Genomic DNA, 72,089 nt, shown 5'->3' with positions numbered 1-72,089 from the left:
TATATCCTTGTGTGTCAGCCTCTGTAAATCCTTGGCAACTTGGGAAATGTTCTACCTACCATTCCCAAAACATCCTGACTTCTCTCTGAGTGGTTAGTGGATTCATTTAAAGATTTATTGAGATTCTTTCTTGTGCAAAAACTGTGCCACTGGATTAAAGCTATCTTGAGTGATGTGTAGTGATACCCTGAAACCAGTCCCAGGAAGCTTGTTTCTGGTCCAGGGAGGACCTGGCTTGGCAGTTTGGGCGGGACGGTTTCCATGAGGGGTAGGGTCATTGCTGATTTTCATAAGGTTGGAACTAAACTAGGGTGGCAGGGTGAGCAAAAGAACAATTAATTTAACCCAGATCTCTTGATTGGGGTTGAATGTTTGCTTTTTTCCGCATTCTATTATTTGTGCGTCTTTTGCTGAGATTCTTTCTTGCTGCTTTAACGAGAAAGAACCGGTGAAATACGTTTCCCGCCGACAGCTCGCTTTGAAAAGACTGACGTACAGTGCCAGCAGTTCTCAGCCCTTTAGGTGGTGCAAGCCCGTGACACAAGGCCCAGCCATCCAAACAAAGAATGGTTGCATGTCGACACACGAAGCATAGTGTCCAGCGCCAAGATTTTCTACAATAAGCTCTCTTAGTTGGAGCTTCGGTCCTGATGAGAACTCCTAACTGACTCAGTGTTCGAAACGCATAGACCATATTTGTTAAGCCATAAGATCACATTAACTTTTCTTCAAAAAGTGCTCCAAATTTCAGAAAAAGATTTCATTTATCAATTGTCTATGGTGTTTTGTGAATATTGTTAATGGCAATTTAATTGTAAATATATTGTGGGAGTTGTGTATGTGTGAGACTGAATGTTTGATGTGTGTAATCACTGTGAGTATGGAATGAATACAAATATGTAGAGGGCGTTGGGCGACAATATGTAAATTCAATTTTTCTATTAAATGTAGAGATGTTTGTATAGATGTTTCAAATATGAAATTGGTGAAAATTAACCAAAACAAAGAATCTGGAGTAAAAAATAAAAAATAGAGTAATTTTGTCCAGCAAGTTGTGGATCTACCTGTTGTTTAAATCGCTCGTATAGTGAAAAAAGTATCTATAATCAGGAGAGCAGTATTGGCTTTTGTTTTGTTTTCTACTGAGATTCTTTCTTGTGACACCTTCCTAGCTGCTTTCTCAATGTGAAGTCTGAGACACAAAATGTCTTTCTGAAAATACTGCAACTTACTCAGGGGCCTTTTCTGTCCATCTCAGCTAAGTGATTCAGCAAGGTAATGGTATCTTGTTTACAAACTCCTTGTGTATCCAATGCAACCATTAGGTTGTTTAGGTACTGCACTAGAACTGAGGTGCAGGGCATGACTAGGGACAAGATTCTTTTTAAGGATCGGGTTGAAAATCAAAGGATTTTCTATATACCCTTATGGGACTCAGCACCATGGTCCTGGAGCTGGAAAGAAGAGAGAAACTGCCAGTCCTTGTGCAAGGGTATAAAGAAAAAGGACTGACACAAATCGATGACAGTGAACCAATCAGCCTCACAAGGAATTTGAAACAAAATCACAGCTGGATTGAGTACCACAGGACAATAGGGAATAACAGTACTGTTAATTTATCTCAGGTCCTCTACTCTATGGTATTTACAACCTGGCTACTGCAACACCATAATGAAGGACATACATAGACTCCCCATTACCTCCTTCAAAATGCCTTGTATGATTGACTTATTCACTGGGGTAATCCCATCAATTGTTTCAAAGGTCAGAATATACATGGGTACTCAACATTGGATTTTACTTTTAAGCGAATAGGCTCAACTACCTTTATGAGACCAATATCTTTTCCTGAATAGTCTTAGACTTCAGGCTTCATCACATACTTAAGATCTGATGGTAGATAGTGCAATTTAATTTTCACAATAAATCATGCCCTATTAAACTCTTAGGACTTGAATCACACACCACAAACTGATGAATTATCCTCAAAGGACCTGTTTTCAACAGGTACTTCTTCTGTTACAGGGTTTGTTATTTGCCTATTTGCGACTCCTACAACTTGGAATCTTAAACCTGAGAGAGGTAGGGTTCGAACTTCCACTGTTTTGACAGTAGAGTGGGTAGCATCAGCATCGATCAATAATGATACAGGGTGGCCATTCACCTCACATTCTACAAATAGACCACTCTGTTCTACATCTAAGACAGCACCAGGTAGGCACTCTTTCTCTCCCCTCAGGCAAGCGTCTCAAACATAGGTAGTTGCTGAAATGCATTCTGATTTAGGAAGGAATTCTGATTTAAATTTGGGACTTGATTTGAATTTAATTGGGGACTATTTGCATTTTGCTGTGGCATCTGGGCTTTTGGAACCTGCATTAGTGGAGCTTGAGCAACATTAGAATTTTGCATTCTTGGTCTCGGTACACTCGGCGACTGTGTAGAGGTGTTACTCTGGGGCTGTGTAAATACTGAATTCTGATCCTCGTTCTCATTCATCATTCTGTTGGGATTAAGAAAACATTCTTGCTTCCAATGCCCTAACTTGTTGCAATAATGCCAAGGATTCGATCTCTTCAGAGTTGTTACATCAATACCAGTACCCAAGACATTTCAAATACCATGGCCTCTCCCTTGTTGCTGGACCCCATTTCCATCTTGCATCATAGGAGCTGCCTGTTGATACACTCCTTTCACAGGACCAACATTTCCTACAAAAGATTGACTCTGACTTCCTCTCTGTGCTGCTTTCATGTGCACCATCAGCAATCGCTTCTGCTTCATTTCCAATTCATCACTTTTGCATATCTTAAAATCTCAACAACTGATTTATTCTGCCAACAGATCAAATGCAGGTGAATCATCAGGCTAATCTCAAGTCTCAATCCCACCACAAACTCAGGCACAAAATTGCTTATCTCTTTAGCTTTGAGAGTCTCCATTCCACTATGTTGCTTAAACCCCTGCAACAATTTCCCATAACAGGCATACACTGACTCTTTTTGACTCTTGGGCCTTCCTGTCAATCTTAACCAAATCAATGTCTTTAGCTGGTTTTATTTCTCTAAAAAGGTCATCACCTGTTCATACGTTTTCATTACTAACCATGATGGGGCATGTGATATTGGATTTCTCAGTGGTTCCCTCTGTGGTCATTGTACAGCCACTTTACAGTCTGCCCACATATCACTCGGCACCACTTTGTTGAAGAAGGTATTCAAATGTACCCACAAGGCTTGTGAAATCTTCACAAATCACTTCAACCTGTGTGTCCCATTCCATTGGCTTTGCTCTCAAATTTGGGAAATCATTGGTGAATGACACAAGATCACTCCTACTTCATTTCACATGGACATAACATCCACTAGGTCCTTCCCTCAAGGGAAAATTTGAAGCGCCCTCTCCATCTATTAAAGACGGAGGCAACTCTCCCTTTGTTTTTTTTAATCTCTCTTCTTCGCCCATATGCCTTCCCACTTATCTAGCTCACAACTTTTTGGGATGAGACAAATGAAATCCTTAGTTTGCGTTTTCCTTCCTGGTATTCTCATACTGCAAATGTAAATTTCATCAAACCATACACAATAACTTTTCTGCAATGACTTGGTTCGGCTTAAATCTAGATCGTATGTTTCGGCTCAGTCAGACAATTTATCATGAGCTTGTCCTGCTTGTTTAGTGAAATCTTTATACATGTAGGTAGGTATCTTATTCGGAAAGATCAAGATATAATGAAATCATCTCATCCCTTTTTAATTTTAATTTGACCACATTCACTGCATTATTCCCTCACCAGGGACTGAATTACCTATCTGCTTAATCCTGAACCCTCACTTTCTTTTGGGGTCCCATTGAAAAATGTAATCTAGTTGATGGGCACTTATACCATGCTGGACTTCAGAGGTATTTCATGATATAATTTCTCTGGGATTACTGTTGATAACACTCTGAGATGAATTCCAAATAAAATATGTAATTCTGCACTCTTTTAGTGGACTCTCCTATAGGAGTAAATACTATCTGATTCAATGTTGTATTCACCTGAGTCAGGACTAAAAGAGTTACCATTCCTAGGACCACAGGACCATTAGCTGATATATCTACTCCAGTATGAACAGTCAATGTATGTGTTGTGTTTCCTGACAACTCGGGTTATACAAAGGAACTGCAGGATCAATAGTGACCGGAACAGCAATTGCATCTGGGACCTTGTGAGCAGTGGAGTAAAAAGGGGTACTAATCCCTGAGCTCTCTCCCATCGGGTTCTGACTCGTATTTACTGGTGTGGTGGCTATTCCTCAGATTCCATTGGCACCAGCCCCATTAATTCCCTCGGGTTGGACCACATTATATGGAGGTGGACGCATTGATATCAACAGATCTAAGAATTCATCACTAGAATCACTATCACTGCCTTTGCCTATACACTGTTTTCAACAATAATGTCAACAATCACTAGTAGAATTTTGTTTCAAACCAGAAAATAATTCTTTACCCACAAATCTCATTCAGCATCAAGAACCAATAACAGCGCAGTACCCTATGATGTAGTCAACCAATAACACACTATGACATACATCTGACTCCTCGCAGTAGTTTGGGCAAGTTTGGAATAGGATACACTTACACCCTTTGCTTCAGTAACTAACCATCTGAGAGTATGCAGGTGCATGATTTACAATCTGATGGATCTTTTTAAATTAAATGAGAGCCCATAGGGAGTTAGCAATAATAAAACAATTCATCTTTAGTGAAGCCTATTTGGCTCCACAATAAAGACCAGGAATCTGTAATTGAAGTTAATAAGTTTTATTGCCAATTAATTATCAATTCAGTATATATGCATATCAAAAGGATTTTGCAAAAGATACAGAATTGCAGCTGACAAGCTGAAATATTACAATAGGCTCAGCCTCAGTAGACTATGATATGAAATAATCACAGCCACAGCAATACAAAAACTGAGAAATAGGCATAGGTGTTCCTTAAAGAAATTTTGATTCTCTCTCCTAAACATTAAAACATTCTAAAGTCATCTAATCAAGGCTCTACATTTAGAATAAGAATACACTATAGAATGGGGTCTTAAGGAAATTAGGAAATGCGGAAGGTGTCAGCTTAGTAAAGACTCCTGCAGAGGTCTTCTAAAATTAAGATACGTGTTCTTCATGACGCTTTACACTTGCAAGAATAAAGGAAGCAGTACTCCTCAAAGTCTCTTCTCTCTTCTAATGGTGTGGTCTTTGTTCTAATTTTAACTGCATTCTGTGAAAAGTTAATGTTAATGTTAATGGTAGGCTAAATTTATAGAGCGCACTGACACCGGAGGTTTCCTGGCGCTGAGGTTGGAATTGAGGTAGAACTGAGAGCTAATGGGAGTTCGAGAAGAGCCAGGTCTTTAGGCTCTTTCTAAAGCTCAGCAAGGTGTCAGAGGTTTTGATGTGTAAGGGAGTGGAGTTCCACAGCTTGGGTGCCAGGAAACTGAATCTCCGGCCACCCTGTTTTTTTAACTTGATCGCTGGAACGGTGAGAAGGTGAAGATGGGCAGAGCGGAGATTACGAGTGGGGCAGTGTGGATTAATGAGGGATTTCAGAAAGGCCGGGCATTTGGTATGCCGGGCTTTGTAGATTAGGCATCCAATTTTGAAGGCAGCCCTTTGTTCAATGGGCAGCCAGTGCAGCTTGGCCAGGAGGGGTCTAGCCGATTGCCATTTGGGCGCTTTACAAATGAGTCTTGCTGCCTGGTTCTGCACCATCTGGAGGCGGTGCAGCAGGGACCTGGATAGGCCCCAGAAGAGGGAGTTGGAGAAGTCGAGGCGGGAAAGGATGAGGGAAATGACGATTTGAACCAAGGCCTCGTGGGAAAGCAGGTGAGAGATTTTTCGGATTTTACGTAGCTGGAACATGCTAGCAGAAATGATAGCTCCGACGTGGGTTTTGAGGGTGAGGTCCCTGTCAATGGTGACACCTAGACTCTTTACTGCACTCGACGGGATAGGGGCAGTGCCCAGCTCAGCTGGCCAGAATTGAGGTCCCCAGTGTGCTGAGCTGGTACCAGGCAGGATAAGTTCCGTTTTTTCCGGATTTAATTTAAGTTGGTTAGAAATCATCCATTGTTGGATGTGCAGCATTACTGCCTGGAAGTTAGATGCGGCATCCGGGGTGTCTAACGGAAAGATGATCTGCATATCATCTGCGTAGTTGAGGACAGTGCAGTTCCAGTTACTGAGTGAATGAATTAGCGGGCGGAGGTATAAATTAAAAAGGAGGGGTGAAAGGGAGGATCCCTGGGGGACTCCGCAGGTGGTGGATACCTGGGTCGCAGTGAAGGGGCCTAGATGGACAGTTTGCACTCTGCCAGAAAGGAAGGACTTGATCCAATCCTGTGCAGGGCCCTGAATGCCTGCTTGTCCGACACGGTGGAGAAGAATGTCATGGTCCACCGTGTCGAACGCGGCCGAGAGATCCAAAAGGACAAGTGCCTGTGGGGACCCTCTGTCAGCATTCTCCCGGAGAGTATCGATGACTTTTAAGATAACTGCCTCGGTAGAATGGGCTGGCCTAAAGCCTGCCTGGTTAGGTACCAGGAAGTCAGAGCTTTCTATAAATGCCGATAGACAAGTAGTCACATGGGCCTCCAACAGTTTGGAAGAATAGGGTAAAAGGGAGATAGGCCTGTAATTAGCAGGATTGGCAGGGTCGGCTCCGGCTTTTTTTAGGAGGGGAACCAATATGGCCTGTTTAAACACAGAGGGGACCGTGCCAGTACTTAGGGAGGTGTTCAGGAGGGGGAGTATGCTGTCAGGTAGAGCTGAGAAAACTGCCCTGAGGACCGGGGGGGGACAACAGTCCTTGGGAGAACCTGATTTAATACGGGTTGTGAGCTCAGTAAGGGTACTGGGAGTAATAGCTGGGAACTGAGTGAAGGTATAGGGGTTGAGAGGGGAGGAATCTGAGGAAGTAAAGGGAGTTAAGGGGGAGATGGCGTTCTTGATGTCAACGATTTTCTGAATAAAATAAGTATTGAGCGCATTGCAAGTGTCTTGGGTTGGAGCCTGGGAGGGGAGAATTCTTTGATCAGAGGAGAAATCATTCATGATTTTAAAGATTTCTTTGGATTTATTAGAGGCTGATTTGATTCTTTCAGAGATATGTGAGGTCTTAGCTTTAATAATAGCACTTTTATATTCATAACGGGCCTTCACATACTCAGCACGGTCCTCCGTAGAGTAACCCCGTCTCCATTTGCGTTCAAGCTGGCGTAATTTCAATTTTTGTATTTCAAGTTCCTCGGAGAACCAGCGATGGGAATTGCCACACCTCGTGTGAGCAAATCTAGTGAGAGGGGCAAATTTGTCACTGGCCACTTGCAGCCAGGTGGTAATTACACCTTCCATAGAATCGATACAGGATGCTAGGTTGATGGTGGGACAGGTGTTAGCTGCAAAGTCGAGAAACCCCTGGGAATCATAAGAGTTCCATTTGCGACATTGTCCGCCAGGAAGGGTAGGGGCCTTAATGCTCCCTTTAATGGTAATAGTAACCTCTATCAGGTGATGATCTGACCAGAGGCAGGGAGAAATGTTAGGGCGGGACAAGGCAAGATTGTGGGTCCAGACGTGATCAAGAATGTGGCCTTTGGAGTGGGTAGGTGAGGAGATGTGTTGTGTAAGGTTCAGGCAGGTCAGAGTTTCAAAGAGCTCTGTGGCATGAGGCCCTGCAAGGTCGTTGTCGTACCAGTAATTGAAATCGCCAAATATGGCGATTCTCGAGTTGTGCGTAAGCAGGTCAGCCACCTGTTCACTCAAGGATAGAGGGAAAGATGGCATCGACAAGGGGGGACGATAAAGTAGTACAATTGCAAGGGCACCACCTCCGGTATCCAGACTGATGACTAAATTATCTGTCCCGGGTAGGGTGAGTGAAGCGGAGGTGAGAAATCTGAACTTTTTGTGAATGATAGCCGCTACTCCGCCTCCAGGGCGGTTCAGAGGGAGATTGACATTGAGGATGTAATAGTCAGGGGGAAGGGCAGCTAAGATGTCAGGATGAGAGTCCGGAGTGAGCCAGGTCTCGGTGAGTAGCAATACATCAGGTCTATCCGTGGTGAGCAAAAGGAATAGATCAAGCTGGTGTTTCACCATGGAGCGAGTGTTAAGATAGAATACTCGGAGATGTATATCAGTGCTTGACGCCTGTGGAGGAGCATGAGAGTGGGAGTGGCTGATACTGTAGTCAGGTCCGGTATGAGGACTCGGTGGATATTTGGAGATGCCTAAAAGTGCGGACAGTTCAGACACACCTGGCGGTACCGGAGGGGTAGGGTACTGCAGTTCCCTGAGGGCAGTTGCTGAGTAGGTGGTGAGGTGGCCAGGATTCCTGGCCCCTGGGCCCGGGCGGGCGCGGACGGGCGAAGACGGGCTTGCCTTTGGCGCGCCTTCGGCGCGCCGCCGGCGCGCCCGCTGCGCCCGTCCGCTGCGCCTCCGGGGTATGAGCTCCATTTTGTAGTGTTCGAGGGCGGGAGGGTGGGAGGGGCCTAGCGCTCAACTGGTGTCCCTGACCCAGCTCCTCACCCAAGATGGCGCCCCCCCAGGCAGCGTCCGATCGGCTGCTGGAGGTAGAGTCAGGCAAAGGTTGTCAACTCGATCAGCCCTGAACTCACTGACAAAGTTCCGATTTTGGGGAGCTATGTAACCGCTAAAGGTGCGGCGGTGTAAAGGCAGGTCAGAGGCAGTTAATTCTATGACTCAAACTAAATGTGAAAAATTGTCTCTTTTCCTGGACCAGGTTTCATTGCAGGGTAGGAATTAGGTGTAGTGCAGGTAAACCAGCGGTGGCCGGTAACTTTAGCAGGGAGAGGTGCAGTCGAGACACACATGCACACATATACACTCACTCACATCCATGCATTCACACACATGTGGACAATAACACATTCATTCACAACATTCACTCCCAAATATTCAAACATGCATCAAACTTTTTTTTTAAATCACACTTACCTTCGCAGCTCTGCCTCAGAGGTCCCAGGAGGTATAGGACTGCTGCCTTCTCTCATTGGCCGAAAGGAGAATACAGTCCCTACCTTGTCTATGAGAGTTGCTGACCCCAACCCACTCTCTGATGATGTGTCACTGATTGACACTATGCCCTGGGCACTTCTGGGCTTAAAATTCAAGCGCTCAGGTCTGGGGCAATCAGTGACGATTCTGCTCATCCCTAGGTGCTTTGCCAGGCTGAAGAGGTCACGCCCACAGGAGCTGTGATATCACCAGCCCGGAAAAGGTTCCGCTCAGGGTTATACTTGTGCACACGTAACTCAAGAACAAATGCAAAAGTGATTAAAAGCATACACGATTACACTTTCAAATATGACTTTCACAATATATGCAAATGAAGCTTAAAGTATGAATGCATACATGAGTACAGACTACATCTTCAAGTTTAAACTGAACATTAGTGCACACATTTATAAAGCTTCAATTTCTCAATAGTTAAATTCCATTAAAACATTAAAACATTCACACAGGTTAATACTATTAAAGGCACACAGTAAATATAATGTCAAAATAAATATGAAATTGCACAATGATTACATGTAAAAGGATGGAGTTTAGACTGCGCTCATCCAATGTCATGTTTTAACTTTTCAACTAGTCTGACAGAAACCTTTGAGTTTCAGAATAAAAGTGTAATAAATGCTCTTTGGAAAACGATACAAGGAAAGGGAAGCCCAAATCAAATATCCGATTGTGAATTTTTACAATAATCTGGATGTGCTTAGACTGATTAAGAAGGATGTGTCTGGAAATAGAAAACATGGGCACACATAGCTTTCATTACAGAAACAATTTACTTACTTAATATATACGGTATTGAACCAGGCGGACAAGCGCATTTCCTTTATATTATATACAGACACTGGCCTAAAAATCCAGGCTTCCTACTTTTGAGTAACCTGATCAGAGTGCCCCGGATGTCTTCAGGGGACTTTGCTTAGTTGTTATTGGCACATGTTAGAGCAGCAAGGATGAAACTGATGACAGTAAAATTCTAATACATTCATCAAACGAAGAACCTGGTGCTAAGACACAAACACCTTGTCTGCTGACTACATAGATGACATTTCTAAACCGGAAAGGACATTCACATAAAATAAAAATAGGTCAAAATATTTAAAATGTGGGTAAATAATCTATTAATCAACGTCAAGCTGTTGGCAAGCTGTTGGCAGGAATTAAAAACCTCTGCTTAGCTCCTTGTAAGTGTATATTTTGAATGTGAAGGCTTCTTGCTTCATTGACAGCGTTGCACGTGTAGGGGGATACAACCAGTCAACTTGAATGATTCATTCCTTATGAAGGCGTGATCGCACCATAAGCAAACCTCTCAAAATGCATGAGTTCTACACAATGTTGCATCTCTCTACTGGCCAAAAATAATTAACTCACCGCCATTTTAATTTGCACACCACATTCCAGTTGATATAAGTTGTTCTTTGCAAAGCGTCCAAATGCAAAATCTAAAAAAAGGAAAAAAATATCTGATCTGTCTTCTAGCATTTTTAATAGTGCCCCATCCAACAGCACTTCGGGAGTTGTATTTCTGAGTGCAACAAGACCGACTCCAGCAAGATAGTCTATGATTTTTTAGGCCTCCTCCACACTGGCAGTTGCCCGAGGGGACCCGACACCCCACTGACAAAACCCCAGACATTTTGTAGGGTACTGGTTATTCACAGCATAAAGAAACTGAGCGCATAAAAGCGAAAATAGAATGCATCAGGCACTTTCAATGAGAGGGGTACGACAGGGTTGCATGTTTGAACCTTTCCTTTTTATTCTTTACATTAACAGTTTGGAATATTTTTTACTTGAGCATGGCCAGGAGGTCTCTAGGGTAGGGGATCAATTTGTGCCAGCGCTGCTATACTCAGATGATACTGATTTAATTTCTTGTACTGCTAAAGGCTAAAGAGGTTTTCAGATTCTTTTAATAAAATGTATGGATATTTTGTAACTCATCACCAATGTTACAAAATCATACCCTATGGTAGTTGGACACAAGAGTCCTAAATCTATAAAACACTGAGCTAAATGTTTTAATGTCAGCAGGGTGCACAATTCCTGTTATTTAAGCATTTTCTTGGATTCCCAGTTGAACTGGCACTCAATTATCCAAAATAATATAGTATCCTTTAGTAGGGTCACCCATTGTGTATCTGATTTCTCACAGTGATTGGGATGCACCCATGTCAAGACCATCGTTGATATTTTTAAAGCCAAGCGTGATTTCCCAGTGAGATTTAGGAATACTCTTCTAAATGCCCTATTTAAGTTTCTGAGAAATCTGTTATAGATACCGCAATGTAGTCCAGCCGAGTTTGTACATGAAGAAGTAGGCACAGGATATATTTCTGATTTTATCTTCCTTCGCGCCTTACTTTTGTGGTTATCTGGTTCGTTGAAAGAAGAGCTCAATTATAACAAACTTATTTTAAATGACTGCATGGGCTTGGATCACAGGTTCAAAATCCATTGGATATCATATATCAAGAATACAATGAGAGACTTAGGTAGACCTGATCTTTTCTCTGATATTGACCGTATTACTAAAGCGGATATTGTGTGGGTGAAACAAGCTGATGCTGCCAAGGATATGAGAGGGAGGCTTTTGCGCAAACTAAGTGTACAATGATTGCTTACCATCTGATCAAACCTAAGAGATGCTTTGATTCCTATTTGACACTTGAGATAGCTGGGGATCATTAAAGGTTGTTGATCCTTGTTAGACTTATTAGGATGCCTCAATTACTGTTTGTAGTGTCCTACCAGCCCAGGTACTCACCAATAACCACACCACACATGGAGAGTAGTTTTAGACATCCTTATTCCATTGTGTGGAAGTCAGAACTCACAATTCTAACCTTAACTCAACTCATTCATCCTATGCTTTCCCTTACATCACCGACCTATGGTATACAGTGGGAACCAAAAAAGTTCCATAATTGTTAGGTCGAGCATTCGAGACCTCTTGTTTATACTTTAGAATATACATTATATGCTTTTGTATGTACTTTGTGGGCTCGGGAGAGCAGCCCTAGGACTTGTCTGCTTCCGCTCAGGGCATTTTCTTTCTGCTCATCTGCCTCTATTTAACTTTTTTGATAGAAAATGACCAGCAGAGGTAAGTAAAATACCAGAATCACTGTTTCATTATCTAGATTCCAGTCAATAGAAATTGTCTTCCACGAGCACCCTTAGACAATAATATTTTTTCAGATTTTGTTTTTTCAGTGATATGACCACGAAGGCCCTGATTTTATATTAAAAACAGAGCTTTGGACTATAACATTTCCTGCAGAAAGGCAATATTTCTCTCCATATGTTCCCATACCTGGTGTGTCACGCAGTTTGGTGCTTACTTTTCCTCCATGTTAAAGAACAGTAGATGTTTCAGCACCCAAGCTAATGTGCTGCATAGCTAAATAAATACAAGGTCCCAAAGGCGAGACCAATTGTATTGCAAATGCTTGTTTAATTTACAAAACACTAAACTGCTATGTGACAATGGGTGGCATACAACTTCTGAATAACCTGCATGTATCATGACAATGTCTCATTACTTGATACATTGTTTTTATTTGACCATGGTTTAGTACCCATGATTCAAATATATTCAAACCCTCCAGAAATCTTTGAATTTTACACAAACGCAACCAGCGTATTATATTTACAATCTTTATCTACTGCATGTGTGTTTCTTTTAACATGACTTTTATCAGGTGTTTTGAGACTGAAATAGTGAGATGCAGTTATAATATCTTTTTGTTGCTGATTGATTTTGAGTGTATTGAGATGTGATGGTTTGATGCACTTTTGGCCTCATTGGGATGGCAGTCAGAGTTACTACTGACCTCCTTCCAATCAGAAACGGGAACGCCCGACTACAAGTCAGCGGTCCTGCCAGCCAAATTAGAATGTGATTGCCACTGCCATAATGTCTTTACTTTGTATTGAGGCGGGTGCTGCGGGCTTCAGCACCGCTGCAGTACAACAAATAGACATTACATATATGCTTGCACTACTTGGCCGGCCAAATTTGAGGGCCTGTGGGTTAGGAGGGCCCGTTATGGGCAAACAATGTCCTTTTCAGGCAGCCTTTTCATGGCAGGTAAACCGCCTTGAAACGGCGGGCGCCGAGGGACATCATAATCCCTACGGTGGTGCCTGGCAGACATCGCCACTATTGTAGGGATTCCTCTGATGGTCCAGTGGGCTCCTTGAGCCCATCGGATCTGTGGCAGTCAGTCTCTCTGATCGCCACCAATCCGCCTGCCATCCTAATGTGGAGGGCGGAAATCTTTATTGTGATAGCTGAGGGACCGCCACCAATAGGCTGTCGGTGGCAGTCCCACTGTCATCGTAATCAGGCCATTTGTTTTTACTTTTATGAATTGCATTGCTCAATTAAAATAAAGTTATTTGACTTGTCTGTTTGAATACATCAATGTTAGTTGTGGGTTGGAAATTTGCTGTTTCACGCAAGTGGGCATTTAAGTATGAGATAACCATTGGTGAGATTCGGGAGCATTGCTGTTAATGATGGAAAGTGGCAAGGCTTGAAGAGGCAGAAATGAGCATGCACATCAATTCACCAAAATGCCAGAGGTAGCAGAAGTGGCATCACAGGTCACATTACCCCTGATTACATGAAAGGAAGTAAACTTGCATCACAGGAAGTATCATCCAACCTTTAACCTTGGTGACATCAAGGAAAATGGAACCACCTGTTCTGTGTAAAGAGTGCATTTGTTTTACTGTGCAATTATCAGAAAACCATTCCTTTTAAACACTGAAGGAGGCTTTCAGTCACGGTGTCACAACATATCTCAATCCCCCCCACAGAGGGCATCAAACAACCTTGTAGAATGCTTATAGTTAATTAATGATAGTGATGTAGTGCTGGGTAAGAGAGTTGTGCTTTTTTCTTTTCACTGTATGCCCGTTTTAGGTAAAACACAAAGAAATACTATTTGCATTATCCTTCAAATAAATCGGAATACAAACTTTTTTTGTTTTGCCTGGAAAAATGCTGGAACCTGCACTGGAGATCTGTTGGTGCAAACAAAAAACAAAAGTGAAAAATTAACCAGAGCCAAGGTGCTGGATCAATGTAAAGAAAACACGGCTCATATAGAAGGGTCACAAGATGCAATATCTGATGACTCTTAATTGATGTCCGTGGGTAAGAGAAGTGCTCTATACCCTTTTCTGTAAGAATTACAATCCAACTGGCTTGACTGTTTTTCTGTAATGGGAAACTTCCCAGCATGAGGAAACATTCTGCCTTCTGTGGCACCTCTTAGATTAGTTGTAGAAGTGCTGAGCAAGGGAAAGTTTCTGAGGATATATCAGATCATGGGTAGTGGGATAATCTTATTTAATGCCATCCTGCCAAGTGATCATATTTGAGATGTCATAAGTGATGTCATCAGTGATGTCACTGACCATGGCATGAGTGATGCAATACATGAGGTCTTAAGCAGTGCATTGCGGGAGAGTGAGTTATAGTTATCTCACTATCTATAACTGCTGAATTTCACTGGTTTTGTATGAGTGAAATCTAAGCCTAACTATAACGACCCTGCAACCATTGGTTTTTTCAGTGAATTTCTAAGGATTTTTTAAGTGCTAATTTCTAACTATAACATCCCTGTAACCTTGGTTTTTTGCAGTGAATATCTATGATTTTTTAGGAAGTAGTCTTGTTTGCAGAGTGGTGGGTAAAGAGTTCAGGGCCTTAGAACAGCTCTCAGGAATCCCGCTGTGCAAGACTTACAGGTGGAACCAGGAGGGCTTCTTTGCCCCCAAGATCCCTCAAGAGTAAAGGGGTCTTCTTCCCCCAACCAGTAGTGCACCACGAGCAACGTTTGCAGAGTTTTGGAGAAAGGGGAAGTAGCCTATGAAGACTTCTTATCATTCCTGCTGTGTGGGACGTACTGGAGGTAATGGGAGGGGTAGTTGCTCCATGCACTTTCTTGGGGGGCAAACTACTCCTCCTGTTACCTCCAGTAAGTCCCACAGAGCAGGATTGCAGAGAGGCTGTCCGAGGCCACACCAACTTTCTCCAACACTCTGCAAACGCAGCTCCTGGCACACTGCTACTTTGAGGATGAAGTCCCCTTGGCTCTTAAGGGTCCTTGGGGCCAATTATCACTGCTGTTACCTCCAATAAGTCCCTCACAGCGGCATTGCTGAGAGGTGTTCAGTGACCACACCCCCTTTCTCCACCACTCTGAAAAAGCACCTCCTGGTGCATTCCTAGTTGGGGAATGAAATCCCCTTGGCTCTTGAGGGTCCTTGGGGCCAACTACTCCTCCTGTTACCTCCAGTAAGTCCCCTACAGTTGGATTGCTAAGAGGTTGTCAAAGGCCATGCCCCCTTTCTCCACCACTCTGCAAATGTGCCTCCTGGCACGACAGTTCGTGGGAAAAAGTCTACTTTAGTCCTGAGGCCCTCAGGAGAAAAGTGAAATTAATTACCCAACCAGTAGTGGGCCAGGAGGCGTGTTTGCAGAGTGGTGGAGAAAGAGGGCAGAGCTTCTGGGTAGTTGCTGGGCATTTAAAAAAAAATTCTATTGTTAGGAAAGGAGGGCTGCATAGCCCCCTTTCCCTGGGCTGATTTTGGTCCCAGGTGCCCATTCCCCCTCGGGCCAGGCATTTTTAGAATGGGGAGGAAAGCAACACCCTTTCTCCACCACTCTGCAAACGCATGTCTTGGTGCACTACCACTTGTGCGATGAAGTCCCCTAGTTTGCTGAGTGTTCTTGGGGACCAAGAACCCCTTCTGTTACCTCCAATAAGTCCCACATAGGGGGTGTGATGAGAGGTCACCAGAAGACCCACTCCCTTATTTCACCACTCAGCAAACGCACCTCCTGGCACACTAGTGGATGGGGGATGATGTCCCATTGTATGCTGACCATCCTTGGGGGACAATAACCCCTCTTGTTATCTCCAGTAATTCCTATTCAGCTGGATTAGTGAAAAGACATCAGAGCCCTGCCCAGTTTTTCCAGTACTCTGCAAGTGCTCGTCCTCGCACACTACCTGTTTTGGGATGTAGTCCCTTTGTATGCTGTGGGTGTTTGGGGCCAAGAACACCTCCTATTACCTCCAGTAAGTCCCACACAGTGGGATTGCTGAAGGTCATCAGAGGCCTGCCCCTATCTCCACCACTCTGCAAAAGCATCTTCTTGCACACTTCTTGTTGGGAAATCAAGTCCCCATGGATGCTGAGGGTCCTTGGGGCTTAGAACCTCTCTGGTAAACACCAGTAAGTCTCACAAAGAAGGATTTGCTTAGAGCTGGTTGAAGGCTTTGCCCCCTTTCTCCACCACTCTGAAAACTCACTTCCTGGCACACTAGTGGCTCTGGGATGAAGTCCTCTTGGATGCTAAGGTCCGTTGGGGGGGCAAGAAGACTTTCTATTACTACCAGTAAGCCCAACACAACAGGATTGCTGAGAGGTCATGAGAGGCCTCACCCATTTTGTACGGCACTCTGCAAACACACCTCCTGGCACACTACTGAGTGAGGAATGAAGTCCCCTTGAATGCTGAAGATAGTTGGGGCCAAGAACCCTACCCGTTATCACCAGTAAGTCTCACACAGTGGAACTGCTCATCGAAGACCCTGTACCCTTTATCCACCTACTGTGCAGACCCATACAGCCACTCACATACCCACTCACAGGCCCATAAAGCCACTCACAAACCCACTCACACACCCACACAGCTATTCAAACTGCTAATCACAGACACATACAGCCACTTACACACTCACTCACAAACCCATACAACCACTTACAAACCCCCACTCACACACCTACACAGCTACACACAGACCAATGCAAGCACCCACATAGCCACTAACACACCCACCCACAGAACCATACAGCCACTCATAAACCCACACACTGACCTATACAGCCACTAATACACCCACTCTGAAAGGTTAGAGGTTACATTTAGGAAATAAAATAAAAACAACTTCAAGATTCACAAAAAAACAAAGGTTACAGGGATGTTATAGTTAGAAAATATCATTTAAAAAAACCATAGAAATGTACTGAAAAAAACAAAGATTACACGATTGTTATAATTTGGCTCAGATTTCACTCATACAAAACCATTGAAATTTAACAGTTATATTCACCTGAGCTAACTATAACCCCCCCCCCCCAAAGTACTGCTTATGGCCTCAAATATTACATCACTCTTGACATGTTCAGTGACTTCACTCATGACATCTCAAATGACATCATTTGCCGGTCGCAATGTGCAGGAGTATCTAACGGTGTGAAGGGAGACACAGATTCAGGTGTTGTGGTTGGTGAACTACATTTTAACCCCAGCCCAAATGGATGACTGTGGTGCCACAAGACAATAAGGTGGCAAGCATCAAAATTGACATTCTGTCAAACCTCTTGAAAAGGGATAATATATTTGTCTTATATTTGAAACTAAGCCCTGGTGAAGGTTAGTTTAGCTGTAGGGTTGCTTTTTGTTAAACTATTTTCTACAGTGCAAGAGGATGAATTAAGTTAAACTGTGGATGCTTCAGAGATAACATGCTGAGTGAATTTCTGGGTCAGCTAAGATCATATGGAAAAATTATTCTTTTGACAATACTAAGATATGCAGTAACTTCGTTTTTACAGAATTATACATTAATGCATGAAAATAGACACTAAAAGAATAGATAGAACAGAATTAGTTTTGAAAATTATTCTGAACAATGAGTCATCCTAATGTGAGGTTAAACAGTGAGTTACAGTGATTTTAGAGACTACTAAGTTTGGCAATACCAATGCCAGCCTCCTTTGATTTCCAGTGGCAAAGGGCTGGCTGTTCTGAGTTGAAAAAGGTTATTCTAAAATAATGCATACCAGTACTATGTATTTTCTATTTGAGGCACTGTCATTTCTTCTAACTAAGGCTTTTTTCTTCCCACCACCTTAAATCACTATGGAAGACTTGACATGTTTAATGCCAAAGGCCTCTAGGTTTCCCTTTGCATCACTAAACACTAAGAGAGATTTACATTTTAGAAGGAGGCTCATGAGAGATAGGGTGGTATATAATATTGAGTGGGTGAATATTTTCTTGCCTCCCAGATCTGCCTTATTATCAATTGAACAGTGCACTCTAATTTCTCTTTGTAATTACCATTACCCTGTCAGCTGTTACACCCAATGCCTACCGGTTTCCCTCTCTTATTTGCTTCTTACTTCTTTAGCTAAATATAACTTCTTAATCTAATCCCAAACTATTCAACTTAATTTTTTTCAAACTCACATACCTATGGTTTACATTGTCAATGCTGTTCCTGGAGCATGGACAGTACTTAACTCACATGCTTTAAATAAGTTGTGGGTATTTGCAAAGCGCACTATCACCTGTGAGGGTATCCTTGTACTGGGCAAGTGTGTGTGCCTAACCTTGCATATGGTAGGTTGGTTAGTACAAAAGCCATGTCTTCAGATTCTTGCAGAATTTAGTAAAAGTGGAGGAGGATCTGATGGGGACTGGGATGTCATTCCATGATTTTGGAACATTCTATGAGAAAGTCTGCCCTCTTATTCTAGTGTTGTGTATGTTTGAGATGTGCATGAGTAAGAGTACTGCACCCTCTTAATCTGGTGTTGTGTATGATTGAAATGTGCGTGAGTAGGAGTCCTGCACAGCGGTGGTGTCTGGGTGGTTAGTGGAAGGAGTTGCCACTGTTCAGGTAGCTGGGGCTTAGGTTGTGTAGTGTCTTGAATGCATGTAAGGAATTTGAAATGAGCAGGTTTGTGTATAGAAAGCCAGTGGAGCTTCCTGAAGTGTGAGGTGAGCTCTGTGTGTGGGTATTGAGGAGGTGTCTGCCTGCCAAGTTCCAGATGGTTTGTAGTAAGTGTACAAAAGGGGTCCCCGTGGAGAGAACGTTTAGATACACAAGAACACTTGTATAAATTAAATGAAAATGGGAAGGTAGTTACTGAAAAAACGGTTGTAGTTTATTCAACAACACTACATTTGGAATAGATAACGCATTTTGACAATCACTTTAAAAAGAGTGAGAAATCTGAAAATTGAAAAAGGCCCCAAGTGGGGAAGGGAATGGAAGAGGGAAATGGTGCTCAAGGGCTGTGAAAAAGTAAAGGAAAGTACATAGGTTTGAACAGGATGTAAACAATTACAAAGGTCAAAACAGGAATTGGAAATTACTCCAAAAGCCAAAATAGCCTATATAAATTGAGGCAATTATTGAAAAAACAGTTCAAATGAGCTAGAGTATGACAATTTGCGCATTCTGCTCCCAGTTCCCCTTGTCCTGAGGTCTCACTGACCCGGACGCCATGATATATGTTCGTCTTGATTAATCAACCCGTAGGGTTTACAGGACAATGACTGTATTGTCAAGTTTATTTTTCTAGTCTCTGATTTTGGCTTTTAACTTTACAGATAGGACGGCCCCCTTACGTCCCTTCCCTCACTATAATGGTCCTGATGAAGACCCCGGCAAAGGACTCAATCTAGCCTACTAATAGGGGTCGAAACGTCGACGACTTTTTCACCTTGGACGTCCGTCACATGCCCTGAATCACACCGAATTGTATATGTGACTGGATAATGTCCCTAGATGAACTGTTTTTTCAATAATTGCCTCAATTTATATAGGCTATTTTGGCTTTTAGAGTAATTTCCAATTCCTGTTTTGACCTTTGTAATTGTTTACATCCTGTTCAAACCTATGTACTTTCCTTTACTTTTTCACAGCCCTTGAGCACCATTTCCCTCTTCTATTCCCTTCCCCACTTGGGGCCTTTTTCAATTTTCAGATTTCTCACTCTTTTTAAAGTGATTGTCAAAATGCGTTATCTATTCCAAATGTAGTGTTGTTGAATAAACTAGAACCGTTTTTTCAGTAACTACCTTCCCATTTTCATTTAATTTATACAAGTGTTCTTGTGTATCTAAACGTTCTCTCCACGGGGACCCCTTTTGTACACTTACTACATGACGCCCAGGTCCCCATGACTGCGTGGGTTCAAACCCCCCTCCTTGTAATGCCAGATGGTTTGTAGTCTTCTAGTGAGTTCTGACATAGAGGGTGTTCTCGTATTCCAACTTGCTTATTACTAGGGTGTGAGTGATGGCATTTCTGATGCTGCTTGGGAGCCACTTGAACATTTTCTTGGCATCTTCAGGGAAGAAGGATGCAGTGATGATGTTGACTTTGCTATTCTTGATGATTTTGAGGTTCCACTTATCGGTGCTGGGTGTGGATCAGAGTTTGGTGATCTTGCCAAATATCACTATTTCTGTCTTGTCGGGGTTGACATTGAGACAGTTGACTTTCATACAGCTAGCGACTTTGCGCATGCAGAAAATGAACTTGCTTCTTGTGTTGGGGTCTTGTAGAGAGGGAGAGTATGAAATGTGTGTCATCGGTGTAGGAGAGGATGTTGATGATGTCTGCACAGATGACATTGACCTTGAAGCACTCAACAGATGAGTTAGAGGACTTCGTGGGAGTACAGTGACAGGATGGCAGCTTGTGTTCTATCTGTGAAGAAGAAACAGGTTAAAAAAAGGTGGCTCAGCAGTTGATCAAGATTGAACAAACAAGCGCTTTTGCAGGTTCTTCTATAAATATCCCTTTACGTCTTCCTTCTCAGTTAGAGTAAAAGTACCCAAATGGACAATAGCAACAGAATCAATTGGAAAAGAGTGGATTAAAACAATCATATTGCTTCTGAAGGAAATACACTGGCTTACAGTTTAGAGAAGACTTAAAAAGATGAATGACTGGCACAGAGACAAAATGGACACTACAAACTTAGCAAAAGTAGCCACTGTTTGCTCATAAAGTGTTCAATAACTTCCTGAGAAATACAAATTGCTATGGGACAACTGCGAAGACAAAGGCATTTCTTAGATTATATTATAATTGAGAGAGACACACAGATCAGATATTTATGATCAACAACATACACTTGAAGTGGACAAGAAATTTCATGAATCAGACCAGAAGTTGAATGTTATACATCAACAGATTGGTTCTGGAGTCATCTTTAACTTCTTTGGAATATCCGTGAGTTGGACCCAAGTCTGAACAATATAAAATCCACAAGCCTCAATCTCTAGTAAAGGTAATAACTTTCTCATCTCCAATTCTTATTTTAATTGGTAATAGGAATATCAGCATTGTGCATTTATGACTGAAAATAAGGAAGCCAAAATAACCCTGTCTTTCTTTGAAGTGAGAGCTTTAATTCTACAGGCTTCTTCAAAGGCTTTTTTGAGTCCACCAATAACAAATGCTTCTTTCCATTTTCAGAAAGAGGTACCTTTACAGGCCATACTTCCATATACTATTTATGAAACAATGACTCTGTGGAGTTTTCAGATTTGCCAGATGACAACGTTTTTGAGACCATCAAGCATCCTGGTTGCATATTCCTTCCTGCCTTTAGAATTTTTGGTACTTGATGTTTAATCGAAAGTGTTAAATTAGCACATTCTAGAAAAAAGATAGGATTCTGAGATCAAACTAGTTCATAATTTATCTCTTCTATTAACACAGGACAAAACATCTGAGTTTTCCCAACACAGGTAGTTTCAGAAGTCAATTAGCGAAAGTGAGTCAGATAAGTCAAAACGTCCAGTGTTCCTTGCTGAATATAGCATAAAGCCTCCTCAGCAGAATTCAAACATTTTCTTAGCAGTTGCCACAATGGAATCTTGGGATGGCAAACAGGTCTCAGCATTGGTCATCAACAGAATTGCTCATACCAAACGAGTAAGAGTAAGAGAACTAATTCAATATCCCACTTTAGTTTGATCTTGATCAATCGGTGCCACACAAAAGGCAAACCACACAGTGAGAAAATCCCAAAATTCTAAAAACTTAACTGAGGCACCAACAAGGTGTGGGGCACTTGAAGACACTAAGATATCTGGAGACTGTGCCTTTAAGTTCTGTTTGAGGACCAATTCTCAAAGCACAGTATCCATAATGCTACAATACCAGTGGAAGAATGGGTGTCACAGTCTGTCAAGGACTGTGCAAGATGTTGGCATGTTGAATACTGTTAGAACTGGCTATTTCTGGTTGACTAAGGCTGACGCCAAAGCAGAAACAACCATTCTAGTCAGGGCAAGGGAGTCACACACCAAGATAACCCCTGCTCACCCCCTTGGTAGCTTGGCACGAGCAGACAGGCTTATCCCGGAGTCAATGTGTAAAGCATTTGCGCACGCACACAACAGCAACAACAACCTAGGAACAGCACAAGAGGAACTACGCACAAGGTTTTATAAAAATAACTTTTGTATTGTCAAAGCACATCAGATAGTAATCACACAATATACATTGTGCCAACTGGAACGAGCAATATTCACAAGGGATTATTTACAGGACAGGGCCACATGGGCCACTGTCAGAATCAACACTTTTAGATCTGAAAATACTGTTAGAAATAGCACTTTTGAACATATAACAATCAGAAGTTTCACACATGATGCATAGAACATTCAGAGGTGTAGGAAAGACACATGATGTATAAACATACATTCAGCGGTGTAAGAACAAGGCACATGACGCATCAAAACACATTCAGAGGTGCAACACAGGAAAACACATGATGCATAAAAACATTCAGAGGTGTAGGTAAGACACATAATGCATAAAACACATTCAGAGGTGTCACAGGCATAATGGCATAGCACATTACGCATAACTCACATTTGGGCATAACCAGTAAAAACTACAGTAGGCAATCCCTCACTAGTCTAGACACCTTAGACTCTCCTCCTAAGCATAAATCACACTTCGGGGCGTAACTAACATAGTGAAATAAACTCTCACTAGCATAAACCTACATAGGTAAAATAACCTCACAATCACATTGACATCACATTGCGCAAAAATCACATTAGGCATTTACCATTATAAACAGAGTAAAATCATATTGCGCAGAAATCACATACCAGCCCCCTGGCCAACTGGCCATCTCAAGGAGACTCAACAGCCCTGTGTCCAGAATGTCAGAGCGCGCTGCCAGGCAGCGCCAGTCAGGGGTGCGCCACCGGCGCAAAACCTAAACGTTGCAGGTGCCCACTACTTGCAGGGCACCTGGGAACAATCACAAGGGTATAAACGTTGCAGCTGGCACTAAGTGCTGCGCAGCTGTAGAAGGCCTGACACCTCTGTGCCATCTCTGTCCCACACAAGGACTCTCAAATTGCACCTAAACGGTGCAACTGCCCACTAATTGCTGGCCAGCTGAGAAAGTCACAAATATGCAATGGGCTCTCAGTAGCCCTTTAGGACATTGCACCCAATATTTGGAGCCCTCTGGCTCTACGAACAACCATGTTGTGCTAAAATGGGGGAACACGGACCCCGGAGGACCCCTCCTGGGCCCTTAAAACACAGGTGGCCCGTTCAGAGCCACACAGGCTCTCTAAACAATTACACGTGCCCCCTAGGAGCAAAATGGCTCCTGAAACAATTAGGCACCTTGGAGCCCTCTGAGGCTCCCAAAACACTCATGCCCCTCAGAGCACTCATGACGCTGTGCCAGCACTGGCACCACAACAATCTATCTGTTCCCTTCGTGGAACAAAAACAGAACTGCCCCCGCGTTACCCGGCCCGTCCGTGACTCACCCGGGCAACATGCGGGACTATTGCACAAGACTGCTTCTTCACCCGGGGCTTCAGTCGTGCAGCGGGCGGGGCTCTCCCTCACGCTGGGGAGCCTCACTGGTTGCTGCAGCACCTCTTTCCCTCTCAGGGACTCTTCACACGCAGGGCTCTCACCGGACACGGGAGCCCTGCTTCGCCGACACGGACCTCCTCTCTCCTCTACCGGGGCTCCACAACCCTCGCAAACTCCTTCCAGCATGGGCTTCCCATGGCGGCAATACGCGGCATCACCCGGACCCCCTCCTGGGACCCGGGACTCTCCTGGACAATGCAGGATAAATCCCTCCATGCCGCAGCTGCCATGCTTCGTCTCCCCTTTGGGCTGCGGGGGCGGGTCTTCCGGCCCTTCCCGGGCTGTGATTGGCTGGCCTGCAAGCTGCTTCCGGGTCGCCGTGGGCAGCGCGGCGGCCCTGTTCTCGCCATCACCAGCGGCACTTCGGCAAGATGAGGGGAGGGCAGCCTCGAGGCAGCAAATAAAGCACTCCCAGGCGCTAGCGGGCATGAGAATAAAGCGCTTCCAGGCACTGAGGCAAATGCATCGCTCTGAGCGCTAGAAATACAAATAGAGCGCTAAGGAAACGCACAGTCCAGCTAAAATAAAGCGCTCTCCCAGGCGCCAAGGCAACCAGGGGTCCTGAAACAAAGGGGGAAGCCCTTTCAGGGTGCCAAGAAGACACCACAAGGTCCTGGGGCAAGGAAAGGGAGCAGGTATTCCCAGCAAAGCAAGTCCCCCAGTCCATCAGTAATCCAGGGGCTCGGCAGGGCCCAGGGAGGCAAGCCTTCCCCTGGGCCCAAGCAGCAGCGCGCCCCTGGCAGGATTCAAGTCAGAAACAAGAACATTTTGTAAGGGGACACAGCCCCTTTTTATAAAGAGAAATCCTTTGTCTAGCAGGGTGCAGGCAGTGTGAGAACCAGCTACAACTGGTTATAGGGAGCTCCTTTTACAGGCCAGGCTAGGGACATCAGACGCACCACAGGGGGTGGAGCCAGCATTGTGTGGGGAAATCCCAGTCCTACTCAGGCCCAGGTGCACCCCTACCCTCACATCAGCATGCTACTCACTTCATTCACCACAGGGGTAGACCCTCCCAGACTCTTGGAGCCAGGCTCACCAGCCAGCCTCAGGCAATCACACGCCAGACACAAATTACACAAATATGCCAACTTCTAGAAGTGGCACTTCTACACTAGAAACAATCATTCCGCATATATCATTGCGCAGCATTCAATCTCACGAGTTCGCACATACCGACCCTGAATCCCCACACATCAGAAGCTACCATGGACATACATATTCCCCATTCATTCCTATGGGAGGGCAGGTCACTCACCACACATACACAGAGAGCACATGCACTTTACACTGTACCACAGTGAAAAAGTGCGCAGAGGCCTAAAATCACCAACACCAGGTCACAAAAACAGGCTAGGAAAAAGCAAATGTCTCGGGATGAACCTGCCAAAAAGGCCAGGTCCAACAAATACCATTCAATTTTATGAGAGGAAAGGGTGACCCCTCCCAGAAGCCATGGCGCCACCCTAAACAAAATAAAAAAAGTGAATTATTAACAGGTGTCTCCTTTACAGGGTGACAGCTAAAAGGAAAAACCCACCAGGAGAAAATTTCCTTTGGAATCTATGTAGATCATGATTGATTATGTCTGTTGTGTTCATAATAAGCAGCAAGGCACCATACTCCCTGTCCAATATGTATTCTTCTCGGAAAGCTGTATAAACGTGTGAAAATGTGTCATGCCATGATAGGGACTGTGTAGTTGGGAGTAGTAAAGATTGGTCTGATTCATACACATAAGTACAACTGCACTGTAGAGCCAGACAGGGTTCTGATTACAGATGGGGAGCAAGCAGTGTTTGGGATAAGAATAGTGGCATGAAGACACAAAGAGGTTTCCCCGGGGGATGGGGTAGAAAGGCAATAACAAGTCAAGTATCTTTTATCAGTTGTAAGACCGCAGAAGCTGCTACAGGCAAAGTCCTAAAAAAGTGATAAAAAATTGTCCTTGCTATTCTTCGGCACATGGAACTGAAATGAGAACCAGGTCATGGAATTATCTTCTAGTGGCTACATTTTTGGTAAAGTTCTAGAGAAACCAGTCAAACCAATGACAGAGAATCAGAGGAGATTGCCATTATGTAGTATTGTTCCACAATCTAAAGGACCTTAATGACAGAAACTGTTTAATGTCAAATTCTGGGGAAACTTGCCATTCAGCTTCATACTGCAGGTATGTCATTTCATCTTATCCAGCATAAGGAGTGTCTGAGAAAGACAAGAATATATTTGTCTTTAGAAGGACTTCTGAGCTGATAGCTATTTTCAAACTATGTAACCTTGTACGACAAATAATAACAGCATAAACCCTTGATGGAACTGTGAGGTGCTTGGATCCTGTGGGAGTACCGACAATATTTTTTTCATGAGCAAGCCATACCTCGAGTACTTTAAACCATGTTCTCAAAAGTCAGAATGTTGTAAAGTTGTGACCTAAAAAAGTGTTTGCCAGGGAAATGAATAATGAACAAAGATGCCTTCTGTCTGTCTTTCACCTTCCTGTTTTGCTTTTTGATCTGTCATCATTCAGCAATGTTTGCTACTAAGTTTAGTGCTGATATCTTTCATGGGATCAAAGGAAATATATGAAAGAAATGTTCTTGACTCTCCATGTTATCTAGTAACCCAGTAAAGTTCTTTGTTTGGGTAGCTGAAGACAACTTCTGAAACTCCTTTACATATGGCTGTTGGCATAAATGCGAAATCTGTGGCTCTATGTTCACTTCCCAACTCCAGGTTGTTGAAAATTCCTTTTTGAAAAATCTTTTCAAAGATCCTGTAAGTACCCCCACTGAGATTCTACATAAGGAAGTGGGCCTGCGGTATATAACCCATCTGACTGTGCTTTTACCCTTGTTATTTTCGTTGTCCATCTGGTTGAAAGACAATCTGTCTCTCAATAGGCCCATTTTCCAAGATTGTTTGGAATTGGATGGTATGTTGAATATTCCCTGTCTTACATATGTCAAAGCATTTTCAATTCTTTGGGCCACCTTGAAATGCTCCCCAACCTGCAACGTATAGTAAGTAGGGACATCTTATGGTTGAAACAGGCTTTCAATGACAGGCCAGCTGCTGACCGTGAGGCCGTGACACTTCACAAGTGAACTATGCACTATGCACTATTTTATCATGGTCAAATAGGTTCCCGGTCAGGAGCTTTGTCTGTCACTAGTGATATCTATTTTTCATTGTAGGTTGCTAACTTACACTAGACTTAAACTGTTCTATCAACTCCTGCTGCCCAAAGGATTTTGGTGTAAATTTTCAAACCTTCTGGAATGTACTTGTTACAATACTTCGTTCAGACACTCTTCATATTCTCATGTTATGCTCAAGATTTAATCACCTTTGCCATAAAATGCATCTGTCCATTCCTTTTGCCCATGAGTTTTATTCAAGTGTGGACTGCTTTCCTCTTCCTTCAATTGTTAAAATCTCCCGGTATTTATTTTTATGTGACCCACTTTTTATCTCCGGTTATGCAGGGACGGGAGGGCATATTACCAAGCAATAGCGATAATTATCGCTATTGCTTGGTTAGAGACAAGAATGTATCGCCGACCTGCGGCGATTTTTATCGCAGATAAACCTTGGTATTACCAAGGTTTATCGCAAATGCGATAAAAATCGGCCGCAATGCATGAATATCGCTGAAAAGTCCACAATATTCATGCATTACCGAGCGAATGCTCTTAGCCATGTTATCCACCTCCCATTGGATAACATGGCTAAGAACTGCTCTGGGCAGGTGTTAGCTTTTGGAGATATTCACGCTTATCCGAATATTTCCAAAAGTTGGTAATAGGATATAGCGATGTTAGCGACTGTTTCCATTCGCTAACATCTTGTCACGCCCACTTTGCATGCCATTAGTGATAAATTTCTCTGACATGCAAAGTGGGGCCCAAGATGGTCGCTATCTCCTACAAGATGTCGCTAACTGGTGTTAGCGACAGCTAGGTAATAGGGAGATAATTTTATCTCCGCTTTCTTGGCTTTTAAAGCCAAAAAAGCAGAGATAAACCCCCTTGATAATATGCCCCGGGATTTGTAGAGGGTGCTATTAACTGGGTTGGTCTTTTCTAGATTGCTTTATGCTGTGAGTTTTTATATCTTTTAATTTTCAATAGCACCTTACTTGTCCTCTCCTATATATTTATGTATTGTTAGCAGAGGAGATGATTTTATGATTTTTCTTTTTATGTATTCCTACATGTATACTTTTGTGATTTTAATGAAAAATCGAATAAAGTGTTTTTCTACTGGCTCATATAGTTACGTCCTCCCTGTAGAAGAGGCCATGCTTGTCAGATGTTATTATAGGCTGGGTCAAGTCCCATCTAAGGAAAATAGAAAAAAGTCAGATTTGACATCTGGCGCTACGTAGTGTTATTGTCACGTTAATCTTCCTCTTTCGTAATAAACAGTCATTCTTACTTTAAACTCGAAGATCGATTTTGTGTAGCAGGAGCACAGGGACTTCATAAAGTGCAGAGTTTAAGGCATTACTCGCCCGCTTCCATACCCTTTTGTTATCCCTGACTGTTGACTTGCTAGAGAGATGTTAGCTATGGATTTTTTTCTAAGTAACACTGAAAAACACCACATTTTTATAAACGATACAGAAGTGAATATTATTTTCCATTCTCACCACCAACATTTGTCTTTACTTTCAACATCACTACTAAAATCTTGCCTGGTAAGTAGTATCTTTTTTTTGCGATCAATGCTATCGTTTGAAATATTTAATTCAAAAGCTGACACACCGTTTAAGCTGGTTTCTTCTTAATTTTATAGGATAAACTTAGGAATCGTTGTGCTAGTCATTTTATTATATTCCTTCTCTGCTTCTTTTTTTAGCAAAACTAGTAACTGCTGCAATTGAAGAGGAGGGCTTCTTTAAAAACATGCATATGCCTTGTGCATGGTGGAGTTGGCATTCATCATTGCCTTCTACTGCTTTTCAATGTGGAAATTTAGGGCCTAATTATGATAGAGGTCACATCGGTGATGGGACCTCCTGACTAGCTGTCGACGGTCCCGCCATAGGGATTCCAAAGCGGTCGCAATGGGTATGTTTTGTATTACAGTGTGTGCTGCGGGCTGCAGGTACACGCTGCAGTACAGAAAATAAACATTTTGCATATCTCTGCATTATGTGGCAGGCACCATGCAGTGCCAGCCACATGGTGCAGTGATATGGTGCAGTGATATGTAGGGGGCACCATAGGTTCTCCCAGAAGCCAAGGCCAAGAGCAAGGTGGCAAGGGGGGGCCACAAAGGTGCCCCCAAAGTCCCTCTCCGTCTGCCTTTTCATGGCGGGTTAGCCGCCATGAAATGGCTGGCAGAAAGGGACATTGTAATCCCTACGGCGGTGCCTGATCTGGCACTGCCACTGTTGGAGAGATACAAGTCCTTCTGATTGACCGATGAGCTCCTTGAGCCCGTCAGATCCATGGTATTCGTTGTTTCCGACCACCTACCAACCGCCTGCCACCGCCATTGTAATGTGTCAAGTGGTCAAGAGGTGTCAGATGGTAGTGTGACCACCACCGATGGCCTGACGGTGGCAGTCCCACCATCATCGTAATGAGGCCCTTAGTTACTTGAATTTATCTGATCGTTGAGTCATTTAGTTTCTCTCATCTCAAGACCATTCATAAGGTAGTGTTCATGGAGTCAAGATAATTGCAAGATGTGACTTCAATGGTAGCCTTTATGATTTACAGCTGCTCAGAGTTGCAATTAAAGGAGACTTGCAGTAATTCTTGCCACGACATAATATTAAGGCATCTACTTGCGCTAAAAAGAACGTGCTGAGTCTGCTCTTTTGAAATTATTAAGGGCTAGATGTATCAAGATACCCGTTAGCGAATCTCAAAAAGCGATTTTTAAGGAATCGCTATTTGAGATTTGCAAAATAGTATGTATGTAGAAATTCGCAAATTTTTAGCGATTTCTTAAAATTCCTTAATCGCAATTAAGGAATAGTTTCCCCTTCATTTCTATGGGCCAGGAGGCCCATAGGAAGGAATGGGAAATTATTCTCAATTTGCGATTCGCAATTAGCTAATCGCAAATTGAGAATAATTTCAAGGGTGCAAGGGTGTCTTAAGGACACACTGCTGAACCCCAGAAATTGACATGTGTGCGCGTCACATGCCACTTTTACAAATTGCAAAAAGTGCATTTGTAAAAGAAATCGCAAATTACCACCAACTACAAGTTGGTGGTAATTTGTGATTTCTTAAGGGGAAATCGCTAATTGGAAATGCTTGATGCATAGCATTTAAGGAATCGCAATTTGCGATTCCTTAAATGCTAGTGCAAAGTTAAGGAATCGCAAATTTTGCGATTTCTTAAATTTGCGATGCGATTTTTTCATACATCGCATTTCCCGTTTTTTTTGTCGCAAACTCTGCTATTTTGCGATTTGCAGCGTTTGCGACAAAAACGCTTGATACATCTAGCCCTAAATGTGACACAGTTCATATGACAGTGACAGTACCATTCCTCCTGATATTTGTCCCTTTTACTTGCGCATTAAGTTTAAGATCTAAGGGGCATATTGATGACAGGGTAGTGTTACATTTGCACAAGTAATGTGGTATATGAGTGACGCAAACCTCTAAGTCAGATGTTGCATGGCTTTGAGAGGCTCAAAAAATCTAGAGTAATGCAAAACAGAACAAATCACTGAGTTGGGTTACTCTACCCTGTAAAGGCGTTCCATGGGTTTTTCTTGCGTGTTCACGTGCAACTCCCATGGTTTTTTATGCATTCCCAGATTTATAAGACCGTGTAAACTTGGGAATGCACCAAAAAGATATGACTCCTCAGGAAAGGCATAAAAGGAGAAATGTCTTTATTTGTCCTCCACGCTTCGTCTTTCGATGTGTGCTGCATTCTGCAGCGCAGGGAGAAAGTTGAATATGCCTCTCAGGATCGTTTTTGTGCCCCTTCCTGCATAAAACAATCCTGCATCCGTGCATGGTGCAAGGGTGCAGTGCCTGCACTATGGTGCAAGGGTGCCTGCTTTGGCGTTAGGCAGCCCATTGTGCCCCAGTGCAGGGGGAAAAGTCAGGAATGCAATGGATGTCTTAAATACAATGCATTCCTGTCCTTTCCCAGGGACACAGTGCAGCTCACAAAGGTGACTTACTGTGTTGCACTGCACCACTTTTGCAAAAATATACCCCTAACAATCGTACTTTTGGGAAACTGGCTTTGCAAAATTGTGCAAAAATTCTCACTGGTGCCAAAGCTGTGTCTTCTTCAAAAAATCTCATATTCACACTCAGGTAACTTTTTGTTTCCCCAATATGTATTCCTTAACAAAATATTTGCCCTTGATATCTTTTTAGACTGTGCATTCTTAATCCTAAAACAAAAGTAAAGAAAAAGCGGAAGCTTTTCTTCTCCTGAAACAGGGTGGTGGGTATTGCTCTTTACCTTCAAAGCCCACATTATTTTACAGGTTTTTGGCAGGGTTACCGCTGGAACCAAGGAAGGCACATCTCTTGTAGATGATTGCCAAAGCCTACGCTTTTTACTGTTCTTCTGTCATTACTACAGGGAGCTCAGCAATACTCTCTGGGTACCCATGCATTATATGTAGGCTTTCTGTATGCTTACGCTATCGGAAAATGCAACATACTTTCTAAATGAGAGCCAGAATATAAAGATAACTGTGTTATCACAACTGGACCCTACCATTAGCTTCCATCGATCAACCGCCCTCTTTCTGCTATCAGAATTTTGCCATCATTGTTCAGACATACGCCTTGCTGCAGGTGTCATGACTATCAGGTAAACCTCAGGCAGTTCAAGGGTGGATCTGACACTCACGAATCAGATGTTTGCTTTCGCACCCATAGTGCCTCTGGTTACTACTTAACTCTTTTGATCACTTTGTAGATGACTGTAGAAAGAACCTGCCGGAAGGAGTCATCTAAGGGCTATCAGGAGGCTATGAACCTATGCAGTTTATGCCTCATTTGCAGCAATTAGGGGCTCTTCCAAGATGAGACAAACCCTTTGCCTAGCTCATAGAGCCATGTACCATGGGGGTCCAGCCCTGCTAAAAAACTATGGTCACCCCCTACGTCCCTAATAGATCTCTCAGGTCCTCCTCGGACTATCCTATGATCACTCAAAGGATAAAGAGATCGAGATGGTGAAGGAGATCATTCATGCACCTTGCCCCAAAGCTCTGCAACTCATTAACCAAGGAGCTGAGACTGACCAGAGATGAAGGAAGTTTCCGGAAAAAGTTAAGACGAGGGTGTTCCCTTAACACCTTGGCTGCTAAGCAGATCCCCCTCCTGTGCTGATATTTGCTGAATCCCATTGTTCATGACGAGCTCAGCTCATCATGAGCACACGAGAGGTGTACCTCATGACGAGCTGAGCTCGTCATGAGCATCGAAGGGGTTAATGATCTTCTCCACACTCTGCTTCCTGTCCGCAGCGCTGGGAAGCCCCTAGGCAGCCATGTGCTTTAAATCCCATAAACAAACATAAACACAAATTAGAGGATTGGAACCCCCTTATTAGACCTCCCAATTCTGATGGTGAATGGTTGAGAAAGTGGTATCCAATTGGGTTTAGAGCAATAAAGAGGTGGCCTGTCTGAGAGATGAATTACCTCAAGAAGTAAAGAAGCAAGTACGCAAAAACAATATAAATCTTTAAAATATTGCAAAATTTAAGGAAGCCACGCATTGCAGGTTCCGGAAATAATAATAATGCTTGTTCTTATTAATAGAATTGAAAATAAAAAAATAAATGTGCGAACAGTTCATATTTTTTATTAATTCTGATAAGGTGTCATTGGCAATAAGTTTATTTACTAAAAATAAAAAGATGCATTATTTAAAGGCAAATTAATATATTTTCTGAAAATGACAAGCGGATGTTTAGGGACACTTTGTGTGCATTTTTAATATTTGTGCCCCAGCTGTTATACGTATACTTTAGGAATCTTCATGGTGTGTGTAACCTAAGTGATGATTCTACAGTTGAGCTGGTAAGACCAATCTATTATGAAGCATTGTTCTGCTCTCTTTCTCAATCAACCCATTCCACGTAGATTCTAAAGCATTTCAAATGATCGATAACATAGGGCCTGTGGGTGGAAATTAATTCACGACTCGTGAAAGCTGCTATATATATTGTCAACCAAGACAGAAAACTGCATATTGTGTATCTTGATTATTTGGAATGCTTGCAAAACCCAAGAATTTGAGCTAACTTCTTATGGGAGTATGCATTATTTGTTTACATTTCTTCAATGTATTCTTCAGGGAAGAACCCGACAAACATTCCTTTGTGTACTGGGCCCTCTCAAAAGCCCAGAAGAGTTAGTTTTCAATATTATGTGTGCTTCTAATATTGACAGATAAGAAAACTAAGGCACCGAGAGACAAAATGATTTGTGAAGAATAACTTGATTTTGTCAAGTGGGGAACTGAGCATTTGAATTTAAACTAGAGAAATAAATAGAGAAAACTTTCTAACCAAGCACTTCACATGTTGCATAATGAGTACAACCATCATTCAGAAGTTCACCAGTGGGTGGTGTGGAGCAGCCTTCCACAAAGGAGTTAGTCCTTATCATGGGGGTAGTATGAATTTCCATTTCTAAATGATATAAATCAGATTATAACTCTCCACAGTAATTCCTTTTTTTTAAACGGAGCCAGAACTTGAAAGATTTATTATTGGACAATGTTAGCCTAATTATGAGTAGCTTGTTAAATTCTGGGGCATATTACCAAGCAATAGCGATAATTATCGCTATTGCTTGGTTAGCGTGAAAAAATTATCGCCGAGCTGCGGCGATTTTTATCGCAGATAAACCTTGGTATTACCAAGGTTTATCGCAAATGCAATAAAAATCGGCCGCAATGCATGAATATCTCTGAAAAGTCAGTGATATTCATGCATTACCGAGCTAATGCTCTTAGCCATGTTATCCACCTCCCATTGGATAACATGGTTAAGAACTGCTCAGGGCAGGTGTTAGCTTTTGGAGATATTCGCACTTAGCGCATATATCTCCAAAAGTTTCTAATCGGAGATAGCTATGTTAGCGACTGTTTCCAGTCGCTAACATCTTGGCACGCCCACTTTGCATGTCATTAGTGATAAATATCACTGACATGAAAAATGGGGCCCAAGATTGTCGCTATCTCCTACTAGCTCTCGGTAACTGGTGTTAGCGACAGCTAGGTAATAGGGAGATCATTTTATCTCCGCTTTCTTGGCTTTTAAAGCCAAAATAGCGGAGATCAACCCCCTTGATAATATCCCCCTCTGTGCCATGGGTAAACCCCTGCAAAATAGAATTATGAGTTTGGTTTTATTTAACGCATTCGATAATTATCAGATGCGTTAAATAACCCAACATTCGTTACATTTCTGCAGGTCAAATCTGCCGACATTTTACAGGGGAAAGCATACAGTATTTACAGTATCATGCGGATTTTGGAACGTTAAATATGAAAATGCACATTATTCCACATTTACTCGTAGTAGGTATTATTTATTTTATCCAATCAATAACATACTCCGTGATATAGTTATTTATCATGGGTGACAAATAATACATCAACTAGTGATCAGGTGCTATATGGACTCTTCTTGATATACCACCAAGGGTTAAAGAGATATAGGGACAGTCAGAGGATGTTAGCGAAGACATATCTTCTTTTTGAATTTCAATGAAACCAATATATAAAACAAGTAGAAATCACTCACATTAATTAAATTATGAATGCAACCAACAAATTAAATATATTCTGATTCATTTTTTTTTTACTTTTGACTTGTGAGGAACGATATACCACAGTATGACTTGGAGCCTTGAAAAAGCAGCGATGTTAACTGTGAAACACGGATTAGCCATTGTTACCCACTATTGGAATTTTGAACTTCTGTATCCAGGTCCAGAAAGTGTAGCCATCGAGAGAGAAACAGTTTGAGCCAGTAACCGCAGAATGGCAGCAAACAACGTCTCATACCTTTTTTTTCATCATCACTAGGTTTTGGTCACTGAGTCCTAAAACACCACTGTATCCGGCAGTACTGGTTGGTAACTTTATGAAGCAGTAGCAACAATAGGTCTGTGCAGCCATAAGCATGGCCACATCACTCCATATCATCACAGAAACTGTTTTCAGTTGTATGCTTCTTTAATTAACAACCTAATGCATTCTGGGTGGTGTAATCTTTTTTTCTTTTCACTCACCTAAGTAGATTGTTACCACACCTTTTGGAATGTATTGATAGGTAAAAAGTACAGGACTGGAATAAGAGGCCACGATGACATGGAGTGAGGTGGTCACATCAGAGCTTTGACATTTCCATGTCAATGATTATATAGCTCATCCTCTCCAGGTCTTTTGCTTGCATTCTTGTACTTGTATTCTGGTTATCCCATTGTAACACAGGGACCTGGGAATATTCGACAGTACTGAATCCTATGCTGGATTGTTGGCCATTCCTGCAAGAAAGTGTCTTTGTTTCATTTCTGTAACTTCACTTTTAAAAAAACATTTGTATAAATGCCTGTCTGTATGTATGTCTTCATAAATGAACTATATGATCTGAAGCACCAAGAAATGAAATGTTCAGAACCAGAAAAATGGTGTCCTGCTGACATGCCTTGATGTGTACCTCAGTCATGCTTGCAGGCATGAGGAGGAGTTATCAGGTACCTCGGTCACATATTTATGAGCAACAAGACGTTTCTGAGGCTAAAATCAGCTTGATTGAATTACATATTAATTACCATTGAAGTAAGAGGGAGAGGACCGTTGTCCTATTTTTTTTATGATTCCCTATTTGCAAATGATTGTGATTCACAAAAGGGAGTTCCCAAATAATATGTATGTACCATAGAAAGCATTATTTTGTAATTACTAAGCTTTCACTATTTCCAAATAGTGATAAATAATTTGAAAATTAGTAATGGTCGTTAAATTAAGATTCACAGTTAGAAAATTGAAAAGGAGGAAGTATATCATGTTTATGACATCACCACAGGAAAAAGACCACATTAAAAAAGAATGCAAGAGGGGAAGAGTGTGCAGACTGGCTAAGACTTCATAAAAAAATATTTGACTTTGAAAATGGACACTCAGGAGGGTGAAGATGAAAGAAACATAAAAAAGTTTTTTTTTTATATTTCCTTTTATTGAACATTTTCGACAGAACTACACCATCACAGTATATTTGCGAACAATATCATAATTATTCATTTCCAGACATCAACATCTTATACATGGTTACATTTACATATTAAACGTATTCAGGGGGTTTCTGGAGTTTCAGCCTCCGTCTGAGCAGCTAGAGGGGTGCAAATATCTCCTCTAAATCTATTCCATGCCTCCCATATTTGTCCCCACTTTCTGGGGCACCCTCTTGCAATATAGACTGATTTCTCTCTGAACATGCACCAGTCCAGGTCCTCTGTCCACTTGCTCAGTTTGGGTGGTTGACTCGCTCCCCACTGCTGTGCAATATTTCTTTTTGCTATCCTATAGGCCAGGGTTGCCCATTGCGTGGAGTATGTATTAAGATCTGTCGGTTCCCAAACATTAAGGAGACATCTTCGAGCTTCGAGCTGTATGTCTATATGGAGGACATCTCTCAGTGTGCGGTGTATGGCACTCCGGAATGATTGTATGCGTTGGCAGTTCCATAGGATATGTATAAAAGTCCCCTTCTCCCCGCACACCCTCCTTCACACGTCATTCTCCGCCTTGTTCATCCGCACAAAACCAGACCCTGTAATATAGAACCTATGCAATATTTTTAGCTGTACTAGTCTCAGCCTGGCCTGTATGGCCACCTCCCGCGGGGAAGAAACTGCCCCTTGCCAGTCCTCCTCATCTATCTCCAAGCCATCCACGACCCATTTCCCCTACGAGGCTTGTAGCGGGTCTGTCATGTTATTAACCAATTTTTTTATAAATAAGCGAGATGGCCCTCTCTGGGAGATGGCCATCAAGCATATTGTTCTCTAGGGGGGATGCTTCCGGGAGCGTGCCGTTCCCAGTTACGGATCATTGACTAAATATCGAGGGACAAAATATAGACTACCCAAAATATAGATTCCAAAATATCGACAGACAAAATATCAAATTCCTATCTACAAACAGGTAAGTATCAAAATATCGACCCCAAAATATCATTTATATACATATATATATACATTATAAAAATATCGAATTTCTTAAAATGAATGTAAAATTCAAAAAATATTTAAAATAAATAGCTAAAATATACTTAAAAATACTTAAATTACCCTTAACATTATTAAATAACTAATTTAACTTATAAAAAAAGAAATACAATCATATCTGTTAAAACATATATATATATATATATATATATATATATATATATATATATATATATATATATATATATATATATATATATATATATACATATTATTAATAAAAAAATACACAATATTATTACCATAGGAGGTGTAAAAATTACTATTCCCACTCCTGGAAGTGCAACAGTAAGACAGTAAGGGGGGCGCTAGAGGGCGCACTAGCTGAATGGCCGCACCTTCGTGAGGCTCCAGCAGCCTGGCATGATTATCCTTCATTAATCCTCCTTCCCCTGCTCTCACCCGCCCGAAAATCCCCACGGAGGGGCGGCTGGCACCACTTCACACTCGGTGCAACTTTGGAGGCTCTGACCCCTTGGACGCCGGAGTTACGGCTGGCGGAACCCCCCGGCCGAAGTGTGCCTTGCTGCTGCGGTGCCTGACCTCGGCTCCAGGAACTACGAAAGCCCCCGGCTCGCCACGAGGCGGGCGGGCCCACCGGACCTGGCAGGCGGCGCACCCAGCACTTGCGGACGGACCGGCATCGGTCAGCGGAGACGGAGGAAATCACGGTAAGCGCTGAATGTGGCGCCGGGGCGGAGGAGGTCTGCTGCTCCCGCCGACCTTGCCCAGCTGAGACGCCTCTGCTGTTGGCCTAGACGAGCTACTCTGGCGCCATTTTGCTGTGCCGGCAAATGCCTGCAGAGTGCCCAGGACTTACAACGACCCGTCCTTGACCCAGCTGTGCACATATTAAACACTCGCTTATTGCCGCTTCCCCTTCAGACTGGCTGCTCCTGAGGCTTGGGGCTCCTGGCTATATCCTCTAGGAGCTTCATCTTTGGCTGGCGGTTCTTGCACCTTTGCCCTATTTGCTGGTGCTCCTACGCACTGCGCCGCCCTGAAGTCAACCCCTGCTGCCTGGTGCCACGATTGAAGCGGTGAAGACCCTACACTGCGCTGGGTGACGCAGGTGTGCTGTCCCTTTCCCTGGCTCCTCTTCTGCTGCAGTGCGACAAGCGCCTAGACGCGGAGACATTTTACTTCACATTGGCGACATGGGGAAGCCAGACAGTCGTCAGCCCAGGCTGCATTTCGAACCCACATCGCAGAAGAAGGCGACGAGACACATGAGAGACGCAGCACAGCCCCAAAGCCCGGTTACGGAGGCCTCGACTTCTCCCCCTCTGGCCCCAGATATAGCCACCATACTACAGGAGATGCGCCAGGGCTTTGCAACGGTGGTTGACAAAGTGGATAGGCTTTCCTCAAGAATGGATGGGATAGTCCAAAAGATGGATGTACATGAAGAGCGCACAACTGAGGTGGAGCGCCCGATATCAGAAAATGACGACACCACTGCGGCACACGACTCCCGGCTTGCTAGGATAGACAATGTGTTGATGTGGACCTCAACCCAAACCAGGAGCCCGCCGCGTCCTATAATTGCACGCCTGCTCAACTATCGGGATCGGGATGCGGCGCTCCGAGCTGCCCGTGCGAATCAGAACCTAACGTATGATGGTGTGCCCTTCTCCATTTACCCTGACTTTACCCCGGTGGTTCAAGAGCAACAACGGAAATTCCTTGCGGTCAAGAGGAAGCTACGGGACCTGAACATTGACTATGCCCTCTTGTACCCGGCCAAACTGCGGGTCACCCATCAGGGCACACAACACTTCTTTCTCAACCCTCAACAGGTCGAGGAAAACTTTGCCTAAACGACAGAGACGACCTGCGGATGCTGAGAACTTAAATGCGTCAGGTCCTGAATGATCGACGAATGGCGTTGTACGGCTCTTGTTTCCGTCTTCACATGGTTCGTCCTCGATCCTCCTTTTCTTTTTGCACAGGGGGTCCCATCCTTCTCTGCGGTGACTGCAGCTGCTCCGGGGGTGCCATGGACGGGTGATGATCTGCAGGTGGTAATGTATGCCAGGACCCCACCCCCTTACTCCCTCTCTACTCCAGATGGACCCGAAGGGTGGACTTGCATGGAGTGGGAGAACTGGGGGTGGTTACACATGCACCTCAGATGACCCCTACTGGGTGTTCCCCAATAGCAATGACTTTGACTCTTAACTGTTGGTTGTTTTCTTGTTTTGTTTTGATATTTGGGTGGGGGGTGGGGATGCGCTGCTGGCAAGTTGGGGTGGCTTCAGTGGGTGGGGGGTGGTGGGCTGATTGCCTTACGGGCCAGGACTGCGCTGGGCTGAGGATGGCTTTCATTAGTAGAGACGGGTATTTTTGCCCTTTGGGATTCATGGCAGAGAGATGTTTTTCTACTTCAGGCCTGGTCCTGCTGTTGGGACTGTTGGGGGGGGTGGGGGGTGGGGGGGTGTGTTACGGGGGCTGTTGGGGTGCAGTTTATAGCATGTTCTTTCTGTGTCTTGAACTTACTTAATTGCCCTGGGGGGGGCGCCTTGGTTCTGGCCGGGGGATGGAGGGACGGGATGGGTTGGAGGAGTGTTATCTGTGGCTGTGACGCGTCACAGGTGGTGAGGGTGCTCCCTCGATGTTTTAGCTTCATGCTCCCGATGGGAGGCGTAGGACCAGCTCGGTTGGGCACTAACCTGTTCCTTGGCGTTTACTGGGCCATTCCACACACTTTACTCCTGCATACATTTTTACGAACTTCTACATGGGTGACACACGCTTAAATGTGATTACTTGGAATGTGAGGGGGCTGGGGGATTTTAGGAAGAGGAGACAGATATTAAGCTACCTTGATCGCCACAATGTTCACATCGCTTTCCTGCAGGAAACGCACTTTGCCCCCCACGGGTCGAACACCTTTGGCAGTAGATGGGCTTCGTACACGGTATTTGCCAACTACTCCTCCTATGCACGGGGTACGGCCATTCTGGTTAAGAAAACCACTCCCTTTCAGAGGGCGGGATCCAATGCTGACCCACAGGGGAGATACTGCTTGCTATGGGGTAGACTGGGACATATGGCAGTAACATTGGCGTGTTGTTATGGGCCCAACATAGATGACCCGCACTACTTCACTGCTTTGTGGGCTGCGATAGTGGAGACAGGTCCGCAACACGTCATATGGGGGGCGATTTCAATACCACCTTGCACCCCCCCCCTGGATAGGTCACACCCCGCTCCCCACCATTACACTAACAGTCGGGACGTCCTTCAGACGACCATTGCCGGTAACAATCTTATAGATACCTGGCGTTCACACTGCGGGCCTAGAGGGGAGGGTACACATTTCACAGCGCAGGCTAGATCATGGGCACGGCTCAACTATTTCCTCCTGACCTCACATCTGTATACATCGCTGGTTCACGCGTCGCACCTCCCCAGGACGTTTTCAGACCATTCTCCCGTCTTTATTACCTTGTCCGGCTCTGAACTGGGGACCCCCGTGACTGCGTGGCGTATGCAACCCTCTATGTTATTGGACTCAGTCTTCCAGGAGGAACTCCGGGATGAATGTCTGGATTTCTTTAAACGTAATAAGGACTCTGTCCAGGACGTTGAGACGATATGGGACGCCTTTAAGGCCACGCTCCGAGGTCTTTGTATCTCGAAAGGCTCGGGAATACTAAAAAGCATACTACATAGGTTGCGCACTCTAGAGTCTGAGTTGCGGAATGCAGAACATTGCCTCAGAGTTAACCCAGACGCTGCGACCCTCGCTGTTATACGCGAAAAACTGTCTGAATACTCAGAGGAGGCTGCTAGAGAGGTTAAGTTTTGGAATAAATACTGGGTGGCCAGGCGATATGGAGAGGGTGAGAGACCTGGGAAGGCCCTGGCGGCGACGGTTAAGTTAATGCGCTCGCCGACCGTTATACTGGAACTCGAGACTGCTGAAGGGCTGATACTCAGGGACACAGCACAAATTCTGAACGAATTTGTACGACACTATGATGCGCTATACTCCTCTACCAGGACTGGTGAACTCACGCTGTACGATTATCTGGGGGATGTGTCCTTGGGGTGGTTAAGTGATGCGCAGCGAGCCTTTCTAAGTGCCCCGTTTGAACTGGATGAGGTCAGGGAGGCGATCATGCATATGAGATCGGGCAAAGCCACTGGACTCGATGGCATCCCTGTTGAATTCTATAAAATGTTTATTGATTTCATGGCGCCAGTATTGCGGGAGGTTTATGAAGACACGCTGGAAGTGGGCCATCTCCCTGCCTCCATGAGCATTGCCCTTATTACATCCTTGCTCAAACCGGGTAAATCCGCTACTAGCTGTGACTCCTACAGGCCCTTGTCTTTATTGAATTGTGACGTGAAAATTCTTGCTAAACTAATTGCAACGCGCATTAGCCTACTACTTCCTAATTTGATTCTTCCAGACCAGGCCGGATTTGTGCCTGGCAGAGCGACGTCGCACAATCTCTGTACTTTTTTCTCGATCCATCACTCCGTCCACGAAGACCTCCCTATGGCGGCCATTTTTTTAGACGCCACCAAGGCGTTCGACTCACTCGAATGGGATTATGTGTTTAAGGTTCTGGAGCGAATGGGGTTCCTGTGGCCAGAGTTCTCATAAATGGGAGACTATCTCCGGAATTCCAAATCTCAAGAGGGACGAGGCAGGGATGCCCCCTGTCCCCGCTCCTATTTGCTTTGGCCACTGAACCCCTGGCTGCTAAACTGCGGCAGCATCACCGGGATAGTGCACTGCGCTGTTTTTAGCGGCAAATACTTATCTCCATGTATGCTGATGATATCACCCTTTTTGTTCGCCACCCCGGCGAAAACTTGCACCCCATCCTCAGGGAATTTATACGGTTTGGTGCCCTTTCTGGAGTCCAGATTAACTGGAATAAGTCTTGTATTTTCCCTCTTACTGCCTCGACACATCAGTTCCCACTTGAGTTCCCACTTGCCTGGTGTGAGGGGGATTTTAAGTACTTGGGTATACATATAGAGAACGGTAGAGAAGAGCTGATTCGTGCTAATTATGGCACTGCAATGAATAAAATACGTGACAATGTCTCCAGGTGGATCACACTCCCCATTTCCATGGCTGGGCGGGCCTCACTGGTTAAAATGGTGATTCTCCCTTAACTTTTATACCTTTTTTTGAACATTCCTTTCCATCCCGGGCCCCATTTCTTTAGGCTGTTACGCTCGGAGTTGCTCCGGCTGGTGTGGGGAGGAAAGACACCCAGGCTCAAATGGGAAATCCTGGTTCGACCGTTCTCGCAGGGGGGCTTTGGTGTACCGGATTTTGAGCTTTACTACCGGGCGGCGCAGGCCACTATGCCTACTTCTGGGTGCACCAGCAGAAATATATGCCTCAATTGGCAGCTGAACACTGGTTGGCCCATCCGACTCCCATTGAGGGCGCATTCTACTCCCAGATTGAGGGCAGAGACAAGACTCCTAACACGGTGTCTAGCACTGTGACGGCGTGGAATTCCCTGAAGATGGACTTACACTTCCTATATGCTCCGCTACTGCCGTTGACCTACCACCCACAACTCCCACTTCTACAGGAGGCTGGCTTTCAAAAATTGTTGAAGAAAATTCATGTCACTACATGGGGGGGCCTGTATAGGGATGGCACCTTCCGTACCAAAGATCAGTTGTATGAGGGCATACGCCTGACACCTCTAGACCTGTTTTATTACGTTAGGCTCAGGCACGGGCTACAGGCCATCACACCAGACTTCCCCTGCGAGCCCCTGGTGCTTATTCCTCTGCAGAACCTGCTACTTCACGAAAATCCTAATAAACTAGTCTCCACACTTTATAAATCTGTTCGGGCCAATATGACTTATACTGCACTACCAGCTAGGCACAAGTGGGAGCAAGATCTAGCCCAGACCCTTACAGATGAACAATGGGAGTTCTGCCTGCAACAGACTGAGCGCATTTCCTCTAACAGCCGTTATAGGATAATACACTATAAATTCCTACACAGGCTATACCACACTCCAGCGCGCCTACACAGGTTCCAGCTGCGACCAACGGACACGTGCGACAGGTGTGGGGCTCCTGGGGCTGACTTCCTTCACCTTGCATGGGGATGTGCCGAGGTGGGCCGCTACTGGTCCCAGGTGTTTCATGCATTGTCCAAGATGATTCACATGACGGTGGACCCGTCCCCATTGGTATCTCTGCTGGGATATGTTGCACCTCTCCAGGCGGCGCACCGCAAATATGTGGCACTAGCCATGCTGTTGGCTAAACGCAGGGTGGCCTGTAGGTGGGGAAGATGAAGGGCACCTAAGTTTAAGGTTTGGATGAATGATATGGTATTCTGCCAAGAACAATTGCATACTTATTCCGAGCTGCTGCCGCCTACTTCTAGGCCTACTGACATTTGGGCCCCACTGCAATGTTATTTGATAACTGACCCTCTGGAGGATGGTAACACCTGAGATTGAGATGGTGGGTCGTTGGAAAGTTGCTTATTGGGCCTGTCTGGGGGTCATGGACTGGATTGCTGTGTTCTGACATGATGTGCTTACTGCCCCCCCATACCCCCCTCCCGCCCCCCCCCCAGCTCTAGAACATCTGTGGATTGCTCATACACTCATGTTGTTGCCGGGGTGCCATCCGGCCGCATGCCTTCTGTACTGTGAACGCCGTTACTATGTGTTTTGAACTCCTGGCTTTATTGACTGCTTGCCCCCCCCCCCCCCTTCCCCCTCCCTCGGGTTCACCTAGACACCGCACATGCTTAAGTTGATAAAAGTTGAACAAAAAACTCGAAAAAAGCAAGACACATTGGTTTGGCCATGTAGATGTTGCATTTGTCACTTGGATTATACTGTTTGGCGCAATTGTATTCGCACTAACGCACTTTTATTACTACGTGTCCTTTAAACCTGCACTGATAGCGGCCGGCCTCCGGGTTGTTGGCGAGACGCTGTGTGATCCTGACAATGCTTAATAAATGTTTTGCAACAAAAAAAACAAAAAAAAAACAAAAAACAGTAAGACAGTAAGGAAAGCGTTGGATAGTGTAGGGGTAAAAATTACTATTCCCACTCCAAAGAGTGCAACAGTAAGGAAAGCGTTGGATAGTGTAGGGGTAAAAATTACTATTCCCACTCCAAAGAGTGCAACAGTAGGGAAAGCGTTGGATAGCGTAGGGGTAAAAATTACTATTCCCACTCCAGAGAGTGCAACAGTAGGGAAAGCGTTGGATAGTGTAGGGGTAAAAACTTACTATTCCCACTCCAGAGAGTGCAACAGTAGGGAAAGCATTGGATAGCGTAGGAGTAAAAATTACTATTCCCACTCCAGAGAGTGCAACAGTAGGGAAAGCGTTGGATAGCGTATGGGTAAAAATTACTATTCGCACTCCAGAGAGTGCAACAGTAGGGAAAGCGTTGGATAGCGCAGGGGTAAAAATTACTATTCCCACTCCAGAGAGTGCAACAGTAGGGAAAACATTGGATAGCGTAGGGGTAAAAATTACTATTCCCACTCCAGAGAGTACAACAGTAGGGAAAGCGTTGGATAGCGTAGGGGTAAAAATTACTATTCCCACTCCAGAGAGTGCAACAGTAGGGAAAGCGGTGGATAGCGCAGGGGTAAAAATTATCATTCCCACTCCAGAGAGTGCAACAGTAGGGAAAACGTTGGATAGAGTTCCAGAGAGTGCAACAGTAGGGAAAACGTTGGATAGAGTAGAGGTAAAAATTACTATTCCCACTCCAGAGAGGGCAACAGTAGGGAAAGCATTGGATAGCGTAGAGGTAAAAATTACTATTCCCACAACAGAGAGTGAAACAGTAGGGAAAGCGTTGGATAGCGTAGGGGTAAAAATTACTATTCCCACTCCAGAGATGGCAACAGTAGGGAAAGCGTTGGATAGCGTAGGGGTAAAATGTACTATTCCCTCTCCAGAGAGTGCAACAGTAGGGAAAGCCTTGGATAGCGTAGGGGTAAAAATTAATATTCCCACTCCAGAAAGTGCAACAGTGGGGAAAGCGTTGGATAGCGTAGAGGTAAAAATTACTATTCCCACAACAGAGAGTGAAACAGTAGGGAAAGCGTTGGATAGCGTAGGGGTAAAAATTACTATTCCCACTCCAGAGATGGCAACAGTAGGGAAAGCGTTGGATAGCGTAGGGGTAAAATGTACTATTCCCTCTCCAGAGAGTGCAACAGTAGGGAAAGCGTTGGATAGCGTAGGGGTAAAAATTACTATTCCCACTCCGGAGAGTGCAACAGTAGGGAAAGCGTTGGAAAGCGTAGAGGTAAAAATTACTATTCCTACTCCAGAGAGTGCAACAGTAGGGAAAGCGTTGGATAGCATAGGGGTACATTTTACTATTTCCACTCTAGTGAAAATAAATTAATATAATTCACATAATTATCAATAAATCAATTTAAAAAATAATTATCAATTAAGAATTAATTAATTATCAATTAAAAACTAATTAACAATTTGTTCAAAATGAATACCAATAAATTCTTTAACATATTTAAATAATTATAATTAAATTCCTTCCCACCCTATTCCCCTATAAACCTACAACCCGCTAGAGAAAATAAATTATTATTATTCACATAATTATCAATTAATCAATTAATAAAAAATAATCATTTAAGAATTAATTAATTACCAATTAAAAATTAATTAACAATGTAATCAAAATAAATGCCAATTAATTCATTAACATATTTAAATAATTATAATTAAATTACTTCCCACCCTATTCCCCTATAACCCCACTACCCGCTACAGAATTAAATTACACAATAATTAAATAACATAAAATTAATTACTTAAAATAAATTACAAAAATATATACACTTTTCACACATATACTATTATAAAAAACACTTAAAAAATTCGATTTATTAAAAATTCGATATTTTTAATAAACTATATTATGTACTTTGATATTTTGACTGTCTATATTTTTAAAATCGATATTACATTACTTACCTTCAAAACGATATTTTCGACATCTATACTCTGTCCATTCGATATTTAGTCCATTCTATATTTTGTGATATTTGTGATATTTGTGGGGATATTTCTAAAGCGCGGCGTTCGCTCCGGAGGGAGCATCTTGGCGCTGAAATTCCTGGTAGGTCAGTCATGGTGACGGTATGAGATTATATGGCTGCTTTAGTGTAGTCGTCGGAAAGGTTAAAAATCCAGGTCTTTAGGAGTTTTCTGAAAGGTTTTTCGTGGGTTTGTTGTCTCAGATTTTTGGGCAGGTTGTTCCAGGCTTTAGTGGCAAGGCAGCTTAAGGTTTTTCCACCCTTGGTCTTCAAGTTGTACCTGGCAGTGAAGATGAGGTTGTCCTGGGAAGAACGGAGGGATCGACTGGGGTTATAGTGGGGAAAGCGTCTGGTGAGGTATTTTGGACCTGATTTGTTAAAAGCTCGAAAGGCAACAATCAGTATCTTAAAAAGTATTATTTTATGGAGGGGGAGCCAATGCAGGGATTTTAGGGCTGCAGAGATAGATGATTTTCGGGGTAGTTTTAGGACCAGTCGGGCGGCTGTATGAAGAACACTTTGAAGCTTGTTCAAAGTAGCCTTTTTTGCCCCTGCAAGGAGACCGTTACAGTAATCCAAGCGTGAAATTATGAGAGCTACTGTAACTGTTTTTCTGGCGTCAAGTGGAAGGAAATCGAAGAACTTTTTTAGCGATTTTATTATTCCAAAGCATCGGCCGGCTACGGTCCTGGCATGCTGGTTGAATGATAGGTCAGAATCGAATAGGACGCCGAGATTCCTAGCTGTTGTTACAGTTTGGGGAGGAGCCACTGAGTCATCCGGCCACCAGAGGGATGGGCAGAAGGAGGTGTTCTTTCCGATAGGGAGGATCTCCGTTTTGCTGGAGTTACACTTAAGATGGTTAGTGTCCATCCATTTGAAGACCGCTGTCAAACAGTTTTTGAGGTTGAGCTTGGCCTTGGTTGAATTATCCTCTAGAGGCACAATGAGTTGTGTATCATTGGCATACGATGTTACCGGTATGCCGAATGATTCAGTCAGGGATAAGAGGGGGATGAGGTAGATATTGAAAAGAAGGGGACTCAGGATGGACCCCTGAGGTACCCCGGAGGAAACCTTCTTTTCTTTGGAGTGGAAAGGGCCAAGCGCGACCGTTTGGGACCTGTCGGTAAGAAATGATTTTATCCAGGATAGGGCGGTTTCCGAAATACCTATGTCCATCAGTCTGCTGATCAGAATGGAGTGGGAGATGGTGTCGAATGCCGCAGTGAGATCGAGAAGAATGAGAATCAAATTCTTCCTCTGATCTTGTAGCATCTTGATTGTATCTGACAGTTCGATCAGGGCTGTTTCAGTCGAGTGCTTGGGGCGGAAACCAGATTGTTGTGGATGGAGTATATTATGAGTTTCCAGGTAACATTTAAGTTCTCTGTAGACAAGCTGTTCGGTTATTTTTCCCAGAGCCGGGAGGAGTGAGATCGGACGAAGATTGGTCAGGTCCGACGGGGATTTGTTGGCCTTCTTCATAAGAGGTTTGACTATACCCCTTTTCCACAGGCGGGGGACAGATCAAGTGCGGAGTCGATATTTTGGTTTGTCTATATTTTGGAATCAATATTTTGCCCATTTACCCCCAGTTACAAGGGTGCGCAAGGCGCGCCCTATTTGGAGGTACCGGTAATAATCAGTGTCTGTCAGGCTGTATTGCTGTTTAAGAGTGGCAAAGGGGATAATCGTACCCGCCCCCAGATGTCCTTGATTTGCGAGATTTCAATTTGTTCCCACTTGTCAAACCCCTTGGTTTCCCACAGGTTCACCAATCTCTCTGAGCTCCACAATGGAGTAGCCAGTGTCAATTTGATAACCCATCCTAGTTGGCGATCAGCAGTATGCCATAATGGACAGAGTGCGCAGTTGGTCCGGAGAGAGCGAATCTGTGGGGCCTGGCATGCAATACTCTGTTGTAATCATTTCCTGGAAGCAACCACCTGTCCATGGCGTATCTGGGATCGTTTGGACCACGATATATCCCCTAGGTAATTGTCGCAAGATGAGCAGCCCAATAGTCTTTCCTGACGTCCGGAGGGCTAATGGCCCTGTCGTACCAATTTAGCGTCAATTTAGAGAAAGCTATTCGGGGCCTGGCGTCCAAAAGGAGTTCTCTTTGCAGGTTTTCTATTTCTATAAAATAGGATGCTGGGACTGGGTCCTTAGCATTCTAGAGAGCGTACAGAAAGCGGAAATAGTCATCATCTTGAAGAGGGCCACTCTGCCTAGCAAGGAAAGGGGAAGGGACTTCCAGTGCCTGACATCATTCCTTAGTCTCCAGAAAAAAAAGAAAATTGATCCCGAGCTAGAGGTATTAGTAGAAGAGTAAGTGGCTACTAATGACATGATCTTTAGTAATCTTTCTCTTGTAGCCTCTCAACCTACCAAGAGAAATGTCTAGAAAAGGAATTCAAGAAATAATGAATGCAGTGGGAGGAGCCATTCACAGCATCAGTGAAATCCGAGCAAAGTGATATGGCGTGCACACATGTACTAGGAAGAGACTTGCAAGCAGAAGGCATTTGGGATTGGCGGGGGCCCCACCAACAGCCCTAGAGGAGGTCATTAAGCCTACATCTACACCCAATACTTGCTCCAATAGTTGCCAGAGGCTGGAAGGTGCACTGAATATAATACCTGCACATGTATGGGCATAGCCACGCTCCATTGAATGTTCGCTTCTAAAAATGGATATAGCTCATCAATGAGGTCCACTATAGCCTGCCTTCTAAACCTGTACTTTTCATCAATTTAATCATCAGTTTGATCAAATATTGTGCTCTCATCCCTAAAAACACTCTTTCTTCTCTGCTGCTATACCAAGAGCCTTACACTTCTGGCCATCACATATAGGGTGGCCATTTTGAATGAAAAAATGTTTTGCTCCCACTTCTATATTTTCACCCAGTTTACCAGCTACTCTCTTATGTTGTGAAATAGAAACTGCAAAGTTACTATCTTGCTACGACTTGCAATTTGTGAATGCTTAGTACATAACTTTTACAGTTCCCTATTTGCAAATCGCAATTAGAAAATCACTATTTGGAGATTCAAAAATCAAGGGGGCTTATTACCAACAACTAGCGATAATTATTGCTAGGTTGGCTTAGCGGCAATAATTTTATCGCCGTGTAGTGGAGATTTTTATCGCTTAGGAGCCTTGATATTATCAAGGTGTATCTCCTAAGCGATAAAAATCGGCCGAAATGAATGAATATCGCTGAAAAGTCAGCGATATTCATGCATTACTGAGCAAATGCTCTTAGCCATGTTATCCATCTCCCATTGGATAACATGGCTAAGAACTGCTCAGGGGCAGGTGTTAGCTTTTGGAGATATTCGCGCTTAGCGCGAATATCTCCAAAAGTTGGTAATAGGAGATAGCGATGTTAGCGACTGTTTCCAGTCGCTAACATCTTGGCACGCCCACTTTGCATGTCATTAGTGATAAATATCACTGACATGCAAAGTGGGGCCCAAGATGGTCGCTATCTCCTAGTAGCTGTCGGTAACTGGTGCTAGCGACAGCTAGGTAATAGGGAGAAAATTTTATCTCCGCTTTCTTTGCTTTTAAAGCCAAAAAAGCGGAGATAAACGCCCTTGATAATATGCCCCAAGGTTTCTTAGTTATTCTGTTTGATATACAAAAGTAGAAAGCTGTGCAAAGTTAGGAAATTGACTTTTTCCAGTCCTTACTATGTACACATTTGGCATTTACTAACTATTTTGCGATTTGCTAAACTTTAGTATGACTGCCAAGGTTACCAAATTAATCCATGCATTCAGGTATGAATTGCTCCTTTCCTGGATTTTCATTTGTCAATTTCACTGGATTGTGGGAGTTGTGCTGTTAACTCACTTGAGGTGATTCAATTTAAATCAAAACACCTGAAAACAGTGGCTTAGGGACAAAACAATAACAGAGATAGAAATAGTGTTGAAATTAATATTGTGAACATTGCATACACTAAAGCCGACAGAGTGCCCTCTGAGTTTAGAAAAGGTATATCTTCTGCACCTTTTACATGGTAAGTAATCTCACACTGCTGCTCAGGCGGAGCAGGGAGCTTACAATTCCAACACACCCGAGGACTGGAAGCGCATAGCTGCGAAGCAGCCAAGTGCGCGCCTGACACTGGCTAATTGGTGAAGAGCTTTAGACACGGACAGAAAGCAATTAGCGACAGAAGGTCCCCTCCCCATATCCCTCTCTGCAGCCGGGCAGCCTGATTGACTGCAGCAATTTGCAAGAGTGTCTGGGTCAGGGCACGAAACCATCTTGGGTCAAAAAGGTTTCTCTCTGTTGCCAAATAAGCATGGAGGAAGGGCACTTTCGAAGTGGCTTAGCCGGCTCTTAGCAGCCCAAGGTCCGGAGGGAATTGGTAATTAGCTTCAGCAATATTTTCGCTCCGAGCTTCTGGTCAGTTCTTCCAAGACACAACCACACACCAGCCAATATGTTTTGATCTAAGTCTTTTTCATCGTAATAAACCAACATGCAATTCACAGCGGAAATCGAAAAAAACGATTCGGTGTATCATATGTGCAGGACCCTCGAAAACTAACAACCGCGATTTTCATTGTACAGAAGAAGTATTTTTAAAATATCTGTTGACAGTTTCAAAGATGTCAAGTGTGACATTTTAAACCAGTCTTGGATTTAAACCACCTTTGCAAGTTAATACTTTTTAAACCTATGCGTTCATTGTTAAAATCAAAACTACGCGTCCCAGATCTCAACCTGCTGTTCCCTTACTAGCAAAGACCGAAATAACATGAGCGGCCATGTCACAACGACGTTCTCTAGGGCAGATTTACGAGACCCTTGCGCCTCTTTTACGCCGCATTTGCGTCACCGCAAAAGATGCGCCATGGTGTGGGTTATTTACAACGTGGCACATCTCCCAGATGCCTCAGGGTGTAAAGCCCTGCACCAGAAGGAGGCGTCCCCCCCCCATTGGGGGGGGGGACGTTCCGGCTCAGGAACGCCTCCCAAAAGTGGCAGATTGAAATCTTCAAGATTTCACTCAGTCACTTTGAGGCTCATGCTGCGTCAAAACCCTGCACCTGCTTGGAGCAGGCGTAAGGATTGACGCAACATTAGCAAGATAGGGCACCCGAGCATTGCTGAAGCTGCGTCGCGCTTGCGGCCCAACTCCAGCAATGCGCCACCTTTACGGCACAGATGCGTCACGCATCTGTGCCGTTTTTGCCCTATGGTGCGCCGCATTGTAAATGCGGCGCATCAATGGTGGCGGAGGCATGGCGCACAATAAGTGGCGCATGCCTGCTGATAAGCAGGGATGCGCCACTTATTGTAAATCTGCCCCTCTGTGTTCCTGGCGGCGCAGAAATAAATTTTTAGTACAACATATGCCTTACATTCGTGCAATTGCTGAAAAAACGTAAAGCAGTACACACTTCCGATATTTTAAAAAGAAATACTGCCCTGGGTGACTATCGCTCTTTTGTGAAGGCAGATGTATTGTTATGTGATGGTGAATGAGGGGTGTGCTGTGGTCAATGGGGCTTGAGAAGTTGAATTTGCAATGATTTTAGTTTGTATTCTGCCAGCATGTTACCACTACACCTCTGCCGGGCGGCCGTATGTCAAGATTGAAACACTTTTAGACAGTTTTGGATATCTAGGAGAGAATACTATCCAGAGTCATGACAATAATCATTGATCAATTTTTTTTCCCTTTTCTTTTTACATGGGGTTTGTTCATCCCATTCTGTCTCCGACCGACTCTGTACTTACTTGATTATTCTGCCAAAATATTTAATTGAGCAATTCTTCAGGAATTAATAGAATGGATGAGAAAGTATGCACTGATGCTAATAAAATGGAGTGGTTTAGGGTGGGACTATGCATCTCATCTTCTCTTTAACCTATATAGCAGTGACATCTCGCTACTCTCTCCCCACCCCACTTATGAAGGAAACTAGAGATCTTTAAAATTTCTACAGGACTTCTGACCTTCATTAAAGTATTGCGCAGAGAAACCAATATTATATTGGATGCATCTCCTTTAGATTTTTCTTATGTGCAAAATATTATATCAAAACGATTGTGGGAGCAGAACCCGAAACTCCAAAATTTAGATACCCCAATTGTAAGACCCTCTTTTATGATATTGTTGAGCAACTTCTTCAAAGTTGCTGTCCAGCTATGTGCAAAACATTATCACAATATTTTTAACGGTATCCCATACACAAGTGAATGCTACTAGGCTACTTCAATGGGAGCTACAGCAGGCAGGGCCTTGAGGTTGTGATGCAGGTATTCTGTTTGGAAACAGAAATATGCCTGGGATCATAGGACATCAGAATGTAGGGACTGAGTTATGGGAGGAGTTGTCACTGCCAGCTGAATAGGTCTTTGCCTGATTCAGAGCTGTCTCCACTCCCCTGTGATGTGTCTGGAGCCAGGTTAGGGAAAGGCAGGGTCTTGTGCACTACACAGACTTCCCTTTGAAGTTTGCCTACTTCAAAGACAGAAGGGGTATAAGTGTTGGACCTTTGACACCCCAAAATCAGAACACTGCTGGACTGAGGGCCAGTCTGCCAGGAAAAAGAGCAGGATGCTGTAGGAGAGACTACGACTTTGCCTGTTGCTTTGTTGTGTTAACCAGTTGCTTGCTGTCCTGGGAGTGAAAGGACTGGACATTGCTTTCTGTATCCTTCTTCAAGGGCATGTGCCTGCCTACCTTCTGTTTAGAAGTCTCAGGGCCATCAAAGACTTCAGCTACCAGTGCCTGGGCTCTTCTGCTGAGAGCCCTGACTTGCCATGTGATACTAAACGCATCACCTCCCCTGGGAGTAAGGAACTGATGCATCAATTTCCTTTTTCGGTGCCTCTCCTCCCATGCGCCTGTTTCGTCTTTGAATATTGACGCATCCAAAGTACATCATGCTAAAAGTAATACACCCATAGATTCCTATGGACTGAACTTATTTATACTTTGAAAAGTGATATTGTTACTAGTGTATGTTGGATTTTTGCTGCTTCGTCTTGTTTTGTTCAGATAAATATTGGCTATTTTTCTAAACTTTTACTACTGTTACTGTGTGCGGGTACAAATACTTTACTTATTACCTCTGAGATAAGCCTAACTTGCCGTGCTAAGCTACCAAAGGGGTGAGCAGGGGTTATCTTAGCTGTGTGGCTCCCTTACGCTAACAAGAGTGACGATCCCTACTTGGACAGGGTGCAAACCACTGCCAACTAGAGACCCCATATCTAACCGTACATTATTCCAAACAATTCCTTCAGTAACTGGAACAGCTGAGATTTTCATGAAGGATGAGTCTCTTTTAAGCTGATGTGATGATGAGTGTGGTGTCAATACCTTACCGACCCGTTCTGTAGCAGAACGTTCTGGAAGATAACAGGCATTAATCAGCAAGAAGGAAGCAATCACATCCATACGAATAGAAAAACCAAGGAAAGTGTTATTCAAACATATATCCAAGGTGGGACCAGATAAATGTATTTCAGGCATGAAAAGAAAACACAGACATTTGTAGGTGAGTGTCTATAATGAAAGTATTGTAAAAAGAGTCAGAAGAAAGATCATCTGGATCCACATAATAACCAGAGGCAGTTTGTTGAAAAACTGGTGCCACAGGTACAGTAACTGGACCAGAAAAATCCAAAAGAGATGGGTCGATAGGAATGACATCAGATGCAGTAGACGCATTAGTAAGTACGGTACTCATTTCAGTCATGTGGCTATAAGCTGTAATGGCATATGGAATCAACTGAAGTTCTTTCTCCACCCCTTCCTCCCCACCCTAGGAGCACCAGCTTCTGTGGTTCTCACCGGCTACAGAGGAATTTTCAGTATTTTAGTGAGAGGTGTTAGGGAATTACCAAGGACTCCTCATGGCCTACAGTTTAAAATTAGCCACATGATGTAACGTAATTTGATCAATGGAGACAAAAAGATTATCTTTAGGACCAGGAAGCGGTGGCAGAATTACAGTACTTGTACCTTGAATGCCAAGGACTGACACCGGTGCTCAATATGATGGGACAAACTCCTTTGTAACCACATCTTCCTGCCGAACAAGATCCCCAACTCGTGAAATCCAGCCAGAAGGTTCTGGTTTCTCCTTAATTCCTATCTGGTGGATTTATTTTGTACGATCACGCAAATCATAGTGCTTTTGTCAGAACTAGGTTTCCCAAGTGATGGTTTAGTAGGTCTGGTTCCCAAATGAGTGCATCTTAACAAAGTATAGACATCTGCAATAATTATAGGCAGCTTATAATCGCGGTCAGATTGTTCAACCACTGTGAGCTGCAAGCATATAGCCAGAGAAGCCACTTTACCTTGAATGTTAGATGGAATCCTTGATGGGCACCACAGGAAAGTTTTCCATGAGTTTCATCTCCAAATCCAGGGGATGCAGCTGTCAAGTGTTCGATCTGTATTTGTTTTCACACCTCCGCTAAGATGACATAGATGGTGTACCATGACCTATGGTATATACTGTGGCAAAGACTGTGCCCCAAGTTTTACAGTATCCTATAGAAACCATTCCATGGGGTAAGCACATAGTCAATATTCTGTGCTTGTCTTGTGGTTCCGTAAGGGAAAACACAGCTTTTACTTGATTGATTTTTTTGGGTGATCCAAAATGGAATTTCCTCACGATAGGTGGACATTTTGCCCATAAATGGATGAATAAGTACAGGACTTATTAGAGGCACTGCAGATAAATGGGCTTGTATGTCAGTCCAAACCTTGTTGTTGCAGCCAACAAGGTGTGCAAAACATACCGAATTAAGCGTCTATAGTCTAACTAGAGCAGTGAACAATTGCTGTACCTCTTGAGCAGTGAGATTCGCTATTTTACGGTATGGTGTATAACCAGCTAATGCTGGCCAGGTGGCCCCATCATTACCAAGAAGACCTGTCCGTACTGTTGCAAGTCCATGTGGATGGGCGCTCAGAACCAAGAGTGATGTTCCCAATGTGAAAGTGGTGTTTGTGAGAGCACATATGCTCTATAAGCTGGTGGTGATGCAACAATAGTGTATTCATGAAATGTATTGCTTTAAGCATCCACAGCTGGAAAGTTGACCCAAGAATAAAGAACTTCAAAGCCATAGCCATTGTGGGCTCTAACCATGAAGATAAATAAAGCATTATTAGGGCCATGTTCAGTTTCAGGTGCATGGACAGCAGGTCTGCAATTGACTGGCAATGGGCTGCGGCCTAGCCATGATCAAAATATTAATGGAAACAAAGTGCAAACACAAAAAAGGTTTTCCTTTTAAAGTTTCCAAGTTTGAAAACAAAACGAAATGATGTGCTTCGTAAAATACTGTGGAGGATAAAACCCCAACACCACTGACATCTCCGGTGGTAGGTATAAGGGTTATTATGGACATGCACAAGCACTACACAGGAGACCCGTGAATAAATGCCAGACCTTCATTGGTAGTGCCATGTTGCAGGAATTCTGTTTGGAAACAGAACTATGCCTGGGATCACAGGATATTAGTATGTAGGGACAGAGTCACCATTCCACATCAGTACCTATGGGCCCAAATCCGACCAGCTCACAGTGCCTTACTTGCCCTCCTAACCTTCCCAGAGTAATGGGTAAATAAATTGGCAACCTAAGACACCACACTATAGTCCCCAAGAGAACCATGGAAACAGATCATCACCTTTCATTTTCTCACTCATTCATGACCATAATAAACAAAAGAAAGACTCAAAGAAAGTTTACAATATTTATTTAAATTATTATGCTCTTTTATGAAGCAACAGCGCTGCGATTAGAAAACATATATAACTAAGCAGAATAATCAGCATTACCAGCAAACTGTATACTATGAAAGGCCTTTTCATTGCTAATGATATATTTGCATAGCCTACCCTCACTATGTGAGCACAACGATATATCAGTGGTTTCTGGGGTTAGCGCCGGACCTCATACCTGGCATTTGTAGTAAGGTGGTCCACATCTCAGAGTGCGCAAGGCTGGTGCGCTCCTTCTAGCACCTTTCCCCTCTACTAGAATCCTCCTCTCTGTTGTCCAAAGGGCAAGTCTCTGTTTATATAAGAAGTGATGTGTTCTAAAACAGCAGCTGTGCCTGTTTTGTGTCTAAATAATAGAATATGATGCTGACCGATCACAGAAAAACAGGGCACTTTATTGTTCAACCTTGTACAAAATGTTCAGACTGAATACAAAGAATAGGAACTGAATAATAAAAACATGTGCAGCATATTTCTAAAACAATATCTTAGCACAAAGTAAAATTGTTATGTGTGGCTGTGCACAGCAAAACGGCCTTCAAGATGCAGTTAGGCTAAAATAAGGGAAAACCAAGAGGGCCCTAAAGGGAACTTACTATAGTTGCAACATTAAGAACATGAAGATCATTCACAATTCATGCACTCAAGGAAAATAACCAATTTCCTCACTGTATTCTGTGTTCTGCAGAGGCTGCTGAGAGAGAAGACTTGATGGGAGGGTCAATGAGCAGGAGCTATTTGAACATAGCAGCATCCATGTTAACAAAAAATGGTGACTTTGTGAAAATGTGGCTCAACTACATCACATTAATAAACATACTTCTCAATGTCATATTACATTTGTTTCACGTGCATGCTATTAATTCATCGTTTGCATCTCAAATTCATTAATGCTCAAAGTTAATTGTTACCCAAAATTGTGCATTTCATTTTTTTTAAAACTATTATTATTTATTTGCAGGCCTTGTTTTAGAAAAGCCAATAGATTTTAAAACTATTTAAAGCAAGTGCTAGAGAAATGCTCTTTCTAAGCCCCAGGCAGGGGGAGGAGAAGCATTTCGCTTGGAGACGGGATTGCACTCTAATAATCTGATAGCAGTTGTCCTAAAAGTGACATAATTGCACTGGAAATATATTGTGTTTTTGGTGCACTCAGGGGCAAAACTAATCGAAAAACAATTCAAAGAATTGTGCTCTAAATATGATCTGGCTTTCCCATCCAAAAATTTGAAGGCAGTTGGAGAAAGAAAATATATATGAAAAAATACTAGAAGCAAATCATTTAAGCTTTTATAAGGAAATGAACAACAGCATGTCTGAAATAAACCTTCCAACTTTATACCTCAAAATTATAGCCAAGCATTGCCAAAAAGCCTGGTCAAAATGTGTTCATCGCCCATTAGACATTTGCCACTGCTGTTGAGGGTGGGTCAGATCCCATGCTCCCATAGAGTTAGTGTGGAAAATGTGATGATAATATCATGTGGTCAGGATAGGCCCAGTTAGAACCGCTACCACTTACATGCTCATGTTTCATAAGTTGCCTTCTCTTTTAAACACAGCGGGCCTCATTTATGAAAAGTGACGCATCGCTGCGTGAAAGCAGCGATGCGTCACTTTTCATTGCGCCCTCCTTGCGACACCAATGATGCGTCATATTTACATTATGACGCATCATTGCGCAAGGAGTTACAGATACGTCAGTATTTCTGACGTATCTGTAAGCGCAAAAGTGACGCATTGCTGGAGTGTGTCACAAAAGTGACGCAACTCCAGCAATGTGTCCTTTCACATGGGGCAAGCCCCATGTGAAAGGGCCTGTGTCAGTCTTACACCTGCTGTGAGGCAGGCGCAAGATTTTGACGCAACGGCGTCCAAGAAGTGACGCAGTGAAATCTCATAGATTTCACTACGTCACTTCTACAACCCTTTCTTGCGTCAATACGCCCCTCTTGCATACATTATACCTGGCGCAGGTATAATATGGTGCAGGGGTTTACAAAGTGACGTAACTACCTAGATGCGTCACTTTGTAAATATGGTGCAACAAGGCACATTTTTTATGCTGCTGGTGCGTCACAAAAAGTGACGCACCGGCGGCGTAAAAATGACGCACGGCCTCATAAATGAAGCCCAGTGACTTTTGACATACATTTGTGTGCATGACCATGCAGGATAACATTCTCTAAATTCGCATTGCTTACATTTCCACTTCATATGCACACTATCACAACACCTTGAACATTCAGTGCAAGGGATAAAGTTTGCTACACAAATGTTATTTCTGTTATTGTCCGGTAGGCGACAACGCTATCCAACTAGAATAAACAATTCCAGCCAGGCAGGCATTGCAACACGGCCACAGGAGTGCTTTTATTATATATACAGAGCCACTTCCTACTTTAGAAAGAGGGGTATTCAGCTGACACTGCGAGGTCACTGTCTGCAGGAATTCCAGCTCCGCTGATTCCTGCGTACCAACACAAAGGATTTCCAGCTCTACACCAAGACAGACAGCGTGATGAGACTTACCCACAGGTAGTAGGGAGTTAGACCACCTGTGCAGGGATTCGACAGATCACCCATCCTAGGCAAGACTAGTGTAGGGAGTGCTAGGCAGGAGTACATTATAGACATTATTAACATGCCCGCATAAACTAACTGTCTTAGCACAATGGTGTAAATGTTAATCTTTTCAATATTCTTGTAACGCTAATTACACTAAACTGATTCATTCTCTTGATTCTCTAGAATCACAATGCACCAATAAATATTGAAAAACTTTTCTGAGTATTTCTTGTGTATTTTTTGGGGTATGTATGAGAGGCCAAGCAAAAGTGTTCTAGATCTGTTACTACAATTTCCTTGGGGGATCTGAGTTGACATATCCGGAGGGTGTGCATTGAATCAGTATGGCACAATCCTAACATTTATGTTGTCCAACAGATGCACAGTTATACCGGTGAGGTACAAGCTGTACGACAATAAAGGTGGGCTAGTTTCAGTACTCATGTCGCATTCCGAATGTCCTGGCTTATATTTCGTTGACCTGTACTGAATTTATGGCTCATTGGAAAAGATAAATAATGTTTGTACTACAAAAATGATAAAAGTTTGATTAAGAAAGCATTCCAGTTTCTGTTTTTGATGGAACCAAATGATGTAGCTCTAGCTGTTGGTTATTTTTTTAATTCTCTGACTATGTTTTACTATACACTTATGTTATGGTGGATATATTAGGGATTTCATGAGTTGGTTCATGTTGGTTCTGCGAGTAATTTGTGTTTAATTTCTGTATTTGAGTGCCAGATCAACTGTGTTTCTCTTTTAATAAAAGGTTTGTGTCTTTTTGTGTGATTATTGTATTGAATTATACAATAAAACTATTGATTGGGTGGCATAGTATTTGTTCTTTTAACATTTTAAGAAATGGCTCAAATATTTTCTGCTGCAGGCCTGACATGTTTCTCAAGTCCATGTGTGATACATTCATGTATGCCATTTAGGGGTTCCCAGAGGTTGGCTAGATAATCGGGAGCCCCCACGGACTCATGCCCCCCTAGCATTCTTCACCATCTCATCGAGGCTGTAAATCCTACGATTAACGCCATTATCAACGAATCCCTTGAATCAGGCATTGTTCCCGACGACTGGAAAAAGGCCATAGTGAAGCCTCTAATGAAGAAGCAAAACAAATCCCCCACTGACCTCACTAACATGCGCCCAATTTCTCTACTACCCGCATTAGGCAAAATTACAGAACAGTTAGTATACAGCGAGTTAAAAACCTTTGTAGAGAACAATCATATTCTGCACCCCCAACAATCAGGGTTCCATCCCGGCCACTCCACTGAAACCGCCTTGATTGAATTATCTGATTCTATCAAGTTCCTGCAGGATGAGGGGAGACAGGCTGTACTCATCCTACTTGATTTAACAGCAGCATTCGACACCATCTCGCACGCCATTCTTATCAATAGAATGCGCGAGATTGGTGTGACAGATACTTTGATGACATGGATTACATCGTTCCTGTCCAATAGATCCCAAACGGTTTCACTAGGCCCTTACCTCTCCAGAGAAAGACCAATCACATCAGGAGTCCCCCAGGGGTCCATACTTAGCCCTCTTTTTTTAACATTTACATGGCTCCCCTCCTTGCAGTGATAGAATCCCACGGAATCCTCGTCACATCGTATGCTGATGACACTCAGCTTGTCGTCACCATCGATAAAAAATGCACGGATGCAGCCCTTAGATTTTAGAATTGTCTCTCTGAGGTTTTTTTATGGCTGAATAGAAACCACCTCAGATGTAACAGTGCCAAGACTGAGATCATACCCTTAGGGAAAGACTTGTCCTTATCCCCAAAAGACTGGTGGCCAAAAAACTCAGAAGCCCCGCCGAGTGCCGTTTCCTCGGCACGTAATCTTGGCATCCAATTCGACGCATCCCTCAGCTTTGATGATCATGTCCGCATCACTGCTGGGTGCTGTTTTAGCCTCATCAGAACACTGAAGAAATTATTTGACTTCCTCCCCATCTCAGCCAGAAAATCAGTTGCGGTTGCTCTAATCCTCTCCCGACTTGATTATTGCAATGGACTAATGGCAGGAGTGAAGAAGTCCACCCTCAGGAAACTGCAAAGCGTCCAACACGTGGCGGCCAGACTCGTTCTTAAACTCCCTAGAAGGTCTTCAGCCTCAGCAGCTCTCAACACCCTCCACTGGCTACCTCTTCACAAAAGAATTTTGTTTAAACTCCTGCTCACTACATTCAAAAAAGTGAACTACATTCAAAGCCACAAGAAAAACTGGCCCCCTGTACTTCACCAAGCGCTTTATGCATTACAATCCCACGCGCTGCCTGAGATCCTCAGGGACCAACCTTGTTGTTATCCCAAGATTTAAGTTAAAAACGCGAGGGGGGAAAACCTTTTCCTTCCTAGCAGCAAGAGCTTGGAACAACCTCCCCGTTAATCTCAGGCTAGCTGACACTGAGAGCCACTTCAGGAAACTCTTGAAAACCTGGGTATTTCAGCAATCCGACTCCTCGGTTTTCGCAGCCATCTGATTCATTCATCACTACGTTTCTTTTTTCTGCACGCTCAGCGCCAAGATGCTCCTTCCGGAGCGATAGCCGCGCTTTACAAAATCCCATAAATATCAAATATCAAATATCAAATAGGGAATCTCCCCCTAAACCCAGGTTTAACTCTGACCTTAAAGCTGCGAAGCATGATTGTAAGATTCTTGAGGGGGCCTGCCCAGCAGCCAAGCGGAAGTTCAGAGACATGCAAAAAACATATTATGAAGCCATCGTACTGGCTACAGGGCAATTCTACGCAGCCCGCATCAAATCCGCCAGTAATAACTCCAAAGAGATTTTTGCCATAGTTTAGAGCTTCACGTCCCCATTGGCCCAAGCGAGTGTGACTCCATCTTCAGCTGCCTAGTGTAACACTCTCTCCTGCTTCTTTAGGGATAAGATTCAGACTGTTGCGGCAGTGCTCAAACCCTGCGACGCTAGTAGTGGGGGATCTCCGGTGGTGCAATTTTTGCTTTGCTGTTTCCGCTCAATCACTGTCAGTTTTCAGACCGGTTGAACCATTGGAATCTCTTAAAATTCTCAAGGGGCTTAAGTCTGGTTCGCCCTTGGGCCCCTGTTCGGCCAGGCTCCTGGCAGCAGTGACAGAGAGCACAAACCTAGAAGTGAACTCCATTATCAACATGTCTCTCCAGAAAGCTGTTGTACCTCAGGCTTGGAACCAGGCGAAGATCCGGCCACTCATTCAAAAGCCTTCTTTGGACCCCCTTGGCCCAGCTAACTACCGGCCTATCTCCCTCCTTCTGGCCCTGGCCAAGGTATGCCAGAAGGTGGTTAATAAACAGCTTACAGAATTTGTGGAAAGTGGCTCTTTTGCACCCAGCTCAATCAGGGTTTCGAGCTTCTCATAGCACAGAGTCTGTTTTAGTGGAGATGTCGGAGGCCATTGGGCAGTGTCTTGACGAATCTCTTGGCGGTGTTCAACACGGTCCCACATGCACTTCTCCTGGCGCGACTGGCCAGGATTGGTGTGTCGGGCCGTCTGGGGTTGGCTTAGGTATTTCCTGAAGGAGCGGGCTGAGCAGATTTGGCTCCCGCCGTCCTCCTCCTCCCCTCAGTCAGTAACTACTGGAGTTCCACAGGGATCCTCCCTTAGCCCTCTCCTTTTTAATATCTATGTCACTCCATTGATTTATCTTGCAGAGGAGCTTGGGGCTAAGGTGATGGCCTATGCGGACAACACCCAGCTGCTCTTTACCTGGGACAAAGTAACGGACTCTGTTTTAGTGGTGCAACATTGCTTAGCTTCTATTTTTAAATGGCTGGCGGATGCACAGCTCAAGTGTAATGAACAGACATCTGAGATCCTGTTATTTGGTAAATTACCTCCTAATTTCGAGAGCAGCTGTGGCCGCCTAACTTTCCACTGCCCTACACCAAAGGGAAGCCCGTCAAAAATTTGGGAGTGTGGTTTGATGAGAGTCTCTCTTTCTCAACACATATCAAGAAACTGGCCGGTTGTTGTTTCGGCCTTCTCAAGACTCTCAGAATTTTCTTTTTCTTTTCTACCTCAGGCAGCGAGGGAAAAAGTTACGTGTGCACTGATTCTGTTGCTGCTGGATTACGCCAATGCCCTTTATGCTGGTATTCCCAGCTACCTGCTGAAAAGGCTACAGGGGGTTCAGAATACGGCTGCCAGACTGCTATTGGGTATCTCGGCAAGGAAGAGTGTCCATCATCAGCTGCTATCTCTTCATTGGCTCCTCGTCACGGACAGAGTTACATTAAAATAATTGGTTCTGGTCCATGGTGCTTTCCAGGGTACGGCCCTCTCTATCTGCAGAGACGGTTTTCTTTTTATGTTCCTTGGCATGCCCTTCGATCCATGTCCCTTCGCTTTGCCCAGGTCCTTCGCTTCAAGTATCAGTGGTTAGGGAGCAGCTCCTTTTCTGTGAGGCCGCTGTGGCCTGGAATGCCCTTCCTCTTGCTTTGCGGTCTATTCAGGACCCAGTTGTGTTTAAAAGGAAATTGAAGACTCACTTCTTTGCCTGTTAGTCTCTCTCCATACCCCTTTGGCTTTGTGCCAGGACACTCATGAGTATCCATGTGCGTTATACATATATGTAACATAACATAACACATAATATTACCCCTGGCTTGCACCTTGTGACCCCTCGCACTGCCTCTGTAACCCCTGGTCTCAGAGGTGGCAAACTCAGTGTCAGGAAGACAGAGACCACTAGCTCAAATAAGAAAGAGTGATTGTGCCCACTATGTCTAGTAGAATGCAGTGACACTTGCTGGTGTGAGTTGCATAAATAATGCGTGAGTTTGTGGACATGATATTTATAATTATGGATTTTAGTTTACCAGACAGGTTTCTCCCTTCCACTGTATTACAACTCTATTATAGCTAATGGCACTCTAAATATGGTGGACAGGACTTCTGCCACATTTTGACTGAGTATTCTCCATCAAACTCTTTATAAGACCCCATATTTTATTATTTAAATACAGAGCTAATATTATCCAAGTGGGCGCATACCATATGCATTTTTCAGTCAATCGTTCCTTTTTATCCATCAGTACTTTGCATTCGGGAACTTGTAAGTTAGAGTTCTCCTTTATCAGTATGGACCTTCAAATCCAAGCACGAAGAAAAAGTTTTACAACTTTATATATTATGTAGGTTTCTCATACAGCTACTTCGTGTTGCAGTAGGGAGCAATGAATCGTGAAGGTTCAATAGGTGTTCTATTAATTTGTTTCTGGGTTACAAAGTTCAGCTTTTCCTGTATCACTGGGGTTGCAATGGTGACATTGTGTGGCTGTATCCCGTATAGCCAACAGCACTTTAGGATTTGGGATTTGTTTTTTCGCTTTGGAGTCATATGCATTTCCCAGGCCTCACATTCAACAAAAAGGTGCCTTCTTAAAATTCTATCATTGGTGCATTAACTGTGTACACATGGTTTTCAGGTTGTAAACGATTTGATCATTAATAACAATATGACTTTCTACTTCTTGGTCACCAAATTGACTCCAGCCAGGTTAATGAATGTTCATTGACCATGTGAAGGCAGTGAGTGCTCTCACTTCACTTACCTGACAACATTTTATTGTTCAATGAAAACAGATGCAGATTTATTAAATTGGCAGCTCTATTGGAAGACCAGTAATAAATTCCCGTCAAACATTTAGTCCAGCACATTAAGCCCATGACTTGGGTGACACATTCAGCATGCCGAAATCTGTAATTTTACTTCCATTTATAAGTAAGGGCCTACACGTCCCAGCAAGGAAATTGCTGTTGGCTCAACCCCTGGTTCTAAAGGCAGTTGATATATATGCCTGAAGGGCTCTTCTTAGATATTAGTATCACACGAAGGTTTTGATCAGTACACCTTCATTTCATATGGGTATGCTCAAGCAGCAAGAAGAAATTTAATTGAATAGAGACAGGACCACAAAAGAGAACCTAAACACACACTGCCTTACGTTTAAAAGCTGAAACAAACTCACTATTCACTACCACTGAGAAAGCATGTCCACCAAACGATTGAAGATGAAATTTGGGAACAGTGAGAAGGAATGTATTCTTTAATTTCACTAAGCATGTATGCTTTTATAGGCAGAAAAGATAACTTAAGGTTGAAGAAAGAATTGCCTTTTTGCACCAGGAATGTTGACTTACATAAAATATTGGCTTTCAAAGGAAGCTAGTGTAAGGAGGCTAACACTAGAGTAATATGATCCCCATCTTGTGTCTTATCACCTGTACATCATGGTCATTTTGGAAGAGCTGTAACCTATAAAACAGATAATCTGTTAGATAGAATTACACTAATCGAGTTTTGCCAAAATGAATGTAGAAAAACTGAACAGACAAGGAATGTCCCTTCGAGTGTAAAATTAATAATAGTTGGTCATAATGACTGGATGAACCTGATTCACCAAGGACTAATCAAGTTTGATCCCTAAATTCTTTACAAAGGTGGACAGATCTGGTTTTGGTCTTGGAGAGGACAACCAAAAAGACAGGTCCTTAAGCAGTGATGGTCAAACTGGACAAAGGGTCTTGGTCTGGTTGCCATTCAGTTTAAGGTATTTAGCAGTCATCCAATATTAGACTTTGGACAGGCATTCATGGAACACTGTAGCTGTGGCAAAAACATCCCCGTCAATCTTCAGTGTGATCTGTGTATATTAACAGATCAGAACCACGAAAGTGGATATGGAGACCAGAGGGATCTTGAATCGATTGAACAATAATGGAGATAAAATAGATCTTTTTGGGATGCCTCAAGACAAGGTTCTGACTGATTTGGTAAAAGAAAACAATGAAACCTGGAACGTTCTAAAAGACTAAAGCTGGAAAGCAAGGACAGCACAGTGCGATTAAGAATTATATGGTCGAAGACTCCAAATACCGGTCTAAAAAAAGTAATACAGCAGGGATAGCACTATGGCCAGTTCAGTACTGAAACCAGGATGGAAGCCTAATTGAGAGGGCTGTTGAACCAGATTTGCAGTCACAAAATCTAGAAGCTGCAAAAAGACAGTACATTCTAGAAATATAACCAGAAATTGAAGCTGTTCTATGGTTGGTAGTTAGCCAAGATGACGTCAGAGTCCATAGAAGATTTATTTAAGATTGGAGTGATAAATCCATGCTTGAGGCAACTAGGGATTACTTCAGAAGTCAAAGAGACATTGAGAATGGTTAATGGTAGTGAATGTTCAAGTATTAATAGGTCCTTGTGGAGTTTGTCAGGAAGCGTGTCAAGCGAAGAGCCTGACGATATTCTGCGTCCAACAATACAATGCTGTCTACATTGAAAAAATGCCAAGCAGTCAGCAAATTTGTGGACATGATGAGAAAGGCTAGGCAACTTTGTCAGACTCAAACGGTCCTGCAGAGACTGTGAAATAGCACAGATTTTATTAACACAAAGAGCCGCAAATGCATTACATTTCTCCTAAAATAACTTGAAGTCTGGCTTAATTTTAGGGTTTCGAAGTATGCTGTTGACAGAGAAGATAGCCTTGGTCATGTTTGTAGCAGTAAAATGTTTTGCAAGAGAAAATATGTTTGTGCTTTTTATTTGGAAACTGTATAGATGTTGTTCAACATAGCCCATCTTTTTTCAGGGCTTGATTGTAGTCATTGTAGATTGTAGAAAGTAACATTAGATAGGAAAACACAGGTCTACAGCTTTATCTCCACCATGGGGGAGTGGAGGGTGATCTAAAGGTCCAGTACTTAATTTGTCACTATTTCAATGCTCAACCCATACCCTCTGGCACTCTCATTCCCCTGCCTCTCCAGTAATTCTGGATTATGCAATGGCGCGAGGGAGGCAGAGGCTTGGGAAGAGAGCATACAGCCAACCTCCCCTACCCGTCAGCTACAGTGGGCTGTAAGACTATGGGCCTAACTTACACTTTAGCGGTTAGGATACTCTTTCATGCATGTGACAAATATGCCATCCAAAATATTGCAATTACATTATAGCCTATGGCACTTGTAATAAGGCAGATGAGATATCCACCATGTTTAAAACGGGAGTATTTCATCCACCCAAAGTCTAAATAAGGCCATATAGCACATGCATTCAATGCTTGCTCTCAACTACCACTGAGCTTGTCTTTGTCCTTCATTGTCCACTGCTTCCTACTCCAGGCCATGAACTGATTATAAATGACACTGATGATCACAGCCCAATAGGTTAATAGGTTAGCTAACTGATCCTAACATTGTGATTTCAAATGCACAAAAACAAGGCCAGAATGCAAACATTAAATTATTTCTGATTTTAAACGGATATGATATTTAAGCATGATGGCTAATTTCTGTAAATATAGCGCCTATATCTGCTAACTTTGAAATGTATATACAAATATTAATAGCATTCAAATCCCTTTTGTCTATAAACTAACAATTAGCTGCAAGTAGCATTACTTCATGCAAGTTTATATCTTTCTTACATAAAGAATACTTTATGAAAGTGTGTTTTTTCAGAACTTACATTTTATAACACATAAGATCTAATAATAGTTGTCACATGTCTGTTTGACATTTAAGTTGCGCCTTATGCTAGGTAACATTTGACAGATGTCAGCTTAACTGGATCAGGTGAGTGCAAATGATAGACTACAAAAGCAACGTTTTTCTGCTAAAACTAAAATAAGCTCAACATTTCTCATAGGCAGAAATTAAGCTGACAGTTTTGGGAGTAGATGATGTAGAACTGGAATAGGTCATGTGTCTATATTTGAACAAATGTATTCTAGAAATTTACCTTCTGCAACAAGTGGATATGTGATGCAATATTTGAATTTTGCCTCCACACAATTTGCCATAAAGTTGAATACATATCCCCAGTTACTAGAAGACATTACTTCATACACTTTTTGTAACATTTGATCACAACCACAGATGATATGGCTGTGCAGTCTTGCAGGAGCGAGACGGGAATGCCAGAATCTGATTCCCTATGCCACCAGAATCCTGTAACCACCGGAAGGATCAAGCAACTTCTGGGTGAAAACGGTGCTCCTGGAAAAGAGGAAGTGGAGAAAACAAAAGATGGTGTCCTTGGGATCCCTCAAGATCGCTGCATTCATCTTCCTTGCTGCCGATACCTTCAGTGTTCAATGTTTTGCGGTGTATCTAAGAAACATACAGTACTTGTTTTAGTACTCGTCCTTCTAAGGTATAAATGTAGATAGCCATAGGTTGGAACAGTAAGTATGCACTCTTACCTAATGCCTCCCACTTTCCCACTAGTATATATCAGCTGGAACGTAGCTTATTTAGTTTGCTCCTAAGAGAATTGAATAAAATATAAAGGAATACGTACTAATCAGGTACGTACTAAGACAAGAAGATAATACCAATAATTACTGTTAGACCTGGCATCCGTGGCATGGTTTCCCTTGATGTTTTGCCTTCTAACTTCCTGTTTTGCTGACCTCATTTTGCTGGCTTTAGGATAATGGGTAAACAACCTCTGCTAACCAGTGCTAAAGTGCATATGCTCTGTTCTCAAAACATGGCAACATTGGCATATTCATAATTGGCATATTTATTTTACTTGTAAATCCCTAGTATAGCTCACAATATGTGCCCAGGGCCTGTGAATTAAATTCTACTACTGGGTCTGCAGTGCTGGCAGTGCCAACAACTCCAGTAGCCTTTAAATATGACTCAGGCCTACCATTGAAGTACCTGTGTGTGCAGCTTTAGTCTACCATTTCGAACTGGAAAGTTACCCTACTTACCAGGCCCAAACCTTCCCTTTTATTACATATAAGTCACTCCCTAAGGTAGACCCTAGGCAGCCCTATGGTCAGGGTGCAGTGCATTTAAAAGGTAGTACATGTACTTTTGAGTTTTATATGTCCTGGTAGTGAGCAACTGTTAGGTATGTTTTTCTCTACTGCAAAACCTATCTCTCCCATAGGTTACATTGTAATTGTCTTAAAATAACTTTTAAGTGTAATTTGCAATTGAAAAAATGTAGTGATTTGGAGTTTGGTGTCTCTGGACTCACAATTTAAAATCACTTTTAGAAAGTTGCCATTTTCATACTTCAACCATTCTGTGCCTCTGCCTGTCTCTGAATACACATCTGGGCTGGGTGACAGCTGGACTTTGTGCATTCCCTCTAGACAGCACTGGACGCTCGACACTACCAAATCAGAACACCTCTGGATCTAAGGACATTCTGCCAGGAAGAAGAGCTACGGTGCTTCAGGAGAGACTGACACTTTGCTAACTGCTTTGCTTTGTTGGCCTGCTGCCTACTGATTGCTGTGCTGTAGGAGGGCGTGCCACTTTGCTGCCTGCTTTGCTGTACTGGCCTGATGTCCGCTTCTCTTTGAATGGGAGTGAGAAGGACTGGACCTGCTCTCTACATCCTTGAACCCACATTTCTCCAAGTGCTTATTGGCTTACCCCCTGCTCTCTGAGTCTCAGGGTCACAAAAGTCTTCTTGCAACTCTACTAATGCTGCTGGACTCTGCCCTCTGAGACTCCTAGCCTTGCCTGAGGTGTCCCCCTCCAGAAGTGGGTTCTACAGTTTATTTTCTGCAAAAATTGATACATCGTCATCACTGCATCGATAGGAACTGACGCGGTGCCCTCCGATGCAATGCCCAATCAAGGACATCCCTGCACTGCTTGATGACAACGTATCGACCTGACTGCACTGCTCGATGACGATGCATTGACCTGATTGCAAGGTTCGATGACGATGCAGCACCGATCTGATGACACTGCTGCAAGGCTGGACTTCGACTCATCGACCCAACTGCGTGAATCAGAACCGACACATTGAGTCCCTGATGTTGACGCTTGCTCTGAACAAAGGTACTTTTTCAGTGGACCCTGCATGAGTTCCTTAGCTGGCATTGTAGTCGGCCTACCCTGCATCACAGTCAGCCTGAGCTTTGGATTTACCTCAGTCTAGAGTGACCTCAAGTAACTTTTTCAAGCTAATCAGTTCCAAACACTGTTTTTGGATTTAATCTTTAAAAAATCATATGTTAAGTTCTACTTATTGGATTTCTGTTGTTTTGGTCTTGTTTTACTCAGATACATATTATCTATCTTTCTAAACTGGTGTGGTATCTTTTTATGGTGTTACTGTATTTGAAGTGTTGCACAAATACTTTATGCATTGCCTCTTAAGTTCAGTCTGACTGCTCTGTGCCAAGCTACCTGAGGGTGTGCACATGCTAATTTAGGTTGTGTATCTGACTTACCCTGACTAGGATTGTGGCTTCTGCTTGAACAGGGTGTATACTCTGCCAACCAGAAACCTCAGTTTCTAACAATTACCTTATAAATAAAATCTACGTTCAAAACAGAACCTGAAGAAATAAAGTAGATTCACCTTATAATTTCCTATTACAAGGTGAAAAAATCAAATGTATCCATATAAGTAGTAATGTCCCGTGGTTTGCAAAAATATTACCAAAAAATAATAGTGTTTTCCTTTCGTTCACTTAATGATAAGAGAAGAGTGTTGTCACAGTTTTGTCCTTCTCCAGAGAAAAGCTCTTTCTCTTGCTCTTTCAGCACCAGCTGTTTGATTCACAATCACAGCACTAGATGATAAGTATAGATATTCAAACAATATGTAATAACATGCACCTTCCCAACGTAGAAGAGCAGTCAGCTGTTGGTAAACCCACTGTACCCTTTTATCTTTGCAAGTTTCCAGGGTAGAAGGTAGTCGAGATCAGAAGCATGCCCAAAAGCCAGCAACTTGTGTATCAGAAAACCAATGGCTATCAATGATTCACCTCAGCACCCACTGAAAGAAAATACTTTGAGGCCTTCAGGAAAGCAGGTAAGGTGCAGGCAGCAAATGACTCAAGGGTGCAGCTTTTATGCTGCCACATCCAAGTAGTACAACCTTGACTAGCACAGGCTTCCAGGAGGGGCATCAACACCGGGGAGCCTGGAAATACTAGACCGTGTCCCCTGCCTTGGCCCCCTCCCTGGCTTCCGAGTTATTGGCCGAGCTGCATTCCCCATGCTGGGACATAAGGCCATGACTCTTTTCTCTACTAATAATCCTTGGCTTCTGCACCTTTTTTGATACTGTGAATTATTATGTCATACTATCAACCATGTCAAAACTGTGCTTCAAGGGAAGATCCACATCTGGTTCATGTTGCCCCACTAACTTCACATCTGTCACGTTATGGGAACTCTCAAGGGGTTGTCCATACTCTTCTCTTATTCGTAATATCATCTCACCATCAGACAACATTTCTTCATTTGGGTTCACTCACATCATCACTGTATGTACAATTCATACCATATTTTCCTTTAGTAGTAAATGAGCATATAGTGACAACTGCACTGTTAGTCCTGAAAACAACCTGAAGAACTTTCTTGCATCAATGTGTAGTTTTATGCATCAATGACCAGGCCCAGGGGATGTCAAAATATTGTACATAAGAACATCCTCTTGACAGGATAACAATATTATACCAGTGAAATAAATACTAAATAGTAAGCGGACAAAGTGGACATTATAGCATGATGTTATTTAGTGCGACAAACAAAACAGCTTTAGTATTTACAGAGTTGTGATAGCTAGATGAACAGACGCTATTGCCCACATTAAGAACTGGCCAGAATTTGGTGAGGGGACACCAGCGAGTCAGAACCTTCTTTCTAGCCACTATGCATGCACCAAATTTCAGTTATTCTGAGTTGTATTCCCCTGGATGGGGAATATTTGCTCAGATCTAGAGATACCAAGTGCTTTACTAGGAAGTTTACTACTTTCTGATGGGGACATCGCTGACATTTTTCATCAACTCCTTCACACAGTTGGAAAGTGTCGTCGTGAAGGCCATGAAGGTTCAGCAGTGCGGTCGGTGACTGGAGGGTGGGCAGTCTTTTTTCTGCCTGAGGAAACCATTGTCTTCTCACCCTGTGCTCATGCAGTAGATGGGTTAGGACTAGGCTGTGCTGCTGCCAACACCCTTCATGGCTGTAGCAGTAATCTTGGGACCATTGAGCCCACAGTGTGTGGACCAGATATTCTAGGCCCATGGAGACCATAACCCGTAATAAGGGCACAAGTGTTCTAATAAAAGATGGTAGTAAGCATAATTGAATGTAACCCTGAGATCAGAGTGAAAAGGGAGAATTAAGCAATTTTGAGGAATAGAAGGCATATTATGCATTCTTCGTTTATTAATATTATAAAGATAGCCAGTAGGTTAAATATTGCATTTGCAGCCATGTACTGTTCATCGAATAACACTGTTGAAGAGTTCATTGTTGTAGCAAATTCACATTTTCTGCATGGCTGGCCCAGGTTCTGTTCTTTTTTCTGAACCCTCTTTTGCAGGATTTAAATGTATGCCTGGTTTTATCAGGGCTAAACAGTAGTAAACCATCTGTGCTTCCTTCCTAGAAACATATGCTGTATATGACAACTACCAGTTTGGTTTATTTAACTGTCCTGCAAAACCATTGTAGATGGTGTATGTTAGACCTGGCATCATTGGCGTGAGTCTCCCTTCCATTTTTTACTGATTGCCTCCTCTATTTTTGATGTTCTTGCTGGTTATATGGTTTGGGCACTGTGCC

This window comes from Lissotriton vulgaris, chromosome 9 (assembly GCF_964263255.1).
Source record: "Lissotriton vulgaris chromosome 9, aLisVul1.2, whole genome shotgun sequence".
NCBI lineage: Eukaryota > Metazoa > Chordata > Amphibia > Caudata > Salamandridae > Lissotriton > Lissotriton vulgaris.
The sequence above is the reverse complement of the archived record's forward strand: the minus strand, read 5'-3'. Positions refer to the sequence as shown.